Source organism: Phalaenopsis equestris, unplaced genomic scaffold, assembly GCF_001263595.1.
Source record: "Phalaenopsis equestris unplaced genomic scaffold, ASM126359v1 Scaffold000258, whole genome shotgun sequence".
NCBI lineage: Eukaryota > Viridiplantae > Streptophyta > Magnoliopsida > Asparagales > Orchidaceae > Phalaenopsis > Phalaenopsis equestris.
Genome location: NW_018164700.1, coordinates 1,292,707 through 1,344,658, shown reverse-complemented (window position 1 = coordinate 1,344,658; position 51,952 = coordinate 1,292,707). Strand labels below are relative to the sequence as shown.

The following is a 51,952-nucleotide window of genomic DNA, read 5'->3' as shown; positions in this document are numbered from 1 at the left end:
AAGGAGAAAAACAGAGAAAACTACTCAGATCTCATGGGGAAAACACAACAAAACTCGTAATTCATATATAAATCAAAGTCACACAAACTACAAGAAGTAAATAAACTTATCTCTAATTTCTTCCCAAGAAAACTCCTCTAAGTTCCTCTGAATCTCTTCCTCTGAATCTCTTCCTTTCTTTACAATACACAGAATTTCTCTTCGAAGCAGCAAGGAGGAAGAAATCTCTCACTTTCCCTCCACTCTTACAATCTCTCGAAGAATTCCTCACAATTTTTACACACTATTGGAACCTTTCCAACCTCCAGGAACTCTCTCCACCTTCCAGGCCCTTTCAATTTTTGGCCAAAATCTTCTTTTAAAGTTGTGGATGAGCTTTCCCAAGATTTGCCTAAGCATCCCTTCAAAATTTGGCCTTATCCAAAGTCTGATTGGGCATAACCGCCGAGCTCACCGTCGGCGACCTCGAGGGCGCCGTCGGCAGACCTTCTTAATGAATTAATTCTAGAGTCTCGGGAAAATCTCGTCATCGGTGCCCTAGTTCAATTCTGCACATTTGGTCCTTTTCGCTCCAAATCAGCTCTTTTTTGCACATTTTTCCTCCAATGACCCTAATTCATCATTCCTGCAACAAAACATAAAAAATACCTTTCTTTAAAGCGCAATATCATCAAAAACAGTATAAAATAGGTATGAAAATCTCAACATATTTTCCTTTAGTCAACTACCACTGTCATAACTTTCAACCGCAATATCATCAAAAACAGTATAAAATAGGTATGAAAATCTCAACATATTTTCCTTTGGTCAACTACCACTGTCATAACTTTCAACCATGGATTATGTGGCTGACTGTCTCTATTACAACCACTAACTATGACCCCTGTGACGAACCCTCATTATTATAACTACCAACTATGATATTTGTTGCTAATTGATGTCATTGCAGTCGTCGAATATAGTCTTTATGACGAATTACTGCTTTTATAGCAACCAATTATGAAATTTCCGGTCAACTATGGGTACTAAAATTTTCAATTAAGACCTTTTTGGCCAATTGCTGATATTACAACCACCGACTGCAACTTAGCTTTATGAGCAACCACTACCTTTGTACAACAAAATATGGCTTTTATGGTTAACTATTATTATTAAAACTAAGAGCAACATATGTTGTAGCCCGATTATGACCATTACAACTAAGATACTTTCGTGTGTTTGTGATTATCAGTTTTGTAATTCCACCTTCTCTTAGGAGAAGTGTGAACCTATGTACGTATAATTGGAGATGTAAATGAATCAATGCACTCGATGAAAAACTCAAACTTGGCTTGATTAAGACTTGATAATGTTCGTTCAAAGTAGTAAATAAACAAGGTTGAACAATTGTTAAGAAAATGAAGCTTAATAATACTAATGATGAACATAATCAAACATTTTCATTTATGTCCACGAACAATCTCGTTTATTGTTCAACAAGTAACATGTTAAATTCTCAATATTAAGCTTGATGATAGCTCTTATCATATATTATATATTATTTAAATACATGTAATTAACTAGAATATTAACTTGTTTGTTGATAGCTCGTATCACAAATGATATATTAATACTGAATATTAAGTTTTTGTAGGAATTTGTCATTTTTAGTTGTTTGGTAGGATTTAAGTTAAATTGTGCTTAAATGCCACAAATCATTGTACTAAACATCCTCTAAATGAGAGATTTAGGACAAAATGGAGGAGTGAGGAATTTAGGGCAAAATGGAGGAGAAATGAGATTTAAGATATTGTAGGGTTTAGAGTTTATGATGTAGGGTTTAGATTTTATGATTAATAAATTAATAGCTGCGATCAAATTTGTAAAATAATTTATTGATTTTTTTGTATGAAAATTTTGATACTCTTTTGAATTTTTAGCTCGTTTATTAGCGCGCTTAAATACTCATTCACTTCTCATAAACAAATCAAGTTTAAACATTAAAAAATTTAAACAATTCAAGCTTGAACAATATATGAAAGTTTGACACAAGCTCGAGCTGAACATGAACAACTTATAATTATAACAAGCCAAGTCCAAACTATGATATACTTGGCTCAGCTTGTCTTGATTACAACCCTACTTACAATTACATGGTGGAACATTTTGATTGGGCTAGGCCCTATAGTTTATTTTCTCTTTGCAGTGTTTTTCCACATAAAAACTTTTTATGTCTTCTATCGTTACTTCTCTTTTATTTATATGTGTGATGGATTTTATTCAGTGCTAAGGCAATAGATTATCACCCTACCGCTGTAAATCTTCTGTCATGTAATAATTTAGCATCACTTATAGGAAACGAAGTCTCATTTATAAAAACCTACACTTCTTCAATGACTGACAAACATAATACAAAATTTTCTTGCTCTAACACTTGTCATTTCATGACATAGTTTTGAAGTCTGAGAAGTCAAGTTTCTGCTTCGTTTTTCAATGACACACAACACCTAGTTGATGACCGAACAATAATTGCACCTCTTGAATATCATGTGCAAAGATTGAAGGAGTCCCAAAAAAATATTATTTCACTTTAATGCAAGGCTCAACCATTGACGATTGTGCATACTAGAGGGACACAACTGTCTCAAAATCTATGCATTGAGGAACACAGTTGGAACCCCCTCCACACATTGAAGTTAGTTCTCAGGAAACTAAGATTATAAACACTACTAGTTATACACATTCATCCCTTATAGTAAAGCCCAACAACAAGCATATAACATGTGTGAAGAACATAGTTCAACCTCACATAATCTATGACGAGTTACACTGCCTAATGCAAGAAGAGTCTCCTTAAAGTCAGATAAATCATTACATTGCTCATCGTAATTCTCAAGAATCATATCCAGCTGCTGAGATCATCTTGCAACTCCTTATTCTAATAAGATTCAAGTCACAAGTAATGATTCTTATGATGAAATGTATGATCTACATGAACACATCTATCATTACAAAAATATTATACAACGAGCTTCTTACACGTTCTTTTATTAAGTTTTTCTGACAACCTTTAAAGTCCAATTGTGTACTTAGTTTTATTCACTCCCATTAAGAATTGTGTATACCTTTGATGAGTTTACTAAATTATATATTGAGCAATTTGTTGCAAACTGACGTATTATCGAAGTCTCTTCTTACCTCTTTAGAATTCATCAAAGTGAGAGAGGTTTGCTGTAATATTATTTTTTAAGCACATTTTGATGATTGGGGGGTGGTCTGGAATGATCCTTCTCGTTAACATCCCATGCTTATGGCTGGGTAGTCTTCCATCATTTCATTCAGACATCAAGTCTAAAAGAACTAATTCTAGTTCGAAAGTTAACATTCACTACAACTCTAAGTTGACCCTCATGTCAATATCTTAAATATGACCACAAGATTAACCACTGAGTGGAGATATCCTGCTAGAAAGCACTTCTTCATCACCCCCTTATCATATTGGAGTTCCTACTTAATTAAATCAAGAAGCTTGCATCCTTAATATCGTATACATATGTTATTTTACATAAATTGGGCATAATCATTCAAATTATACCTTTATTGATGGATAGTAAACTAAAAAATCAATAATAAGAATGTTGTCAAACACCATTCTTGATATGGTTGCAACCATATTTCTGAGAAAATGTATGATTCCTATTGACCCGCACATTATACTCGAGGAACCCAAAATATTTATGACACCTCATTATGGGCTTAACGGGTCTGAGGAAGACTCAATTTAACCTTTTTCAATACAGACTATGGTCATTGAGGAGACGCTTTGGCTAAACAACCAATAATGTATTAAAAAACTTTTATGGATTACAACTCACTTTTTCCATAACCTCTTACCATGATATGTTACAATTGTCGAACAAGATGTTCGGACCAACAAACCACTCTTATGTAAGGGATTATGACAGAATGAAGGAGAAATGAGATTTAATATATTGTATGGCTTAGAGTTTTTAATCAATAAATTAATATTTGTGATCAAGTTTGTAAAATTATTTATTAATCATTTTATTTGAAAATCTTGATACTCATTTAAATTTTTACCTCGTTTAAAAACTCATTCAATTCTCATAAACAAATTAAGTTCAAACATTGGAAAATTTGACCAATTTGAGCTTAGACACTATGTGAAAGTCTGATATGAACAAGTTATAATCATACCAAACCAAACCTGAACTATGATATACTCGGCTCGATTACAACCTTATTCATACCTCATTTATTCTTCATTCATATAATCACAATGATTCTATTTTTGCTCATAATGACTTTAATGCATAAGTAACCTTGTTTATTGTTGCATAGTCTTGTTGTTCACATTTTATGAATTTAATATCTATTATTTCTTTTATAGTTTGATGTGACAAATCTCATTATTTCAGTTTTCATAATTTCTTATAAATATCGATGAATCTTTTGTAATTATATTCTCGTGTTGACTCTGATGCAAGAAATATAACTAATATTATAATATTATTATGTCGGTATTAAACCATTTTATTGTCGCTAACCAGACCGATGAATCCTATAAAGAAATCAGTGGATTTTTATGGGATTGATGCATGCCTTTCATTGTTTTAGGGTATCATAGTAAATTGACTATATATAAATTTAATTATATGTATATCAATGTATATATTGAAATTGTATATTGTAATGATTGATTATTCATATATGTACCAAAACACCTGATATTGCAACATGTAAGTATATACATAAAAATACATGTGTTTAAGTAACTCTTATTCATGATCATAAGCATGTGATAGTTCTAGTAAATTCTTATATACACATAATAAATTGTCCATATTTATTGATTATACAACATGCCCCATTTTCGTTATCGTTTATACTATAAATAAAGAGTAGTTATTCACTTATTTTGATTTTCAAGCTCACCCATTGATATTTTTTATATAACAAGTTTCACCTAACCACTCACTAGACCATCTCGACTGCAACAGACTTTTTAGATTTAGATTTACTTTTGGTATTTTTTCATTTTCATATGAGTTATTATATTTTCTTTTATAGGATTGGTAGTTGTTTCTTTATTTTCATTTTAGTTTATTTCAGTTGTCTCATTTTCTTTCAGTTGTATTCTTATTTATGGAATAAAAAATGAATTATTTTTATTTATTTCTATTATTACTTGCATATTCTTTTTCTTTTAATAATACAAAACATGTTTAATTATTCTTATCATGCACTGTGTTTGCCGGGGTGCATCGCTTTTTAGACTCAGAGTGTGACAAAGTTTTTCACTTATGATCGAACATGACATCAATGAATGTACCGCCTTGCCGGCTCGTGATGTGACATAAAGTTTCTCACTTGTGATCAAACATGACATCAACGAATCGTGTATCACCTAACTGATGAAAGTACTAGCCTACGATGAATCCAATCCTGAGGTGATTGCTTCACTACTCTGTGGGGCTACATAACTTAATGTTTTTCCTACCCTAAAAGGTCACAATTTATTTTAATCATATAATATGATATATCCAGAGAGAAAAATCTCGTTGGTTAATTATGTCATTGGAAAAGTGGGAGAATTGAATACCGGGAGACTTGGCGGTTGCTCCAGAGCATGTGTGTATGGACAAAAAACATGCATGACACTTCTAATAATTCAAATTTTTTTATTATTTCATTATACTAACCATTTCATAATAACTCATAGAAGCCTCTATGAACATCCTCTTTTAGCTTTTGTTGCAGCAAGTGTAGATCACATAACCAAGCCTTTATAATTATATTTCATTTATTGAAAAGTACTAAATCTTAACTTAATTTCATCCTCAATCGATATTTTCTTGTGAAAAAAGTTCCTTTTAGTAGAGAGGCATCAATATTTCAACATTCACATTTTTTATTTGTGCATTTATAAGAATGATAAGATAAGACTTTCATTAAAAGAAATTGAAAAAAAATAGATCATACTCCTCCATCATCCACGATATATGCTGATCATTCATACTTTCAGACCACCCCTTGATGCTATTATAATAACAACTATCACCTATTTATTTCTTAGTAGCTTACCTCTAGGCTATAATATACTATATAATGCGTGTATGTGTGGAGTTGTGATGATATTACAAAAGAAATTAATGTTCAAAAAATTTGAGGTAGCTATTGCAATTCTATTTTTATAGGCTATAATATACTATATAATGCGTGTATGTGTGTAGTTGTGATGATACTACAAAAGAAATTAATGTTAAAAAAATTTGAGGTAGCTATTGCAATTATATTTTTATTTTTTTTTCAAAAAGCCATATCGTAACTTTCTCGCAACCATTGAACTTAGCTAGGTCACATTGCAAAGTATAGCTTCATAACATTATTTTCTTAAATAAGCAGACAAAATACAATTTTGTCAAACTCTGCATAGTGCGGTGCAATACCGTATTGTCACCACACTATTGCCCCATACATACTCTAAACTCTAATCTCTTCATTATTCAAAAGAATAAAATTTTCTCGCAATAAAAATTACATAAAATACATAATTTAATAGTTGAATAATACAACATTACTGAAAATTAATTTGATGGTTATGATGGAATTATGAATATGTATTGTACACAAAGAACATGTCCTCATAAATCTCGAGTCAATCTAAGCGAGAAAAAGAAAAACACGACAAAGCTGGACCTACAAAAATTCGCCTCAGCGGCCCATAAGCACCTATCTGCTGATGCCAGCCATAGACCTTTGAACAAATTTAACAATATAAGTGCAAATCCTCTAAGAGCTTAAGTTTACTCAACTATCATGAATTCCCCCAATAGAAATTCAGGATTGTCAACCAACCAACCAAATCATTTCATTTTTTACACAAAATCGGTCTAAGGGGAAATATTTATGTACTGACCATTATGTGCGCAATAATCTCTCAATAACATCTATTTTGTGGTTATTAGGGGTTATTGGGAGACTATTGAAATATTAATTTCAATAATACATAACCGTAATAACTTTCTAATAATCTTTGATGTTACTACTTCAATATTATTCATAAATTTTTATAAGATTATTATGCGTACACACATAAAATTGAGTACCTAATGTGTATGCAAATATGGATGATAGGGGTGACAAAAGGATTCCGAGGCTCGCTCCCAATACCTCGCCCAAAAAGAAGTTCATGCGGGCCCGCCCTTCGTCCAGCTACCATACTCCCAATCGTACGATCGCCTCGATAAAATAGACAAGAAAAAAAAAAAAAAGGCGATTTCGGCTTAAATTTAGAGCTTAGCTTCCATTTCGGAGACCCCAAGGAGCATCCTGAGACTCCCCCGCCCAAATCCATACGAAACCCCCAAAATCGTCTTCTTCTGAGGCCATGGCGGTTCCGGCGGCCGTAGTAGTGGTTCCTCTCGGTGTTCTCTTCCTCCTTTCGGGGTTGATCGTGAACCTCATTCAGGTTAGAATCTATTTCGCGCCTTTACTTGGCGGATGTGGTTTGACCTGCCATCGATCGGCCAGTTTTTTTTTTGATTCGAGTCTCTAGTCTCAGCAGGTTTTGACATTTTGTGCTATTGCATTTGATTTCTTCACTTATTATATTTTTTTAATGGGCGCAGTATTTATGTAGTTGTTACCTTCGATTCATTTTTTGCTCCAGGCTACCTTTTATGTGGCGATACGGCCGATATCTAAGACTACGTACAGGAGGATCAACAGGGTGTTGGCCGAATTGCTTTGGCTTCAGCTTGTTTGGCTTGTTGATTGGTGGGCAGGAGTCCAGGTATTTGTTGCCATTTTCTTTTTTTATTGTTTGATTTGGCTATTTCCTGCCATGGAAATCGAGGGGATTGCTGATACTAAGTTGTACCGTACGTTTATGTTACCCTTTATCTATGAACCGCCTCTCGAAGATGGCTTTTAACAAGCCATGCATTTTCATTCTGAAACTGTTCTTATCAGAGACTATCATCAAGTGCGTGAATAAACTAGTGTCGGTAAGCCATGCTCTATCTGACTGCATCAAAGTGATTGCGTTATCATTACTTACCGTTCGAGCTTCTCTACTCCATGGAATTTCTATAAGTGAAAGCATAGTGCATGTTTAGCGTTGTGAATTAGTAAACGACAGACCCTTGTGCTTGTTTCAACTGCCTTCAATGAGCTGAGGAATGGGAAAACACACTTGAATTACTATAATTAATCAATTTATTGGTGCTCCCATTCTTTCCTCACGATCAACTTAAATATGTGGATGTCATTCTATATGTTCTTTTGCACAACAACAACAACAACAACAACAACAACAATAAACCTTTATCCCACTAAGTGGGGGTCGGCTGTATAAATCCTTTTTCTCCATTGAGTGCTATTGAGTGTCATATTTTCATTTAATTCTAATAATATTTTCATTTAATTCTAATAATTAATTTAAGATCATTTTCTTATACAATATGCCCAAGTCTAAATGTTCTTTTGTAAACATAAAAGAAAAGCTAAATCATTTCCTTGCCACATTTTTCTTTCACTGTGCTGTAGAGTTTTTTTTTGTAACATTATCCTTTTAGATCTCTGGCTAGAGTTAATGGCATTTTTTTTGAGCTATACTTGATATATTTATCAATGAGCTTGCATGATGTGATCTAATTTCCTGTTAAAAAGGAATTCATTTATGCTTAACAAGTATGATATTTGCTTCTAATTGTAGATTCGCTTATATGCAGACTCTGAATCCTTTCAGTCAATGGGTACAGACTGAACCTTTTTCATTAATCTAATTTGTCACCATTGACCTACTAATGACCAGATGGTTCTCTCTGTATGCTCTGTCATTGGATGGCATTGCAGGCAAAGAGCATGCTCTCTTAGTCTCTAATCATAGAAGCGATATTGATTGGCTAGTTGGATGGATTTTAGCGCAGGTGCATTTTTTTTTACTTCTTATATTTTCTATTCAGTGCGTATATGGCGCATGCTGGCATTCATTTTATAAAATGGGCATTTACATACACACCACCCAATTCCTATGTATTTACTTTTGTAACACCTAAATTTTACATTTATACCACCCAAATCTTTCATTATCACATAAAAAATACCACCAGTTTAAGTTTTAAAAAGTAAAATACACCTTTTCATGCATAGGTGTAAAGATTGAAGTGTTAGATATGCAAATATATAGGGATTGTGGTATTTATGTAAATATTCCTTATAAAATCATATTAGGTCATGGTTGTTATTCTTCATTGTTCATCCATGCCAAAGAAGTTACTTTCATGTGCTTACCATATATGATAATTTTCATACTCGCTGATTCTATTGTTACATCAGCGTTCAGGTTGCCTTGGTAGCGCATTAGCTGTCATGAAGAAATCATCAAAGTTCCTTCCTGTGAGTTTTCTGACAGATCTATCATAATTTTATGAAAGAGACTGCATAAGCTTAGGCTGGGTTTTATAATTGCTTATTTTTATTTTTTTTTATATTTTTTCGCATAGAATTGTTTTGTTTTTGTTAATGAAGCAAATTGCCTCATTTTGCAGTAAACTAACGGTGGTAATTTTTTTTAGTGTCCTTCATACACATTTTGCAAAATCTGAAGCTGCTGTATGCTTGGCTCTTTTCTCCATCGATTTATTTGTATGATTGGTACTTGATTTTTCTTGAACTAGTTATATATGATATATTCCATAAAAATTGGTGACCATGACGTCATTTGTATAATTCATTAATGTCATTTACTATAATCTATTTGATTTTATCTCTGTTATACTTGTCTTATTAGATGACATGATAGTTCATGCTTGCTTTCTCTTTCTTTTAACAATTATAGAAAGTGCATGGTACCATTTTTCAATTTTTTCTTTTTTTTTATCGAGTTTGTATTAATTAATCCATGCAACAGAGTCTACACATTTTTACGAGAGTGAGAATGAAGCTTGGGCATATTGTAAATTGTAATGTTTATCTTAAGGATGTTCTAAATTAACAAATTCTTAATGTCAACAGTAAAGTGGTGACTATATTAGTCCGTATACATGCTGTGAATCTTATGGTAAAATTAAATTTCTTAAAATGATAATGTTGTTGATTGTGTTGTGTGTGTGTGTCATTGGGTAACTAAAAAAAATTGCCGATAACTTAAGTTGAATGTTGTGAAAATGGGAATTTAAGGATGGATGCATCGTAAAACTTGGATAAATAAAGGAATGATTATATTAGTGAGATTGTTTTAAGTAGCACATATTGAAGATAATGTTGTTGAAAATAGACTTAAAGAATTTTGATATGGGCAATGAAGTGCAGGAAATTCACCTTTTAGATGGGCTGATAGGTCTAGTGCCAAAGGAATAGGTATAGAACTTGGGCAACACGGAGAAAAGTTGTTCAGATGTATTCACAAAGAATGGTTTTAACACCTTAAGCAACACTCAAACACTCAAATGTAACGGGGAAAAGTGAGGTTTGATAAAGTTGACCCAAAGTAGTTGGGATATGGCTAAAGATGATGAAGTGTCAGTCATTTGTGGGTCTAGTTTCACAAGTTTAGTTGTTTACTATTAAAATGCATTTTAATCTTGGTTATTTGTTTGTACTGTCTCTTAAGATTATAGATATTTGTATTTTACATCTTGTTGCATCCTGGTTAAAGTGTCAGTCATCTTGTTGCATCTTGATATATTTCGTGTATGGTTTTCAAGTCCTCTTTCTTGGCCATCCACGAAACTCAAGGGCACCTATGGCATCATATCTAATTGATTTGGTTTTTCATTCGTAGGGTTTGATTTGTCTCTTATATCAGATTGCAATACCATCTTGCATCGTATTTGCTATAGGGACTAGGTTGCAATTATGGACGCTCAAGGTGGGAATCTTTAGCTAGTTTGCCTGTTAAACATTATCTTGATATCCTTTTGTTATGCTTGCTTGATCAATTGAAGTGTGTTGCTATGTCAAGTTGATTCTGTGAACATAAGCCCGTTTATGTCTTGTTATATCAATCTATTTGAGGTTTACGATCACGTGATCTAAATCCTTGCACATTAGAAAACCCAATGTGGGCATTATTTGCAAATGGTTTTGTAGTAAATTTCTAGTGGAAATTTCTCACTGGTTACTTCTATAGATTCATGCATGTTGAACCGAGTATCTAGCATACATCATACCCTGTTTGCTTTCATATCAGATTGCAATCAGATTGCAATACCATCTTGCATCATATTTGCTATAGGGACTAGGTTGCAATTATGGACGCTCAAGGTGGGAATCTATATTTAGTTTGCCTGTCAAACATTAGCTTGATGTGATTTTGTTATGCTTGCTGGATCGATTGAAGTGTGTTCCTAGGTCAAGTTGAGACATATGCCCATTTATGTTTTGTTATGTTGATCTACTGGAGGTTGACAATCATGAGATCCACATCCTTGCCTATTAGAAGGCTATTATGCCTTACCCAGTAAAGGCACAAGTCATGACAACTTGATTTTGTTTTGATCTGAGGCAAGGCCGTGGTGTGCATTATTTGCAATTGCTATTGTAGTACATTTCTACTGGAAATTTTTCACTGGTTACTTCTGTGGATTCATACATGTTGAACCAAGTGTATAGCATACATCATACTCATTGTTTGCTTTCATTGTAGATTCTTCTTTTAAATTTTTTTTTGCCAACGTTGAATCGAGCATATATAGCAAAAATCATACTCGAAATTCTTAAATCCCAAATCTATGTTTTATTTATTATTAATTTTTTTGAAAATTTTCTCATTTGGAGTTTTTCTTCTATCGTGCATTAGGTCTCAATATCATCTCGCACACCATTTCAGTGGGTGGAACTCTGAGAAAATACTGAAGTAAATCTGAGAAAATTTTGGATGATTTGATAACTTGGGAAACTCTTGATTAATTTAGTTCCATCTTATTCCATGTTATTTTATTTTTTATTTTAGAATATTTTCTTTCCTAGTTTAAGTTATATATATTTGGAAATTGTGGAGAGATTGTTTTCCGTTATAGATATGTAGTTGTTAACGAGGGCGCTTAGCATAAGGGCAAATTTGTCTTTTTACGCTAAGGGCAATTTAGTCATTTAATATTATCATTGTTGGATATAAATAGACTTGTTCTGGCTAGAGTTAGGTTTTATGATGAGATTGAGCTGTGAGTCTTAGGGTTAGGTTTTGGGAGAGATCTCCTACTCTCGAATGTAGGAACTGGGACAAACCGCCTACCTCTCGAATTGTAGGTGCTCATCTTTTGTATTTGTGTGAGTTGTTGGGATTATTGAGATAAAATTTGTGTTTGCCCTAATTTTTTTGTGAAAAGACGTTGGATTTTGACAACGAATCGTGGCCGTATCCTGCATGTGAATAATATAATTAAGAGAATTATTCCTCTCAAAATTCATTTTCTACATGATATCAGAGCCATAAGAAACAAACCCTAATTTTTTTTAAAACACCGGAGCCTCTTCAATAGCCATCCATTGCCGAAATCTTCCTTGCAACCGCTAGTCTTCCTGCGGGCTCTCTATCAGGGCGTCTCCCTACAACCTCTAGTGTTGGAGCTCTTCCCAGACCCTCCTACCATCTTGGTTCCTGGTATCACATCAAGCAGTTCCTATTGATGTTTCCTACTAGTTGGCTTTAAAAGGATTACAACAAGGATTTTTCCCGAGGAGCGGTAATGGTTTTTGTCCTACTAGTTGCCTACCTCCAAGAATTGAAATTCTACAACACAGACAACCAAGCGAGCAACAATAGTAGTGGTTCTGTCCCCACTTGTTGGCTATCTCCAACGACTAAAATCCAATAGTATAGACAACCCAACAAGTAGTTTTTTGAATTCCTTCCTCTTCCATAATTCTAACTCAAGGCGTGATAGAGTTTATAACCAAGTACAAAATGAAGATGTCAAGCTCGACTCTGAAGGTTATTTCTAAATCAATGATCAGGATTCTGCTCAAACAACTCCTGAACTCTATAACTTTACCACAAATCATAAATTAAATGATCATAATTTCCTTCAATGGTCCCAATATATGTTTATGTGTATTTGTGGTAAATGTAAAGAGGAATATCTCAGGGGAGATGACACAGTTTATGAGATCCCTAACCCCCAACCACCACATATGGAAGAATTAAAATCATATGTTTCTATTTTGGCTAGTCAATTGAATGACCATTGAAGTGGGAAAGAATTTCTTGCTTTAAAAAACTAGTAAAAAATTTAGGAGGTAAGAGAAACATATTCCAGTACAGAAAACACCGTAGATATGTTTGAGATCGAAAACTAAGCTTCATGACCCACGTCAAGGTGAACTAAGTGTCACCCAATACTTTACTTCAACACATTGACAAAGTATTGATTTCAATTCGATATGTTTTAGACACGTGTGTGGAAATATCCACATGATGTCGTGATGTTTAAATTCATCATAAAAAAGATGAGAACCATCAAATTCTTAATTGGACCAAATCAGGATTTGGATGAAGTGAGGAGGATCATGGTAATAAAGCTTCTTCCATCTACTCGTGAAGCCTTTGCCGAAGTTAGGAGGGAAGTGAGTTGAAAGAAGCTAATACTGACTAGAAATGGGGGGCTCACCAAGTACTAAAAGCTCTTCTCTATACACCCATAATTCTTCCCAGGTCTAAAAGATCAAGAAATTTTCCCACATGTGACTATTGTAAGAATATTGAGCATATAAAAAATAAATGTTAGAAACTTCGTGGAAAGCTCATAGACTGAAAACTTGGATAGGGTAGAAATGATCAAGAGAAAAAAGCTAGTATTGCTACCATATCCGAAGGGTCGACTAAACCATTCACCGAGGAGCAGCTTAAAGTACCGAGAAAACTTCTTGGAGGTAATTCAGAGGAGCACACCAACCTCTAGACACTCTAAGGTAATATAGTTTTCTCTCGTCTTGCCAGTAATGGGAGAGTTAGAACTTGGATCATAGATTCAAGAACCTTTGATCATATGATCGGAGACATCAATGCTCTAGTAAACTATCAAGAGGCTTCTACATCTAGATTGATAAAAATTGCAGATGGATCACAGTCAATCATTACTAGGAAAGGAGATGTGGAGCTCTCTTAAGATTTTTTTTTTCTCTATTTTATATGTTCCACAATTGGATTGCAATTTGGTTTCAATTAGTAAGCTTACTCATAATCTTACATGTATAACTAAATTCAAATTCTTGTGAATTTCAGGTGGTGGAGTCAGGAAAGTTGATTGACAGTGCTGAAATGTATCAAAGCTTGTACCCGCTCAAGGAAACTCTATTTCTAAACACACAACTAATTTTACTTTCATATCTACCTCAAATTTTTGAGCCCGTTGAGTCCTTGTCTGTCGAAAATTAAGTCTTGTCATAGCATTGACGTCCGAGTCATCCTAATTTCAATTATGTTGTTAAGGTGTATCCTCATTTATTTATCAATAAAAAAATCTAGTTTTATCAATGTGAGTTGTCAACTTGCCAAACACACTAGAAATAATTTTTCTCTAACCTAGTAAAAACCCTTGCTCCATTTTGCCATTATCCATAATGATATTTGGGGATGTTCAAAGGTGAAAATTCTAAATGTGGTAGATGATTTCTCTTATTTATCGACGATCACACTAGAACCACAAGCTATTCCTAAAGAAGGATAAATTTGAAACAATCCAATTCTTTTAAACCTTCGATGACATGATTCAAACTAAATTTTAATGTAAAATTCAAATCTTCAAAATTGATAAAGCAAAAGAATTTTTCAACTCCATACTTGGGCCCCTTCTTTAAAAAAATTGGAATTATCTATGTTAGTTCATGTATTAATACCCCACAATACAATGAGTTAGTTGAGAGAAAGAACAAATATCTCCTTTAGGTATCCTGCTCAATCATGATGTGCCATCAAGTTCATAAATATTTTTGGGGTTAAGAAGTTCTTATTGTAACATATCTTATCAAGCAAATTCCTAAGTTGGGTACTTAACTTCAAAATTTCTCTTGATGTTTTGATGGTTACTTGCCCCCACACCAGAACTTTCTCTTCTATTATCCAACTTAAAATATTTGGTTGTGTATCTTTTGTTTACGTTCACTCCCAAAATCGCCTAAAACTTGATCATAAGTTTAACAAGTGTATTTTTCTTGGGTATGCTGCCAACAAAAAGAAGTATAAATGTTATTCTTCTGTTACCAAAAAATACTATAATTTTTTCAAAGTTGAATTTTTTGAAAATCAATTTTACTTGCCCAAATCTAATATTCAGGAGGTGAGTGCAAATGAACATCATTTTTGGGATGTATTGGATGACATCTACACTGCCTCCCCTCTCGATTCATCTATCTCTATTTAGGTTGAGGAGGGCCCAACTAACTCAACCTGAAGTACATAACAAAGAACTTTGTGTGTACCTAAAGAGGAAGCAAAATCTTGAGTAGATGGAAAACAACTTGCAGTGACATAACTGCTCAAACCAAAACCTGAGTCTACATTCACTTGAAATTTTGGTTATGGAGGAATCTAGTATTCATGAATTATTCCCTCAATCTTCTGATGCTGATGATAAGGAAAACTGTATTAGATATCCAATTCGGGAGTATGTAGCTTATAGGAAGCTATCCTCATCCTATATAGCGTTTATGTCTAAGCTTGATAGTGTAGATTTTTAAATCCATTCTTGAAGCTCTTGAAATTCCAGAATAGTGGAAAACATTGGAAGTGGATATTCGAGCACAGCATAATGATACGTAGATTCTTACTAAACTCTCTCAGGATAAGAAGAAAGTTGAATGCAACTGGGTGTTCAACATCAAATACATAGTTGATGTGAGCATTGAGAGATTCAAAATCAGATTTGTTGCAAAGAAGTTTCACGCTAGCCTATATGATTGATTATTAGGAGACATTCGCACCAGTTGCCAAGTTGAATAATACCAGAGTTCTCCTTTCTGTAGCAATTAACAAGGAATGGGGACGACATCAACTTTATATAGAAAATATTATTTTGAATTGGGATCTGGAAGAAGTGTACATTAAAATATTACCGAGACTTGAAAATGATTCCAACAAACATGTATGAGGAAATCTTGTTACATGAAGTAGTATGAAGCAAGCTATTGTTTCTAGAAGTAGGGCAAAATCAAAGTATAGGACATTTATCTGAGAATTTGTGAACGAATCTGGATTAAAAAATTGTTAAAGGAACTGAGATGTTCCTCCAATAAGTCCATACAATTTTTTTGTAACAGTCAAGCAACTATCAATATTGCCAATAATCCTATGCATCATGACAAAACCAAGCATATTGAAGTTGTTAAACACTTCATCTCTTAAATGGTTAATTGGGGGAATTATACCACTATGCTACATCACGACACATCAATAAGTTGCTGATATCTTCACAAAAACTCTTCCTTTAAGCAACTTTTCAATGGTCAATACCAAGCTTGGTCTCTCCAACATCTGAGACCCAGCTTGAGGGGGAGTGTAAAAATCTGAGAAAATTCTAAAGGAAATATGAGATCTCGGAGGACTTGATTGGATAACTTAGAAAACTGTACATTAATTTATTCCCTTTTTGTTTTATGTTTTTTTATTTTTTTATTTTACAATATTTTCTTTCCTAATTTTGGTTAGGTATATTTGGTAAGCTTGTAAAATATGAGAGATTATTTTCCCCTACATGAATAAGTTACTGATATCTTCACAATAACTCTTCCTTTAAGCACATTCTCAGTGGTCAATACAAAGCTTGGTCTCTCTAACATCTGAGACCCAGCTTGAGGGGGAGTGTGAAAATCTGAGAAAATTCTGAGGGAATTATGAGATCTTGGAGGACTTGATTGGGATAACTTAGGAAACTCTTCATTAATTTATCCCCTTTTTATTCTATGTTATTTTATTTTTTTATTTTATAATGTTTCCTTTCCTAATTTTGGTTAGAAATATTTGGTAAGTTTGTAAAATATGAGAGATTATTTTCCCCTACATGTGAATAATAGAATTAAGAGATTATCCTCTCCAAACTTATTTTCTACAGAATGCATACTATATAGTTATGAAAAGTGAAATTTGTTGTAAGCTGGCATTGGCTTGAAGGGGACTTGTAGAATTTGCTTCCCTCAACCTTAAGGAAAAAATGTAGAGGGAGTTTCTCCATCATTTTGTTGTTAGAGTGATCTTTCAGTGACATTATATGTTTGTTGGTTATGCTGCAGTGATGAATGCTTTTTAAGTTAAATCTACCATAAAAAAAGTAACTTTTTGATGGCAACTAACGGTGCAATAAAATTGATAGCATTATCAAAGGATTAGAGAGATATAATGAATTGACATGTTAATTTGGGTACTTGTCAAGATGGACACATTCTGCATGTTAAACTGCCTTTTGAGGAGCTTTATGGGATTTTATGGGCAGGGGCTTCCCTGCAATCTGATAAAAATTACCAGTAAGAAGTTCATGTCATGCTTTATTTCTTATGTCAATGCTATTACTATTTTCATAATGTTAAAATGCTAGTCAGTCTTACATATGCTCTTCTTTTAGTTTGACTTAGTTCCTGTGTAACTTGTTTATAATATTGGAACATATTTAGGCGCCAACAATGTTAATGGTGGTTTATAATTGATGTCTGCAAGGCAATATGGTACAGGAAGTCACCCAATAATACCAGGATGTTTTTCTTGGAACTATGGGACTAAACTGCCTATCATAATTTTCTCGTGCTTATCATGAAATAGTGCAGCTTTTCAACATTGTAGCCATTTTGTTTTGGTTTGAACTTGAATTTATAAGGATTATCATTCCTTCTCGTGACTAAATGTGATTGACCAAGAGTGATAACTGCTGTGAGTTTCCAACAAACAATGGACATGGTGTTAATGTTGATATTGATGAAAGTTTTAGTAGGTAGTGATAGCTACTATAGTGGGAGATGAAAATCGTGATGATAGGCAACAATGGGAAATGGTAGGTCATCTGCTTGCTTGATCTATAGGATCTTCAAAGAAATTTTTTAAGTCTTTGTAAACTGACGTTTTTGTGCTTCTTTTTTTTAAGATGCCCTTCTTTAGACGTCTCTTCATAGCCATTATTTTTCATGGGAAAGGCTTCTCGCTTATACTTTTGGAATTCTTGTGCGATAAAAAAACTTTATGATCTTATTTGTCATTTCAAGAGAATTAATTCATTTGTTTTTATATAGGTCATTGGTTGGTCGATGTGGTTTACAGAATATCTCTTTTTGGAGAGGAGTTGGGCCAAGGATGAAGACACGTTGAAGGCATAATGTTACAATGAATGATGTCTTCTTTCTGGAATTCTTTTTATTCTCTAGTTTATATCCTCATTTTACGTTGCAGTCAGGTCTCGAAAGACTGAAGGACTTCCCTCAGCCGTTTTGGCTGGCACTTTTTGTTGAAGGTACCCGTTTCACGCCTGCTAAACTGCAGGCTGCCCAAGAATATGCAGCTTCACAGGGTTTACCAGTTCCGAGAAATGTGTTGATTCCTCGCACTAAGGCAGGCTATTTATTTCTTTCTATTCCTTGTTTAAGGAGCACTGCTGATTTCTGTGTTACTTTCTTGTGTCCCCTAAATCAACTGCAGTCCTTTTAACTTTTATCACCAAAACTTTACTGAACTTCTAGTTGTTGAATTTGATGATTTTATTTTCTGAATTTTGGTGTTCCAAGTTAACACCGTTGTTCATAATTTTATCATTCATGCAGTGTTACGTTTGTCTTGGTTCTGACAAAGGTCCAAAGTTATACCTGTCTTGCCAGAATTCTGCTTCTAGCTGGTTTAAACTACTAATTTGGAGTGTCATTTAATGCTTAAATGGCGTTTTTGTGATTTTCAGAGCTTCTCATTTCTGTTTTTTTCAATTTTAAACTTCTAGATTTATGGTTGTAACTTCCTATTTGAGTAATGCTGAAGTTCTTTCTCAAAGCATATAATGGCTTTTCGGGTTTTGTAAAGTGAATATTCAATTTTGATGTTTCAATAAGCTGTTTGCTGAAGGAAGCAAGTTTCCGGCTGATTGAGTTTAAGCTCAATTTTTCTACTTTTTGGTATTGTCTTGTAATTGGTGCGCATTACTGCATTCTTTGTCTGTCATGGTTCTATTGTTCCTTTTGATTTTTCATTCTTGCTCTTACATTCTCTATTGTTATTTCTTTCCTTGGATAATCCTAGTGTACATCTGAGCTTTTTTTGTAGATTATCTACTCTTTTCTGGATAATTGCTTCTAGTATTTTCAGCAATTTGATGAGAAATATAATTGGCTTGTAATTTATGAAGTGCATTGCCTGATACCCTAGGGGAGTTTCTAAGGTTGCAGGGCTTTTTTTAGTGCTAAACTAACTAAAAGAATATTTAATGCATTTTTTTGTGCGGCTCAATTATTTGTTATACTTCAATTAGTTTAAGGTTTACATTGTGGCAAATAAACCGTCACTACAATCTTTTTTGTATGCCTTGTATAGTAAAGGTTAAAATTTTTCACGAGAGAAAATGGTTAAAATGGTCTTTAGATTACTCACATTAGATCATTTTAGTATGCAATGAATTTAGTTTCTCGACTTCTCAAATATGATTCAAAAGAGCTAATGTTAGATTATTTTGCTTCAGGTTTGAGATTTAAGGGCCTATTTTGGATAATATTTAAAGTGTCAAGTAGCTTAATTGGACTCGTTTTGTATTATGGAACTAAAATAGCTTTACATAAATAGTTTAGGGATCATTTTCATCTTTTTCTTTTTTCTATGATTTCGATTTTCTTGAATAAATTTGAATTTCTTTTGGGATTTGAAAGTTTTTTTAAACTGCTCTTTCCATTTCAGGGATTTGTTTCAGCTGTAAATAATATGCGATCATTTGTTCCTGCCATTTATGATGTGACAGTAGCAATTCCTAGAGAAAAGCCCGCCCCAACTATGCTCAGAATTTTGAAACGGCAGCCTTGTCAGGTATGATTTACAGCATTTGTGAGGTATACGGGTCATTCTTTATTTCCTCATTCAAATACGGTCTTCAACATACATTTGGTACCCGCTTTTGGTAGAATTGTAATTAGTCAATAGTAGATACTGTTAGGATTCTTGAGCATTGCAGTACTGGTGAGACAAAGGTTATCTTGCCTATCATATTTGCTTTTTTGTTATTTTATTTTGAACTATTTCATGGATATTTTACGGTCAATAGTAGATACTGTTAGGATTCTTGAGCATTGTAGTACTGGTGAGACAAAGGTTATCTTGCCTATTATATTTGCTTTTTTGTCATTTTATTTTGAACTATTTCATGGATATTTTATACTTTTTTCCTTGCTAATGGTATTGGTGGATCTTATATGTATGTATGTATGTATGTATGTGTGTGTGTATATATATATATATATATATATAGTTTGTATGGGTGGGCCTAAACACCCAACCCACACGATACAACACACAAAAAAAAATGTAAAAGATAGGTACATATAGAAATAAAAAGAAACCTAAAAACCACCCGGACGCTGAAAAAGTGTGGGTCATCCCAATCTAGTCCTGTCTCTGGCTCTAGTTCTCGGTAGGGATTCAACTAGCAGATTGGTAAGGTGCTGACCATTACCCGTAGTAACCAAAGTATTATTCGTAAGTCTCCTGAGCTCTAGTAGATCTTCATTCTTCTTCTTCCTACTGGAAGTGTAAACCTGTCATTCCTCCGAAGAATCTGTCTGATGGGGTAGAGCTGAAGCAGAAGGATTACCAACAGTAATACCTACAATAGGTTCTACAATATGTGAAATATGAGTTGTTGCTACACCGGATACTTCTTGAAGAAGTGGAGCTGTGAAACTCTCCTGATTATCAGTCTGAACACTATCATTTATAGGTAATAGTCTATTAGTATTGTTTTTTATGGAGTTTGTAGGTGCCAGCTGTCGGTTAACTTTTTGCTTAGATTTATTTTATTATTTAAAAATATGAATATGAAAATAATTTTTAAAATTTAATTCACTAAAAGAGATATAGTTTGTTTAGGTTTTGAAAGTAGTATGTTTTAATTTTAAAAAAAATGAGACCAAATGGATCTCATTCGTCCAATAGTTTGCATAATCATGCCTGACACCCTGAATACTACACATTCCAAGAGAAAAGTGTAGACCCCGATAATGAGCCCAATCCTGCAAACTAAGAGATTTGTGACATCCATTTGGTCAGCGAACCTTTTATATATGACCGACAAATTTCCCTATTTAATACAAAAATTAAATAGAATTTATTTTACCTGGGTTCCAAATTCCCTATAGAGTCAAGCCCCTATAGTTAATTACATCCCAAGTGACGGGAATCACTTGAGAAAACTCTCGATAATGATCGGTGGTTCTAGTCTTCAAGATTCCAAGATTTAGGTTTTCACGGTAGGGCGTGAAAAAACAAGTGAGAGTGACTCAAGTAGGAACAGTTCTTTCAGGAGTTCAATGGAATTAAAGGGTAGAGGATGTCACAGATTCTGAGGAGAACTCTCAGGGACTTCCCTTCCCAAACTATCCTACTGTGTGGCTGCATTTTATTTTAGAGGTTATTTGAATGTTTAATCCTGTCAATTTTATTATTTATGACTTACATTTGCATAATACCCGATTATGCAAATAGCCCACAGAGATAAAAGGATTTACGTCGTGTCACATGACAACCTCGGAACCTAAGGCGGGTTAGGACTTACGCTGCACAACATGATTGTACAGAAGCCTAAAAGAGGGTGAGGTTTTACGTCGCTCTAGACGAGCCACCTCAAAGTCCTATAGGTTGTTTAACTAGGAAAGTTTAGTTGGTGTAAACTCATTCTGCTGTTGTAGAATGACGACCACCTTCACCTGTAGTTCGCTCCAAACTCTTGTTGTGCTGCCTCTTGCTGTGCTGCCTATGAAGTTGCTCCGAGTTCCTCGTCGCAGTAACAGTCCTAAAGTCTAAAGCTCAAATAGTTTTACCATGTGTGTTTCACTGTCTCAATTTGGTTGTCATTGGGGGGTTTAAGTTGATTAGAGCGACATCGATTAGGATCCCACGGTTCCCTCGTTCCGGTATCACTATTTTCTTTTGAGCTTACTTAGTTTAAACTAGTTGTGAAACCCATTTAAACCGCATTAGCAACCGTGGGTTACCTCCTCCGAGGGACTCCCGTAAGTTCGAAAGAACGTGTTATGTTTTTTTTTTTTGAAAATGTTGTTTAATTTTGAAAAATCGTTTTATTTTGAAAGTGAGATTGCATTCAGTACCTGCATAACGTGTTAGAGCAACAATAATTGCAATAAAGAAACAACAACAAATAAAATGTACCTGCGTACGTGGCGTATCTGCTGCTGCTATCCCTGTTGCATGTTCAACTCACAAAGCACAATATAATTTGCAGGCAATTTAAATAAATTGCAGAGAAAAGAAGAAAACAGTAAACAATTGAACAAGTTGTAGCAATAACAAGAAACTCAAAAGAGGTTATCCTAAGGCCTCCTACAACTCCTTACTGTGACTAGCGAGCTAGTATGGTGATCCTACGATCTCCTACGGCTCCGGTAAGCAACTAGCAAATGTATACAGTGATCCTACGACTCCGGATAGCAGCTAGGAACTTCGAATAGCACTTGTATGAGTTCTTATGAACCCAAACAACAAAGGGCAGCACCTATACGGCTTCCTACAAACCCGAACAGAGGTGGGCAGCAACTAGAAGCATCGTACAACGATCCTACAGCTCTTACTGCTCAGGGCAGCAATAAGAAGCGTTGGACAGCGGTACTACAGCTTCCTACGACACTAGACATTAAGTAGAAACATTGGACAACACCCTACAACGCTTCCTACGACACTGGGCAACAACTAACACTCCAAATCATTAATTTAAGCACATGGCAGCACTCCTACAGCACTCTACAGTGATTGACAACTTCAAATAGCATTTAAATGGAACATAAAATCCTCCAAAACAATGATAAACCATCCCGAAGCGGTACATTAAAAGACTCCTAGAAAACTGCAGCGAAGCATCCTCCAAATCACCTCAAACAGCTAACATGTATTTAGAATAGCTGAAAATAATTTCAGCAAGTTATAAGACCTCTCCCAATCAGGTGCATATATTTGCTAGCGTCACTTTCAATGGGGATTCATACCTAGCTGCAGTTACTTCTAAGACATCATTCATTCATAAATTATTTAACTTGGATGGCCCTTTCTGCCCTTCCCCATACCAGACAACTTTATTCCAGAATTACTTCTACGTAAATCAAGACAACACCTTGTCTCTCCTTTACTTTGTGACATAATGCAAATCTATCGGGAGAAGAAATTACATGCATGAATAATAAATTTTTTTAAAGGTGGATGAGTAAAAAAAAAAAAAAAAAAAAACTCAAATCTCATAAATCCTTTTTCTGAATCTGAATAAATCCTTTTTCTGAATTGGGAAATCTATGATTTAAGGTAATGATTTAACAATAGCAAAAGAATCACCTTGAGATTTGAATTAAATTTTGCCCAAAACCAGCTATCAAACAATCAGCTAGAGTTTAGGCTGAGGGGCCTCGATGCAGGGAGGCTGAAATGAGTGAAGTTCCTGATTGCGAGAATGAAGAGGAGCGGAGAGGCTTCTGTCGCGCAAAGAAGAAGTGAGGCGGTCGAGAGAACTTTGGTCGCGCGAGAGATGAGCAAGGAGCTTCGGGGGAAGACAGAAGCCGAGCGGGGACTTCGTTCGATGCAGAGGAAGGAGAGATGAGAGGGAGAGCTGAATTGCAGGAGCGGGAGATTGGTATCAGAGCCGAATCGAGCGAACCAGGGAATAAGAAGGCGAGCTGATGGGGTCGGTCTCCGGGAGTGAGATGACGAAGGCTTTGTTCACGGAGGAGGCGCGACTTCGTCGTGTGGAGAAAGGGGAAGAAGGCGAGTCGCAGAGGAACATACGGGAGACGGGATCGAACTTTGCGGCTTCGGTGCGGGAGACAGGAGAGAGCAAGCGACGGTCTTCGGCGTAAGGAGGAGGCGAGCGGGCGAGCAGGTGTTCGGGGTCGAGCGGAGCAGGTGTCGAACAAAGTTTGTCGAACGAAGTTTCTATCAAGCTGGGGGAGTCTTCAGTCGAGTGCGACCAGGGAGCGAGGGTCTCTGTCGAGCGAGATCGAGCAGCAGCCGGAGGAGCAGGCGTTCGGGAAAGGCAGAGCAGCGGAGGCGAGGATCTCTGTCGAGCGAGATCGAGCAGAAGCAGGAGTTTTGCGAGCGAAAGAAAATGAGCAGGAGCTCGGGAAGACGAGCGGGGCAGGCGAGAATCTTCAGCGCAGTGAAGGATGCTTCGTCTCTTCTTGTTGAGAGGGATCTAACAGAGAAATCTCGAGAGAGGGAGAAGGCGATCGGGAGAGAGGATCTCGGGGAGGCGAATCCAGCCGACCGCAGAGGAAAAAGGCCCGCCTTCCTTTTAGAATTCGAGTCAGGAGCCGTTACTCTGGAAGCAGTTGGCAGTGAAATTAATGAATTCTAAATGCAGGGAGAGAAAATAATAACACCTGCATTAATTTTGATTAAGACAAAATTAAATAATTCACCTGAATTTTGAAATTTGAATTTCAAATTCAGGTGAGATGGTGCCTAGCCCGTGTTCAGCTCGATTCCAGCCTGAATCAAACCCGAGTCGGACCTGAGTTGAGCCCGGGCCTGCGCACAGCGGGCCTGCCCACAACTAAAAAAAAGGTACATCGATATCCGTGCAGTTCGCGCGAGTGTGGAACCACATTAATAAGGGTGTCATTCCTAGTTAAAGTCGGCGTTCCGGACGCGTCGACGCGGTCCGTTTCATCATTTTCATCATTTGGGGTCGTAGGTACGAGTTTGCCGGCGGACGAGTCAAATCAAGTCAAAGTGGTGTGTGGTGCAGTGAGTACGCAAAATGCGGCGTTATCGAGTGTTCGGGTCTCGAAAGAGTTCCTTAGGGGCTGCTCCTATTAATGTAGGAACTCGACTCAAGTTTCATGTGTCGATCCTAATCAACTCAACGGATTGCCGAGGATTTGAAACCGCCCATGTGAAACTCGAGTGAGTGACGAGGTGACTTGAATTTTCTAATTGGTGTGGGTTCCGTACTAGTCCTCTAAGAGGGTCGAACAGGGAAAGCCAAAAGCTAAACCCTAGGCTCTAAGGAGAGACAAAAAAGACCTCATCCAGAAATGAGGTCAACACCAACATCGAAGTGTCATGGGGGGTCCTCGGGTGCAACAAACACCTCCTGTCTGGTAGTATCCTCATGTGAAACTAAAATATCCAAAGCAGTGGGGTTAGACCCATCCTTGTTCACTTGAATCCTAGATTTCAAACTAGGATGAAATTTATGGCATTTAGCAAGGATATGACCAAACATCTTACAGCGGGTACAATATGGGTGTTCCGTGATGATTTTTTGCCAATATCCATTATGAGTTGTGCCCAACCAGACTTCAGTAACATCAGGTAAAGTAATATCTCTAAATCTTTTCACAAGTATTCTGACCACCGAGGGTTTGGTTAGGTTGAAAGTAGACAGATCTAGTTTCAAAGGATCCCCAATGATGACCCCAATAGAGTAGAGAACCTGATGGTGAAAAAAATGCAGCTTGAGACCAGGTAAATTAAACCATACCGGTACAGTGGGAGTTTCATGATTTGGGTTGAAATTTGGAGACCACTTGAGTAACTTCATTGATTTGCCTTCGATATTAAATATTTCTTGGAGAAAATTCTGGTGTAGTATTCAATCACTGTTAGTTGGATCAATACATATCTCCTATCCATGAGTCTCACTTTTCACTTGCCTACTAGCTTAAGATCATCAGCACTCTTTCTGATAACATCCATAGGAGGTTGTCCCCACTGAAATTTTCCAATAAGAGCAAACTTGAATTTTTCCGTCATGGTAGAAATTTCTGATTCAGAGAAAAAGATTGCTGCTTTTTTACCTTTCCTACTTCCCTTCTTAATAAAATGACAATCATCTGACAATCATATGTGCCCTCACGAGATTCCTTATAACTTGAGGGGAATCCCACTGCGGACTCCACTTGAGGATTATCCACCACTGCGGATTCCACTTGAGGGTTATCCACCATGTGGGTAAATGAGACTTTGTCCATTGTCTGGCTCAAGCAAACAAGGAGGCGTCATCTGAGCAAGGAGAGCTGTCGGCGTTGAGCTACAGTGAAGAACAGTGAATGACGAGCGGCTCTGTCACAGACGCTAGAGGCCGAAGACGAACGCGTCGAGCGGCTCGCTCTGTCAGAAGAGACCGCGTCGAGCGGCTCTGTCAGAAGACAAATGGATCAAGAGGCTCAGTCAGAAGCGAACGTGTCGAGCAGACGCGAATGCATCGTCGTCGAGACGAGCCGAAGAAGACGAGCGTGAAGGGAATTCGACGTCTTGCCCTAGTCGTTCGAAGGAAGGGAGGATGCGAGTAGCTTCGTGCGTGAAGGTGGAGAACCGATTGAGCCTTGAAGCGAAGAACCGGCCCAACAAACCCTATTCGAGCGGCTCTGATGCGGGTGTCACAACATATATATATATATATATCCAAAACTTCATTGTTTGGTAATTCCTTATCTTGATTGGAGTCAGGTGAAATTGGAACATGTTTAGTTGCTTGCTTTAAGGAAACAATGGTGTGTTTAGTACTTTTCATACGATTACATCACTTTAGGTGTGAATTCACTAATATGATTTTATTTGTTAGCGGTACGAATTGAAAATCATCATAATTACATATGTGTCTTTGTATATTAGATGATTCTACAATATTTAGCTGTCTTTGTGTGTGATAATTTATTGCAAAATAGGAAAATACTAATGAAGGTTTCTTATGCTCTTTTTTGGAGATTTATTATGCTTGCATATGGTGATTTATTTGAAGTTTTGAAACCACTGCTAGACATGGAATAAGCTTTGTAATGTAGCTAAAGATTTGAAGTAGAGAAGAAAAGGATTGGGAGAGATTTTATTTAGGATTATGGCAAGGTTGCATAAAAACATTTGGATCTCGCTTACCCAAAATCAGCAGACTCACTCGTGAAAGAATAATCATCCAATCTCTTAACCGAGCAATTTTTAAATAAATATTTGAAACAATCGCTAAATATTCGTAATACAAGTGGGTGTATAGTATAAGAGAGCATGAAGCGGGGTGTCCACTCCCCAGACGCAGAAAATGCTGCAATCTTTTCCCCAGACCGGTTTGGTCCTAGCAAAGGAGGGACGTGCCGGTTCTTCCAGGCATGGTTTCCCTCCTATTTTGAGCGGGGTCCACTATTCTTTACCCCAGGTCAATAAATATGTTGTTTTTGTGTTTTAGTAAAATTTTTTTATTGTGTTTCTGTCATGACAGCTATCGGCGTCTCAAGTTTTCCGTTGTAGGGCTGTATCCAAGTTCAAGCAGTGCTCCGGCTGTATCTCGTATCGAGGGGGTGATTATCCTTGACTCTTCCGTCCTTCGCAACCCTCAGCCATCATACCATCTCTTACTGCAGGATCCCCGTGACAGTCCTTGCTGTATCCCTGCAACCGCAATCCCCCAAATCTGCTGCAGCCTCTTTCCTGCTGTTCCCCTGGTACCGTACCTTCCCAACCTTGCCACAGCTTCCCTCTTTGCTGTCCCCTGCGGCTGCAGCCCGCCCAGCCTTGCCGCAACTAACCCTTGCTGTCCCCTGCAACTGAAGCCCTACACTCCTGCCTCAATCCTCTTTTTTGCACACATCTGTTCTCCCGCACTATCGACCATTTCCCCAACTTGCTACCCTTCTACCTGCCAGCCCACCTTTCCATTATTTATCCTTAAACTGCATCATCATCACCCTTGATCTATGCCCTAAGTTTGAGTCCGTGTTGTGTCTTTTTGTTATTTCTTACTTTTAAATGTGTTGCTTGTAATATCTATTTGATTATTTTAGAAAGAAAGGCTTGTAGAAACTTTTGATGTTTGTTTTGACCATAAGTACCAAATTATTTTATGCCCTTCTTATCGATGACCCTATATTTATTGGTGATTATTGGATGTCTTTCTTTTAGTAAGTTTGATTGCTAGTTGTCCGCCAAACAAGAGCATTGGGAGACTTTTTGATAAAAGAGTGAGTACCCTTGACGAGTTCTTATTACAAGAACTTTGAGGGAGTACTAGTTAGAAACTCAAGTCAATTGATGAATATTTTGGCTAAATAGTCTAGACTCTCTTGAAAGTAGCTTGGACGAGTAGGCAAATTCGTCAATCCTTGAGTTGATGAGTTTCATCTATATGCGAGCAGAGGCTTTGGATGACTTCAAGCTTGGTGATTCCTGAGTAATTCACAACTTATCTGATTCATCATCAACGAGTTGGTGAACCAATTTTGGGATCTTAGGATGAATTGATCATTTTGATCCAAGCAAAATCGGGTGTACATCATGCAATACTATGTTGCCAAAATTTTTTCTGTTGTATTATATGTGTTTTTGGGTGTTAAATATTGATGGATATTATCTTAAGAATCACTTTTACTTGATTCGATAATATAGTAGTATCAGTGACCTGAACTGTGCTACTTCATCGAAATGACTGAAGCTTTTATTTTTTTATGGATCTGGGTAAATTTCCCCCCTATTAAGTTCGATTCCTTTTGAGTTTGGAAGTTGACTAAGATAATTGTATCATCTTATCTGCAAAAGATGTTTCTGAATACCCTAGTTCTTCAGAATTTGCCCTTGGCACTCTTTGTGACCCTTTGACATTTAAATTCTTTGGTTTTCAGTGTTTTTTTTTTGAGTCATTCGTGCAACTATCTCTTGGAAACTCAGTATGTTGAGGACATGATGAATTTCGTAAATTTTTTATTCGTTAGCTAATGTTGATGTATTTTGGGTTTTTTTTAATATTTAGCTGCATATGATGATTGTCTTAACATATCATCATTCTTCACGTTTTACAAGCTAATTATCTCTTGTGCGTATTAACTCACCCCTACTTCTTCTTTCTTGATCTAATCACCTATATTAGAACTTATGGGATTACCTCATATTAGGACTTAATGGATCTAAATCAAGTGCTAAGACTAATCATCAAGTTCTTCATCACTACCATTTTGTGATAGTTATTTGTCCGGACTAAGTTGCAGTATTGCTTCTTTAGATTAAACAAATTGATTGTTAAACTTAGTTCATCACCTCCAACTAAATTACTGGTTATCTTTTAGACCATAATCTGTCAGTTTTTACTTTGTGTTTGTACATCAGGATTCCCATGTCACAGGCTGAAGGCAAGGTAGATTATAATCATTTTTTTTATTTCACATCTTGTTGTCTTTATAGACAACTGATCATACTGGAGATTTTGATACTCCCAGATCATGTTGCAATTCGACCTCTTTTGGAATTTGATATTTGCACGTAAATTCATTCCAATCATGTTGCACTACCAAAATTCATGCGGCATAGTGAATATCCTTCAGGAGTAGTTTCCATTTGTGTCGCCCTTTTCCATGAACAGTATTTTCAATTTGTCAGTTTTGATAATTGTCATTTGATTTTATTTCTTATTTTTCATTTAGATCCATGTTCACCTGAAGCGACGCCCCATGAATGAAGTGCCTGCGACAGATGAAGCAATAGCTCAGTGGTGCAGAGACATGTTCATGGCAAAGGTGCTTAGTTATTATTTTGCTATTAGAATGAAGTATTATGCACCCACGCAAGTATGAAACATGCACTCCTGTGTATTTTTTATTAAAGAAAGCTCAATAACTGAATGTAATTTGAAGCACTCCTTTGCATTTATACAACTTCCTTGTGGTGCAAACTTGACAACGTTTTATTTGTCTTTCTTCTTAACAGGATTTTTTATTGGATAAGCATCTAGCCCAAGGCACTTTTGGTGAAGAAGATTATAAACCCATTGGTCGTCCTCTCAAGTCCTTGCTGGTAAGAAATTATTAATCCTGCTGAGATTTTCCCTGAAAAATAAATAGGTGTGGTTATCTTGTAGGATAGCTTCAATAATTAGTGTTTAAAGATTTGCAGGATGTGTATTTTGTTAATATACATACTACAAGGTAAAGGAAAGAAAATCAGAGGAATGGAATAAAAACGTGCATGGGCGATGAGAAGGCTCCAAGTTGAAATTATGTCCTCAAGTATTTTATTTGGTTTTTAAAAATAGTTAGAGAGAAAATTTTTTTTCTAGGAATTTCACAAACTTGAAAAAGAAATCGAAAAAGTGGATGGGCGGTGAGAATGCTCCATTTTGAAATGGCATGCTTATTATTTAACTTCAAAAGTTTGCAAGATGGAATGATTCTCATCCAAGAATTTTGAATTATGACATTCTTGGAGAGTCTTTTCCATCTCCTTCAAGATTTTCAATCTTAAAAATAAGAAGTAGACAATTTCAAAATGAGGCCAAAGTATAGCATCCATTTAAGATACATGGTTGAACTAACAAAATCTTTTGAAATTAATTTTTAGTGAATGACATTTAAATTTGAGCATATTATTTTTGAAGGCATATTTTTACTTTGTTGACATATTTGATTTTTGATGATACACAAAAAGAAATTCATATTTTCACTTAAGCCTGTTTGTTTATTTTATAACAAATGATAGTAGATGAGAAAAAAAGCGAATAGGCAATAAGAAAGCCTAATTTTGAAATGTGGTCGCTAAGTTAGTTTTAGATTTTAAAAGTTAGAAAGAGATGAAAATCATCTCATCCAATAGTTTCAATTATTTGGATAAAATAGTTTTTCTCTTTTACAAAAATTTTAAATCTAGAATCTAAATTCTTAAAAAAAAATGATCATCAATTTAAATTTTTTTAGTGTTTAAGATTCACATTCAATAAATGTGAATATATTTGTAATAATTTGATCAAATCTCAATCAAGCAAATAATATGAATCATAAATTAATGTTTCAAAAAATGTGCAAGCATGAGTTGCCAAATTGGGGATTAGGCTTCACGCAGATATAAGGAGTAGTATCATGATACAAATTGGAGCCCAAATCAGTGAGCAACTTGCTGTAGATATGTGGGAAAATCCAGCTAGGACTAGTTTGATTAATATCAAAGCAAACAAGATATAAGGGGTGATCTATAATTCGAGAGGTAGATCATCTCTTTACAAACTCTAGGTGGCTCTAAAAACACAAAGACAAAAGAAAGTGCAACAAATCAATACATAAAGCAAACCCTAGCTAATTAGTCCAAATGAATACTCCCCAAGATCCATTCAAACTTCCCCCCCAAATTCCTACTTAATTCCCCTCCTCTTATACGTGATTAATGGCTACATGTGCCCCACTTGGAAGCCGGAATCGTCATCAGTAGCTCCTAGGCTTCTGCCCCGCTAAGTTGGGCCGGCCTGGCCAAGCCAGGTTGGCTGGGTCTAACCTGTCCAGATCAATCTTCCCTAGATTAGCTCATCTGTGGCAGAAGCAGGTGTATTAACACTCTCCTCCCAAAGAAACGAATTATACTCAAGGTGGAATGATTAAAACTGCTTTTGTATCACTTCCGACGGCTTCGACATTGCGTCATACTCTGGCAGATCTTTTAACTCAATCATTACCTTTTTTACTCTAGACACTCCTCAATGCACTCTTTCGACTTCTAAGGGTTTCAAAAGTACCTCCATATTCTCTATCAGTGTCAGAGGTAGTGAAGGCGATGGTGTATGATATTCGATAACATGTCTCAGTTGCGAGACATTAATGACAAGATGCAGTAATGATGATGGCGGTAACCTCAAACGATAAGCCACCGCTTCAATGCATGTTGTAAACTCATAGGATCCAAAATATCGTGGAGAAATTTTCTCACTCATGGCCAATATCTTTTGTCGATAAGCTCTCAACTTCAAATAAACCGAATTCCCAGACTTAAATTGTACCTCCCTCGTATGTCCATCTGTCTTACTCTTCATAATCTGTTGAGCCTTTAGTAAATGCCCTTTGAGCTTCACTAATATTCATTCTCTCTCCTTCAAGTACTGTGGTGCACTCTAGATAACGGGGCAGTATTATGTTCATAATGTAATAGGTGAGGCGGATCCCTCCCATACAATATTTTGAAAGGGTGGTCTATGCCACAATATGGTACAAAGTATCGCCGATACTCAGCTCAAGCAATTTATTTGGCCCAAAATTTTACTATATTTGATACAAAACAATGCAATATGTCTCCACACTTTCGTTGACCACCTCTGGGCCATCTATTTGAGGATGATATGTTGTGTTTCTTTTTAGGACTGTCTCTTGTAACCTGAACAGTTCCTTTTAGAAGTGCTTGAGAAACAAAACACCTTTGTCTTTATATGATACAATAGATTCTAGAACACCATGCAGACGAATCACTTACTGTATGAACATCGTAGCGATTGAGACAATAATGTGAGGAAGTCATAATAGAATGAAGTGTGCCTACTTGTTCAGGCGATTCACTACCAACAATATCACCGTAAAGCCTTATAATTGTGACAACTCCTTTGAAATATATCGTCACTTCCTCCCAAATCTTCTTAGGTAATGTTAGGGGCTGCAGTAATCCTCATGGCACCATAGTCAAATACTTGTGTCGTTGGCGAACATCGCACCTTGCCACCATGTCCTCTATATCTTTGTGCATCCCCACCCAATATATCTTTGTCGATAGTCGACATTATGTTTTATGTACCATTGAGTGCTCCCTACCCTAGTCATGCTATTGCAAAATTCATGCAATAATTTGTGAATGTACCCCGATGCCCTTGGTAACGCGAATCGTTCTTGGTAGAGTAGCTGTTGGCCCCTCAACATGTATCTTGGATGACTGTTCGAATCCTATAGCAACTCTACCCTTATCTTCCTCAGCCATTCGTCTCACTCGCTCTCCCGGCTTAGGTCTTCCCCACTAGGATCGATGGTATTGAGAAAGCTATCAGCAGTGGCTTCTTCATCTTCCTTGATAGTGCATCTATAACATTATTTTCCAATCCTGACCGGTAATAAATCTTAAAATCATATTCAAGTAACTTGGATAGCCACCATTGATGCTCCTTCATCACCATCTTTTGCTCCACAAATAATTCAAGCTCCATTGATCTGTATTAACTATAAAGTGTCGCTCTAATAGGTAGGACTGCTGCTTCTGATGGTCAAAACAATAGCTATCAACTCTTGCTCATACATCCCCTAGATACTCTACCTATGACTATGCAAAGGAACATTTCTTCAATTTAGCGTACAACTGGTGCTCTCTCAATATCTCCAAGACTGTTTCCATGTGCCCATATGCTCTGCTTTTATTTGATTGTAGATCTGGATATCATAAAAAAAAGCCAGTATAAATTTTAAGAGGCAAGAATGAATAACCCTATCCATTAGAAACTAAAAATGCCCAGAGCGTTGGTAAGGCCAAATGAAATCACAAAAACTCGTAATGTCTATTGAATGATGTCTTATGCACATCAGCTAAATTTATCCCATTCTGATGTTATGCCAACTTCAGATCAATTTTTGAGGAGATGTCTACTCCATAAAGTTCGTATAATGGCTCATCAATCAATGGAATATGAAACTTTTATAGTACAATTTCTTTGTTCAAGGTCTTATAGTCCACACAAAATCACCAAATAACATTCTTTTTATTCACCAAGAGAATTGGACTGGAAAAGAGGCTCACAGTGGCTCTGATATTCTCTATTTTCAGCATTTCACGAATCAATTTCTTTGTTCCAGAATCACATTAGTGCTTCCCAAGTCCAAAGGAAGGAAACCATCCGCCACCTGTAGGCTCTGTATTGTCAACACTAATCCCCTACGAATTCCCCAATTTTTCTCAGCCTTTCCCATTCCCTTCATGATCCCAAAGCTTCTCGTATCTACCAACTTCAATCCTAACTGGTCCACAACCCGATTGGATATGCAATTGTGAGTGGCCTCACCATCCACCAACACCACTACCGGCTGCTCCCGATCTATCCCCTCAACTTCATGATATGATTTGGAGTAAATGCCACAACTAAGTTGAGGGACACCTCTGCTACATCTAAGTGCAAGTGCTTCCCCTCCACCATTTCTTCCTTCGACTCCTCACTACCGGCCTTCTCCCCCTCATAAACTAGAAAGATCTGGAGCTTGCACTCCTTGCACCAGTGGTCTAAGGCATAATTTTCATCACATTGAAAACTTAATCTCTTTCTGTTTTACCTTGCATCTATGCCTCTGTGCGACATTTGAAATTGACCCCGAGATAGGCCCCTATATTCCTCTACCTCTACTTCGGTACCTCCTTCTGAAATGACACCGTATTGGTCCTCAGTGTCATGGCTGTCGAGGTACTCTTATGGAATCTTCTAGTGAAGCCGCTTTTGTTGGTCTTCTTTATCTGTTTCTTTTCTTCCACCATATGGGCTAGCTCCATCTTCTCCATTAATCCCCGTGGTCTCAATGGCCGAAGTGTTGTCGGTGTGTCGGGCTTTGATCCCTTCATGAAGTTTCCCTCCAATCTTGCTTCAGAAATTCCCCTAAGAGTTCCGATAGTAGCTTGAATATCTCCTTATACTCCATCACATTTCTCTCATGAGTAAAGACATAGAATTGCTCGTGTAGGTCTTCTTCCCGAGTGGCTCGAAAATATTTCAATAAGCAATCCTTAAATTCCTCCCATGAACGGATCTGGTATCTCGCCACACTTTATTGAAATCATGTTAAGGCTTTCCCCTTCAAATATCACTCTGCCACCATGAGCTTCTCTTCACCATTTAGCCCATTCACTGTGAAGTATCGCTCCACCCGATACAACCGCCCATGTGCATATTCCCTTTTGAAGATCAACATCTTCAACTTCTCAACCCTAGCATCACCATCCCAACTTTCACTCCCTCCGATGTTTACTACCATGTATCTAGGGTGAAACTCTCTCCTTCGATCATAGTAACCATTCTAGTTTCTTTTCTTTCTTCGTGCTCCTCTCGGCCCCTTGCATAGACCTTCCTCCAAATTTATGCTCCACCCCTAATCGGAATTCTCTAATCCACCCTCCGTAGGAATCCTCTGGAGAAGTTCTTGATGGTGTGTCTTCCTTCTTATGGTCCTCTCATTTGATCTCTTTACTTTTTGATTTGACCAAGGATTCTGTTGGTGACCCTTGATTTAGGTTTGCAAATTGACCTGCCATCGAGGTCTTGGGTTGCACCACAATAAGCCTTCTCATCATCTCTTCCAAGCTCTCAAATCGATTCTCGATGGATGAAAACCTACGTCCATGGAGAAAACATTCTTTCTTTGGCGGAGAACCTTTTCTCCATCCCGAATTTAATTAGCCATACTTCTCTTTTCAATCTCTCTTCCAATGTTTCCAGTTTTTTTGTTGTCATCTCTCTAAACTCTTGTTCTGATATCAATTTGATACAAACTGGAGCTAAAATCGGCGAGCAACTTGTAGGAGATATGTGAGAAAATTCACAATAGGGCTAATTTAATTAATATCAAAGCAAATAAACAAGATACAATGGGTGACCTACAATTCAAGAGGTTGTTCGTCTCTCCACAAACTTTATATGCTGTTAGGTGTTCACAAAAAACAAAACTAAAACTGCAGCTAATAAAAAACATAAAGAAAGCCCTAGCTAATTAACCCTAATAAATATTCTCCAAGATTCATTCAAACTTTCTCCCCAAAACCCCTTTTAATTCCTCTCAGTTTGATTGTCACCACCCCCGCTAGCCACCTCGAATCACCTCACCGATCTCCACCACCCATTGTGATACATTTAGGAGTGTTCGCTTGTGTCGTTTGTGTTTGTGTTGTTATTTCGTTCAAGTCATGTTGTAATCCTACTTTAATATTAATGAATTTTTTTTTTGTGTTTTACACAGTTTTCCCTACTAGTTTCGGTATTATATGTCATCATCCATTTCATGAAGTTTACATTTTTGTGTGTCATAATTTTTATTGGCATTACTTTGTGTGTTGCCCATCTTGATCATTTCTCAAACGGTGAATTTCTTTTCCCCAATAGTTTTATGAAGAGTTCATCATTATCGCTAGATTTCAGCTGGTTGTTGTAATTGAAGCTGATTAGCTTTCAAGGTGTTAAGTTAGCTATTATATTGATTATTTCTTTGACAATTTGAGCTTGTTTTGCTAGAAAATTTTTCGGCTGGTTTTGCATGGTACTCAAAGTCTCATTTCTTTGATGATATATTAAATGATCATTTCACATTGATGCTCTAGTCATTTTGATATGTTCTTCGGCTCTTGTGATTTCTTTGATGTGTGCTTAGGGTTTTGGAGATACTAATGCAAATTTAGGATAAGGTGAAAAAAAATGCACGAACGATAGTTTACAATTGGAAATTTCCCACTCTATGTTTAGGCAAAGATTAGTTTCCTTCTATGCATGATTTGAAAACATATTTATTTTGTTTCTAAGGATAAAGTGAAAGTAGCAAAAATTTAAAATTTCACTAGAAATTTTTGAACAAATATGAAATTGTATAGCAGTTATGATACATTCCACAAAATGAAAATTAGTATGTAGCAAACTTCATTAAATTTTAATAGCTTGCACAAAAAAAGCAAATATAACACAGCTTGATGAAAAGGAGCAGGGATAAAAGTCACCACATTGAAAGCAAGCCTCACACTAATGTAAGAATTTTCTTTGAAAAGCCACGACAAAACCAGTAAATTGAATCCAAATTTGACAGCTTTAAAAAACCTCTATTCTTCCCTTAACTATTCATATCAAACTAAATACAAAAAAATTATAAAATGAATAGACTAATAGTTTTGTATTAAGATAACTGAAGCTTACCACAATTTTACTGAATTGGTTGATGGCTTATTTTTTTATTTTGTGAAGGGCATATTTTAACTAAATTGAGAGAGAAAATTATAACTTGAAAATAAGTAAATCCTCATAGAATTTATATTAAGATTTTATTTATTTCATGTTATTTTTTATTTATATATTTCCTTTTTTTCCGGGCTAGTTTTGGGGGTTTCTGTTTTTTGTTTATTTGATTTGGTTTTTGTAATCTTGAAAATATGAGTGTTATTTCTTTCCTAAGTTTAGGATTCTAATAAGTTGTATTTAAGCCAACATTTCGTATCAATAAAGGTATTCAGTTATATTCGGCATAATCCAAACCTAAATAAGTTGATCACCACTCGTGAACTCAGCGGTTCCAAGTTGTTCGTCAAAGGTCGAAGTAAATTCAACCACCTCAAGGGTACGATTCAAGAATCTCTGAAGAATGACCCAACATATGCTCCGTGGGAAGTGAACAATTCCATGATTATGCCATGACTAATTAATTCCATGCAGACCTCTAATGGTCGTTTTCTTACCTATTTCTTCCGTCTGCAAGTGCTCTCTAGACAACCGTTCACAATACTTACTTGGACTTAGGTAATTCTGAACAGCTCTATGAAGTTTCTAATAAGGTCCATGAGGCTAAACAGAGATTGAAGATGATGACCCAATACTACAAATTGGTTGTTTTATAGATGAAATGTGACCTTTACTTTGACTATATACTTGGGGATCTATTGCAGACCTCTCTCTTCCATAAGATCTTGGAAAATGATCATGTGCTGGTTTGAAAAAGGATCTTGATGAAGTCTGTGGCCGTATACTTGGTCGTGAACCACTTCCTTCAACTCGAGAAGGATTCACCGAGATCATTCGAGATGAAAACCAGAGACTTGTCATACTCGACAACTCAACTACTTCAGTCAAGCCGTCAGGCTTGGTCTCCAAGAGTGCTCCGTACTCTGCCACACCATCTCATGCGAATTACTCCACGTGATTTTTATCACAAACCTTATCTACTCGTGACAAGTGTTGGAAGCTCTTAAGGGAAACTGACAAATAAGTCTTCGACCAAATCTTTTGCTGCTAAAGGTCTCGCTACGACATTGGAATCCACAATAGCTCAGCTAGCCTCTACTCTGACCATTTTCGACTTACTCGAATCTATTAAGAGTCAGGTGGAATATTTGATTAAGTTGTTTGGTTCTAGTCAGTTCTCCTCTAACTCGTCGACCTCTCATGTCCATCAAGGTAGCATCTCTGTCTCTCGTTGGGTTTACTTTTTTGGGTCCGTGGATTTTTGATTCAAGTGTCATAGACTACTTGACCGGGCATTCTCATTTTCTTTTGACGTATTCTTGTAGATCCGGGTGAGATACATTTAAAATTACCAACGACTCCTTTAATTCCACTACGAGTAAAGGGTTGGTTTTACTAGCAGTCAGGCTTAATTTAGGAATCCGTGTTCTATGTTCTTTTGCTTAAGTGTAACTTCATGTCAGTCGGGCAAATTAACATATGATCTTGATTGTGTAGTTCATTTTTCCCTTGATTTTTGTGTCTTTTAAGATCGTTGTTCGGGGAGTATGATTAGAACTGCTAAGCAGATAGCCATGCTTTATCTTTCCCAAGAAAATGACATTGATGACGTTATCACTCAATCTTGTAGCTATAGTTTTTTCCTTTCTACTGCATGTCCTATTATGCTTTTAAATTATCGTTTGGGTCATGATAACTCTCATTATTTAAAATAATTGTACCCTTTGATGTTTATCGATAAAAATCATTCTTATTTTAAATGTGAAATTTATTAATTAGCTAAACATCAACGTGTATCATATCAACCTCATCCGTACGCTTCTCCCTCCCATTTTTCGAGAGCCCTCTCGTATTTAAGTTATTCCAATAAATGGTGGTTCCATACTCTAATTAATGACCACACTCAGATGTCTTGGGTCGATATATTAAAAGAAAAATCGAGGTTACTATCACATTTAAAAATATTCACTCTATCATTCTAACCCAATTCAAAAGCAATATTCAAGTCTTTTGAACTGACAGCAGCCGTGAGTACTTTAGCTTTGTACTGAGAGAATTCTTGATTAGTAAGGATATTCTTCATCATACTTTTTATGAATATCCATCAACAAATTAGGGTAGTCAGGCGAAAAAAATACACCTTGAAGTTGCTCGTTCAATTATGTTTCAAACTAATGTTCCTAAGCGTTTTTGGAATGATGCCGTCCTTACTGGTACCTATCTCATCAACAAAGTTCCCACAAAAATTCACAACTTTCGGACTCCATTATCCGTCTTGATGTCATGTTTTCCACCAACTCCTCCCCGTTAAATCCAAAAAATTTTCGTAAACAACCTTTTATGGCCCCAAAACGTAGTAAACTTGTTCCCCGCTCAATCAAATGTATCTTCCTCGACAATTCCGCTACTCAAAAAGGTTATCTATGTTTTGATCCTACCACCAATAAAATTTATGTTAATGCCGACGTCTCTTTTTTGAAAATGTTCATTTCTTCCCTAACACTGCCTCAAGTGAAGGGGAGCTTGATTTTTTAGACATTGTTCCTTTTCCGATCCCGGTGAACATTTTTCCTACTCCTACAATCACTATTCCTAGTGCAACTTTGGCTTCATAGGATTTGCCACCAGCCAGGCTAACACCACCACCAACCCTCTTTGTGTTTATACTCGTCGTACAAACCTTCTATAGAGACTCAACCCAATGCCCCTACCGTCGAGCTCGCTGCTCCGCTACAGGTCTTGGAGTTCGTTTCGACCGATGTCCCTGGTACGATTCTATTTTAACTTATGGGAGTCACTCCTGATTCGAGTGAAGATTTGAATCTCCCTATTGAGTTACTCAAACTGTTACAATCATGCATTCTTCACCCCCTTTATCTTATGGTGAAATACGTCTCGTTCCGTAGCCTATCCTTGTTCTACAAAGCATTTGCCACATTCTTAATGGTCGTCTCCCATCCACTATTGAGGTAGCTTTGGCTGACACGTAAGGCTGCTGTCATGGACGAGATGAATGTCCTTCGGCGCAATCATATTTGGGACGTGGTTTATTTCCCTCGGGGAAAGAAAGCGATGGGTTGTAGGTGGATTTTCAACATTAAATTTAAATTTGATGGCTTCTTTGAATGCAACAAGACATGGTTGGTCGCCAAAGGATATTTACAAACTAATGAGATTGATTATGAAGAGATTTTTGCTCCAGTTGTGACACTAAACATCATTTGGGTCCTGTTATCTCTAGCCATTAATCTGGATTTGCCATTCGGTTGGACGTTAATGTCTCTCTTACTTGGATTTGACCCGACTTCTCGTGGACAAGTGTGTCGATTGTAAAAGTCCCTCTGTAGGATGAACAATCCCTGCAGGCCTAATTCAACAAGTTTATGCAAGTTGTGGTGGGCCATGATTTCTCTCAAGTTCAATCTGATCATTTGTTGTTTTTTCACCGTTCGTCCGATGATCGTATTACCATCCTATCATCAATGTCGACATAGTGCCCACAGGTAACAAGCTGCTGGCCTTGGAGTCCCTCAAGGCCATCCTCGCCGCGTCTTTTGAGATGAAAGATGATGAGAATTGTATAAAGTTCAAAGTTCTATTTATAAATCGGAAATATAGAATCAATTTAGTAATTTATTTGTATAAAATGTTGTAATGCTCTATATAAACCTAAGTCTTAAATGAATAGAGGAGAATTTTTTAGCAATTCTTTATTTTTAGTATTAAAGCCTAACCTATCCGCCTCGGATCTTCGTCGTTGCCTTCTTCCTTGCGAGCTCTGCTTGCAGGGATGGTTCTCTGGTCGCGTCACCTTCTTCCTTGCGAGCTCTGCTTGCAGGGATGGTTGGGTCGCCGCCTTCCCAACACGCTCTGGTCGCGTCACCGCCTTCCCAACAAGTTTGATCGCAACTGTATCGTAGAGTTCGTTCATGAAGTCTGGGATTGCAAGTCATGTCGTCTCATAACAAGCTCTCATCCCAATTGTATCAGGATTCTCTGTACGCTGCAATCCAGAAGTTGCTTTCCTGACTGGATCGCCAGGGCAGGAGAGGGCTTCTGTGACTTTACTTGCGGCCCGGAAGTGAGGAAAGAAGCAGACCAGGAAGTTCAATTCTAGAGTTGCACTCAACGACAGAGAGGCGAAGGATTGAAGAAAATGAGATTTTGCGTGCGGGATAGGGGTTGCGGATTCGTGCGGGTTAAGGTAGAGCATATCACATGAACTTGTTGGAAGTGGCACGTGATCAAGACTTGATCCTTGTGATTTAGGATGTCACGAAATGGAGATAGTGCGAGAGATGAATGGAACTTCTTGGGAAGATAAATTCTAAAGTTCTGAAGGTCTTGAACGAACTTATAGATGGAGTTAGCGTCTCGACAGGCACCACTACCTCAGCACGTGCTCCGATGCAGGTGTTGCTTGATCTCCCTCTTGTAGATATAAAGTTGGATGGACTTACCACGTATCTGAGATGGTTGCGTCAGATCGAAACTGTTCTATTGGGGGAAGATACTAGATGAATACCTGTTGGGGGTGGTGCCAAAGAGTGACACTGCTGAAGTAGATGAGTGGAGGACCGCACATGCATTGCTCTACACCTGGCTACTCAACTTGATGGTTACATAGATTGCCTCATCAATGGATGACATTCGAAAGGTGAGCGATATCTGGGCAAAGTTGAGGAAGATCTATGCTGGAGCTGAGATTCACATGAGAGTTCCAGATTCAACATGAGATAGAAGCAGTTGTTCAGAGTGATAGATCGAGTTAGGAGCACTCCATACAGCTGGAGCGACTGTGATAAGATTTTGATCACTTCTCGCCTATGTCGAGCTGTGGTGATCCAGGATGCAAGAAATGAGAGATCTTTGCACAAATGAGGACCATGTAATTTCTGGCTTGATTGAACCTGGCATTTGATTAGAGGAGATCAATCCTAGCCCAAACAGATTGAACCTGGCATTTGATTAGAGGAGATCAATCCTTCTAGCCCAAACAACAATCCCTTCGCTGGATGAGGCCATCACTGCGATGATACAGGAGGAGAGTTTCAGGAGTCTACTCTCAGCCAAGTGGACTTCTAGTTATGCGATTAGCTGTGGCTGCATCTAGCTCAAGTATGATAGATGCCCAGGGGGAGACCTGCTGGTGCTACAACTGTGGAGAAGTGAGACAGCTGAGCAAAGCCTTGTCCAAAGCCACCCAAAGAGGGAGACAGGTGGACGTGGACAATCTAAAGGCCGTGGAGGCCAAATAGGTGGAAGAGGCGGCTACCGAGCAAATCTATTGGTGGCGAAGGATGAGAGAAAGACATGAGTAGTCTTTACCGAGAAGGATCACAAGTTACTGAAGATGTTGAATAGAAAGCAAAGAGCAGTAGATGATGTGATCGAGGATGCATCTACCTTTTCATCATTCAAGGGCAAAACTGCTAGTTATGTTCACTCAGCTAAAGGTACTCATAATATAAATATTCTTGTCTCTATATTCATTACAAGATCACCAAAATGGATAGTAGATTCTCGGGCATTACAACTTGTGACAAATTAGGGAGTTTTCTTTCTATACTCATCTAGCAGTTCCAGAGAGCATTCAAACAACTGATGGCTCAACACTGCCTGTGGTTGGTAAGGGTACAGTGAGGTGTACCGATTCTAAGACTTTGTCTAATGTTTTACATACTCCTTCATTTTTAGTGAATATTTTATTCATTAGTGTCATTATTCTCAACTAAAAATGTGTTGTTTCATTTGATATTCCTAAGGTGATCTTTTAAGAGAAGTGGATTGGCTGGAGACTCGGGATTGACACGTGACATAGTAAATTCTGGTACTTGGATATAGAGGATGAACTTAGCCTTGACATCCATGGTAAATAATGCTTGAGTAGGAGAATCTGGGAGAAGTATATAGGATGTGTTGCTGCTACATCACAAATGCACGAGACACTCTTCGTTTTGTTTATTGAATCGTTTGTATCCATCATTATATGAAAAAATAAAAATAAAAATTAGTATGTGATGCTTTTGAGTTTGGTAAGCATACCAGAAGTTCTTATGTTAGCTCTAGCAATAGAATTTCTTGTGTGTTTGATTTGGTGCATTCAAATGTATGATATTTTGACTTTTATTGATTGCTTTTCTCGTATTACTTGGTTATATTTGGTGAGAAACAAAAGTGATGTGCTTACATGCTTTAATGACTTTCATAGGGCGATTAAGACTCAATGTTGTGCTGTAATGAAGTTACCGATGTTTGATAATGGGATAAAGTATACCAGCAAGTAATATAGGGAGTATGTGTCAGCCCAAGGAATACAACATCAAACCACATATCTATACATCGACACAAAATAGAGTAACCGTGAGGAAGAATAAATACCTTTTAGAGGTATCTCGAAACATGATGATCTCGATGGATGTATCAAAGCACTCGTGGAAGCAATCTGTTTTGACAGCCGCTCAATTGATCAACAGAATTTCCTCAAGATTGTTGGAATGACGATCTCCTTCTGATTTGTTGAAAGGAGATTATGGCGGGATGCTCCCATTGAAGGTGTTTGGTTGTGTATGTTTTGTGAATAATAATAAAACATCAATAGGGAAATTAGATCTCAAAGCTGTGAATTGTACTTTCGTGGGTTATTCAGCCACTCATAATGGGTATGCTTGTTGGAGCTCAATATAGAAGAGACTATTTGTGAGTATGGTTGTGACTTTTAAAGAATTCAAACTACACTACACCTTGAAGATGACATCACCTATGGTTACTCGCGAGATACTGGAGGTAAGAGGCGAGAGGGAGTAGTGATGGTGAGAGATAGGGTTGTCAATTTGGCTGGTTGTTCGTGAACAGCTCGTGTTCGGCTCGTTAAGCAGCTCGTGTTCGGCTCGTTCGTTAAGCCTAACGAACCGAACACGAACAAATTTTTAAGCTCGAAATGTAAACGAGCCGAACACGAACAACAGTTTGTTCACTCGTGTTCGGCTCGAAATGGCTCGAAAAAAAATTATATAACTTTTTATATAATAATATATTACATATATTATTTATATAATAATATATTATATATATTTATGTCTAAGTTTAAATCATAACACCTCATGTGACAATGTGGTTAGTGTATTCTTTTGTATAGATTTGATTCAGGTTCGAATCCCACACTTTGTTGTTGGTGCGGGTTCAAATATTTTTTCTAATTAATTTTAATGAGTTAAATTTGAACCGAACACAAATAAGAATATTTAAATCGAGCCGAACACGAATACACTGTTCACAAGCTAGTTTCGAACACGAGTCGATTTCAAACACGAGCTATTTCAAACGAGCCGAACACGTCCTTTTTCCTATTTTGTGGGAAGGATTGACTGAGGAAGAGCCATAAAATGAGAAAAATGCGCCCATAAATGGTGAGATTCAAGCCCAAGGGGAGCTTGTGAGGTGGTGGGATTCAAGCCCAAGGGGAGCTTGTGAGTATGGATGTAACTTTTAGAGAATTCAAATCGCACTACACCTTGGAGGAAACACCACCTTTGGTGACTCTTCAGATACTGTAGGTATGAGGCGAGAGGGGGAGAGTAGTAATGGTGAGAGATTGGTACATGTAGGAACGACACATTGTCCCATTGTGTGGGAAGGATTAACTGAGGAAGAGCTGGAAAACGAGAAAAATGAGCCCAAAGGTGGTGAGATTGAAGGCCAAGGGGAGTTGAGGATGTATATATGAGGAGAAGACAAAATGAGGGAATAGTGTTTGCCATGCCACTCGTGTCAATAAGTCCCTTGTCACGGTCTACCCAGCTCCTGAGACTCCTACGTCATCCACCTCAGAATTCAATTACACAGGTGATATCCTTCCCCTCCTACTCCTATAACTTTAAGGAGGACCTCTCACAACAATGTGGATTATCCTCCTGATTGTTTTAGTTTCTCACGTAACATTGCTCAATTTCTCTCATACTATAACATATTACCTTTACATGAAACATTTATTGCACCTTTGAACATTATCTCTATACCTAAGTATTGGTAGTTAGCTAAGCAGGATCCAAACTGAGAAGCTGCCTTGCTGGAGGATCTACCTAAGTATTGGTAGTTAGCTAAGCAGGATCCAAATTGAGAAGCTGCCTTGCTGGAGGATCTTGGTTCTCTCGAGAAGAACTGGATTTAGGAGCTCGCATTGCTACCACCAGGGAAAAAGACATTCAGGTGCAAATGAGTCTTAACAGTGAAGCAAACCTCAGAAGGAAAAATTGATCTGTACAAAACACATATGATGAGACATATGACATTGACTATGATGAGACATTTGCACCAATGACAAATATGAGCTCAGTCAGGACACCCGTCTCTTTGTCTGTGAATGTCGGATGGAGGTTACACCAATTGGATGTGAAAAATGCGTTTCTTCATGAGGATATGCTAGGAAGTGCACATGGAGATCCCCCTGGCTTCGACACAAACCAAATAGTGGGTAAGGTGTGTAGACTGAAAAAGTCACTGTACTGTTTGAAACAGTCTCCTCGAGCTTGGTTTGATAGCTTTAGGAGAGCAATGTTAGACATGGGCTATCAACAAACTAATGACTGCCACACAATGTTTTTTCGACATGGTGGTCACATTACTATTCTTGTTGTGTATTTGGAAGATATGATTGTCGCTGGTGATGATGAGGGAGAGATTGCTTAGTTAAAGACAAATAATTTGAAATGAAGGACCTGAGACAGCTTAGATGTTTTCTCGGGATTGAGGTGGCTCATGGAGCAGAGAGGATTGTTTTATCTCAGAGGAAGTATGTGCTAGACTTGCTCATAGAGAAAGACTTGTTGGATACAAGCCTGCACTTTCACCAATTGATCAGAAGGGAAAGTTGAGCGCATAAACAATAGAGCTAGTTGATCATGAGAGGTATCAGATGTTGGTAGGTCGTCTCATCTCTCTGAGTCAGACTCATTTCGATATATCATTTACTGTAAGCGTGGTGAGTCCTTACATGCTTGATCCGAGGAAGGGCCACATTGATGCAGTGCATCAGATTTTGAGGTAGCTGAAGAGTGCAATAGGGAAGATATTGATCTTAAAAAAAAAATGAACATTTAGACATTGAGGGCTATTATGACTCTGATTTGGTCAGTTGTGCTGATGATAGGAGTTCCACATCGGGATATTGCATGTTCATAGGGGGCAATTTGTTCTCTTCGAAGAGCAAGAAACAGTCGGTAGCTATGAGATTGACGGTAGAGGTAGAATACGTGTTCATGGCCTTAGGAGTTACCAAGATGTTATGGCTGAGAGCCTTGTTGGTAGAGCTTACGGTGGAGCAAGGAGCACAAATGAAGTTGTGTTGCAGCAATAAGTCAGCAATCAACATTGCCAACAACCTGGTGCAACACAAAAGAACCATCCATGTGGAGATTGATAGTTTCTTCATCAAGGAGAGGCTGAATAGTGGATTACTAGAGATAGGTCATGTAGCTACCAAAAAACAAGTAGCTGACTGACTCATCAAGGGACTTAGCTTATTAGATCTATGTAGATTGTGTGACAAGATGGGCTTAGTGGATATCTTTTGCCCATCTTGAGTGGGAGTGTTGAGAATTGTATAAAGTTTAGGTTCTTATTTGTGACTAGGAAATATAGAATCAATTTAGGGATTTATTTGTATAAAATATTGTAAGGCTCTATATAATCCCAACTCTTAAATGAATTGAGGAGATTTTTGAGCAATTCTTTCTTTTACAGAGTTTGGTTCTCTCTGGTATTTCTTAGGCATGGAAGTAGCTTAGTTCTCTCATGACATTTGTCTTTCCAAGCACAAATATGTGATGAATTTATTGACCAAGACTAATCTACTTTCTTGCAAATTGGTAATTGTCCCGGTGGATCTTAATGAGAAATTGTTCGAAGTTTCCAATGTCGTTGTGGTTAACAAAACACGCTACAAACCCTCTTGGGCAAGCTCATTTATCTTGCCCATATGCGTCCGAACTTTTTTCACGTCGTTAGTGTCGTAAGTTAGTTTATGGATGACCTCTACGAGTATCATCTCACCGTTGTCTATCGGATTTTCCACTACCTAAAAAGGCACATCTGGCTTGAGTTTGTTGTTCACTTGTCACACCTCTCGCTTTGTTCCGCTTTATCTGGATGCTAATTGGGCCGGGTTCATCAATGATCGATGATCTATCTCGAGTTATTGCTCATTCGTGAGAGAGAACCTTATGACTTGGAGAAGTAAAAAAACCGTACATCATTGCGTGTAGTAATGCTGAAATTGAGTTTTATTTTGACTTTGCGTGTGTGTGAAGTCCTCTGGTTGCGCATCATGCTCCGTGATTTATGTATGTCGGTCACCGTTCCTCTGTAATTTTTTTATGAAAATAAAGCCGCCATTAACATTGCTCATAATCCAAACCGTCATGATCATACTAAATATGTGGAGATTGATCATCACTTTATCATGAAGAAACTCGATTATGTGGAGATTTGTGTTATGTTTGTCCCATCCGCTGGTCAACTGGTCGATATTCTCACAAAGAATCTTCCTCTTCCGTTGTTTGATGATTTCAAGTTCAAATTAAACATGATTGACATCTATGCTTCAACTTGAGAGCGACTGATAGAAGTTATATTAGGATTTTATTTATTTCATGTTATTTCCTATTTAGATATTTCTTTTTATTTTTGTCTAGTTATATAAGTTTATGTTAGTTTATTTGATTTGTTTTTTGTTATCTTGGAGATATGTGTATCATTTCTCCTAAGTTTAGGATTCTAGTAAGTTGTATTTAAACCAAATTTGGTATCAATAAAGGTATTCGGCTCAATTTTCTAAACTACAAATGCTATTTTAAAATTTGGTCTTGTCCTTGCTTTTAGTGAAAATCATGCAACCTAATTAATTGTAGGAAAATAATTTAAAATGAAATACTGAAAATATAATTGCAAAAAACTGCAAACTTCACTGTTAGTAAAGAAGTCTTCATATAAACAGGCTTCATTATAATAATAATATTTAAATTGTCTGCATATAAGCAAGTAAATTGTCAGAAAGATAAAAGTGCAGATCATGATCCTCCGTAGCATAGTTTTGAGATTTTATGAGAACCACTAAAATGAATACAAACAAGTGAGATGAATCAAGTTTTTATTCAGTAAAATGCAAATAGACTAGATTCTGTACCATTTGAGATAAAAGGAATTTGGTAGAATTTACCTTGTAAACAATCTGATGAAGAGACTATATTAAAGAATTCCATTGTTCTTGAGGCAGTGAAAACATCATGCTTATAATTACATGAATGAATAACTACCTTTGAAAAGTTATGTGATATTGCAAAACATAATCAGGTAATAAATCATATAGAAGAAATGCAAATTAATTTTTAAGTATCATCTTTTCGGGTAATGCAAAGGGGCATCATATATATATTTCAAGTTTGATGTTGGATTGGCTTATTGGAGCATTTTTCAGTGTGAGATTTATGGGAAAGAGGAAGAACTTTCTAACTCATTTCTCGTGCGTGCCGAGGGATTGGAAGGGGTCGGATTGTGCTTATAAGGAGGGTGTGCTGGGTAAATTCCTAAAGCATACAGCAACAATAAATTGCTATTGTTAATTTAGTACTTAATGGTATTTTTAAATTCTAAAATGTGGTAATCGAAAAGTCTTGCGAAAATTTGATAAAATGCACGCTTTCTAAGTGCACATGGTTGAATATATTTCAAAATTTTGCTTCATCAAGAAATAAAGTGGAAGTTGGTGTAGAAGTGGAAACTTGGACGCCTACTTTGCTAACAAAATAGAAAGCTAAAAGAACGCAAAAACTTTGTGAAGAGGAAAATAAAATAGTTCTAAAGATTGTGGCAAAATATAGTGCTTCATCAAGAAATAAAGTGGAAGTTGGTGTAGAAGTGGAAACTTGGACGCCTACTGTGCTAACAACATAGAAAGCTAAAAGAACGCAAAGACTTTGTGAAGAGGAAAATAAAATAGTGCTAAAGATTGTGGCAAAATATATATAATTTATATTTAGTTAAAAATGTTTACTAAACAATTATTAAATTGGACAATTTGAAGAATTATCAAAAGCAAAATAAAAAAAGTACAATTTTGAACCAAGATAAATCAATTACTAAACTGGAGAATATCATACATCAAATTCTCAAGAAATCCGAGATTTTAAATTCTTGATTTTCTTTTGCATAGAAGCTCTGGTCTCTTTTTGGAAGCTTTGGTTGCCCAACAGTTCTTTCGGTTCATTGTATGTAATATCATTATTTCAGAGTCAACTTCATATCATAATACCTCTATATCGTGATATCAAGTTAGATTCAGATCATAATAGGAAAGAAAATGATTAATATCTTCTTCACTCACAAGATGCTAGATACATGGTTAAAGTGTTTATGAGATCTGCAACGAAGGAATAGTCATGATTTGTTTAAGCAGCGTGTCAAACACCTTTTTAATGGTGATATAGATTCGCTGCATTTATTAAATTTTTGATGAGATATATTTCTCTTTTTACAACTTACTCACCCCTTTATGGTTGCATCTTTTCGTGTTAGGTGGTTATTTCTTGGGCGAGTCTGCTATCAATTGCTTCCTACAGGTTCTTCGTATGGTCAGAGTTATTGTCCACATGGAAAGGAACGGCTTTCACAACTCTCTCTCTGTTGCTCGTCACGGCCTGCATGCAAGCTTTCATCCTGTTTTCGCAGGCCGAGCGGTCCACATCCGCCAAAGCCGCACAGGCCAGAGTCAAGAACTCATAGGTGGTTCAATATGATTTAAGAGAATCAGGATAGTATTTCTTTCCATCTACTTATTATTTCAATTAATAAATTGTTTGTTGATGTTGTTTATCTATTTCCTTAGTTTGAATATTGGATTTTAGGTGCAAAATGTAATATATATTTATATACACACATATTTGCAAATCAACACTCTTACTCTGATAGGCTAATAATTTTGCTCTTTATTTGGTCAGCTATACACATTTACTTCATTTTTTTTTTTGAAGGCTTTCAGTTTTTGTGACCATCTTTTCCTTTAAATGTTTAGCCATGATCAATCAGCTTATTTAGATTTTTTTTCCTTTTTTTTTACTTTTCTTTTTTTATGAAAAAATGAGCCCATAAAACAATATGCATGATTCGAAATCATGATTAGGGCCGTCTTTGGATCGGCTCGTTAAGCAAACGAGTCGAACACACATATTTTTTAAGCTCAAAATATAAACGAGCCTAATTTACACTCTTAATCATGATCTCACTGTGAAAAATAACACCCACCACCATTATTGCAGATGAACAACATTTAGCATGTTTAGATAAGCCCAAAAGGCAATATGTACAAATTGAATCTATGATTTCACTGGGACACTTCTCTATCAACTACTATGTTCCGAATAAATGCACAATTTTGAATTTAATCATGATCATTTATTTGAAAAAAAAATGGTACAGACATACCACATAACTTATGCATTTACAAATCTTACTCCTAAGAATCAATTTTGATAAATATGCCACCTCATCTATGCATTAAAAGGTGTGTTTACCTTTTTCTTTTTTCTAAATCTTTAGAGGGCGTAATTGTAAAAAATAAAATTTATGAGTTAGATATGTAAATAAATAGGAATTTGGGGTTACTTGTATGATGCCCTATTATTTAGATGATTGAAATCCATTAAGAGATTTGAAAATTAGAAGATAAGAGTCATCTCTGTTATTAATGCAGCAATAAAGATATTCTTATATATAAACAAAAATGAATAAAGATTTGTTTGTTTCTTGTTCGGCTCATTTAGACTCAAAAATAATAAAATAATGTATATAATTGATGAATACTATTTTTAAATAATTTAATTGACTATGGCTACAAAGATTTATAATAAATTAAATCAATTAAAAAATAAAATAAAAATATATTAAATTATATTTAAATAATATTTTAATATAAATATTAAGATTTAAATTTTGCATTACCAATTAACATCCTACGGCTACGTGACTAGTGTTGTCAAAATAGCTCTTTATTCGCGAGTAACTCTTGTTTGACTTGCTAAGTAAGGTACTTTTTAACAAACGGGACACGTTCTGAGCCCGAGTGTGTGTGTGTGTGTGTGTGACCTTTCAAACAAAAAAAATAAATAAATAAAAAAAAATCTAAACCATAAACCTATGATCTTTCACCATGATTCACATGAGCAATATCAATTTCGCCTTCCAAATGAAAACACATCCATACCACACAACTCGTATGAATTTACATAACACCTAAACTTCCATATTTACATAAAATATCATTCAAATATTTAATATTTCATTTAAAAAAAGTTCACCATCAACATATTTTTAAAAGTGGAATACACCTATTCACACAAATTATGAAAATAAAGCATTATAAATGTAAATTTAAAACTTTAATCATCGAGCTGCCCTGCTGGTTGGCATCCATGGTATAAGACCCCTCATGTCGGGGGTTCGAATCTTCTCTAATACAGTTGCCCTTAAGGAGGTGGTACTCAAATTGTTAGGCATATTAGAGGTGACAAGAGACTCGTGTAATAGCCTTTGACCATTCCTTGAAAGAAAAAAAAATGTAAACTATCAAGCAACTCTTCATGCATCGATTTATGACAATAAAGTACTAAAAATGTAAACATTAAACTTTGAACAAACACTTAAAACTTTCATATTTACATACATATCACTCAAGCTTTAAACATTACACCAAAAGTATAACGATTATTATCTTTTTAAAAGTGAAATATACATTTTGGTTTCAGCACCAAAATATTTTAAATGTAAATATCACATTTTAGGTATATAATAGTGTAATTTATAATCAAACACTTTGCATTCTGATCTAATTTACTCAACATAAGCAACTGCAAAATCATTCATTCACTCAATGCACAAAATGAATAAAAAATTAAAATACACCAAAAAAAAAAAGTCGAAGTCAGTTATCAAGCACTGAGAAGCAATTCAAAAGTAAGGAGTCGTTAACTAAACATTTGTAAAATCAATGGCATATGGAGTTGGTGATATATATATATATATATATATACTGCATGCAAGCT

The 51,952-nt window shown here is 36.4% G+C and overlaps 1 protein-coding gene across 1 annotated transcript; it reads left to right on the top strand.

Annotated features, from left to right (window-relative positions):
- The first annotated feature begins 7,241 nt into the window (after positions 1–7,241).
- Positions 7,242–49,840, top strand: LOC110024554 (1-acyl-sn-glycerol-3-phosphate acyltransferase PLS1). Its single transcript, XM_020724593.1, has 11 exons — positions 7,242–7,471; positions 7,673–7,795; positions 8,720–8,759; positions 8,860–8,933; positions 9,343–9,402; positions 18,220–18,297; positions 18,377–18,535; positions 19,859–19,984; positions 29,578–29,670; positions 29,861–29,947; positions 49,431–49,840. The coding sequence occupies exons 1-11, from the start codon at positions 7,391–7,393 to the stop codon at positions 49,635–49,637; spliced, it is 1,128 nt and encodes a 375-aa protein (XP_020580252.1). The 5' UTR covers positions 7,242–7,390; the 3' UTR covers positions 49,638–49,840.
- The last annotated feature ends 2,112 nt before the right edge of the window (positions 49,841–51,952 follow it).

Bases quoted from the DNA above. Each gene is read 5' to 3' on its own strand.
- LOC110024554 (XM_020724593.1), top strand. From the start codon at position 7,391: ATGGCGGTTCCGGCGGCCGTAGTAGTGGTTCCTCTCGGTGTTCTCTTC. The intron at 7,472-7,672 runs GTTAGAATCTAT...TTTTTGCTCCAG, and splicing joins TGATCGTGAACCTCATTCAG to GCTACCTTTTATGTGGCGAT. The intron at 29,948-49,430 runs GTAAGAAATTAT...TTTTCGTGTTAG, and splicing joins GTCCTCTCAAGTCCTTGCTG to GTGGTTATTTCTTGGGCGAG.